General features: G+C 38.3%; 5 protein-coding genes across 5 annotated transcripts; 2 read left to right on the top strand and 3 right to left on the bottom strand.

Annotated features, from left to right (window-relative positions):
- Positions 1 to 8,581: 8,581 nt before the first annotated feature.
- Positions 8,582 to 12,433, top strand: LOC140882750 (probable serine/threonine-protein kinase PBL16). Its single transcript, XM_073288933.1, has 6 exons — positions 8,582 to 9,174; positions 9,676 to 9,983; positions 10,069 to 10,204; positions 10,892 to 11,028; positions 11,185 to 11,308; positions 11,905 to 12,433. Exons 1-6 carry the CDS (start codon positions 9,111 to 9,113, stop codon positions 12,267 to 12,269), a joined length of 1,134 nt encoding a protein of 377 aa, XP_073145034.1. The 5' UTR covers positions 8,582 to 9,110; the 3' UTR covers positions 12,270 to 12,433.
- Positions 12,434 to 17,661: 5,228 nt separating this feature from the next.
- On the bottom strand, positions 17,662 to 18,147 carry LOC140877386 (uncharacterized). Its single transcript, XM_073280917.1, has one exon. It carries the CDS (start codon positions 18,145 to 18,147, stop codon positions 17,662 to 17,664), a length of 486 nt encoding a protein of 161 aa, XP_073137018.1.
- Positions 18,148 to 34,267: 16,120 nt separating this feature from the next.
- On the top strand, positions 34,268 to 39,262 carry LOC140879757 (TATA-box-binding protein 2). Its single transcript, XM_073283645.1, has 10 exons — positions 34,268 to 34,476; positions 34,865 to 34,994; positions 35,949 to 36,036; positions 36,168 to 36,239; positions 36,394 to 36,444; positions 36,683 to 36,727; positions 36,839 to 36,931; positions 38,156 to 38,257; positions 38,354 to 38,427; positions 38,958 to 39,262. Coding segments are annotated over exons 2-10 (606 nt in total). The 5' UTR covers positions 34,268 to 34,476; positions 34,865 to 34,914; the 3' UTR covers positions 38,959 to 39,262.
- Positions 39,263 to 51,103: 11,841 nt separating this feature from the next.
- On the bottom strand, positions 51,104 to 53,448 carry LOC140881450 (receptor-like protein 3). The gene has a single exon (XM_073286777.1). The coding sequence runs from the start codon at positions 53,366 to 53,368 to the stop codon at positions 51,218 to 51,220; it is 2,151 nt and encodes a 716-aa protein (XP_073142878.1). The 5' UTR covers positions 53,369 to 53,448; the 3' UTR covers positions 51,104 to 51,217.
- A 4,963-nt stretch (positions 53,449 to 58,411) lies between these two features.
- Positions 58,412 to 59,563, bottom strand: LOC140877387 (uncharacterized). Its single transcript, XM_073280919.1, has 2 exons — positions 59,452 to 59,563; positions 58,412 to 59,139 (listed from the first exon to the last, which is right to left on the bottom strand). Exons 1-2 carry the CDS (start codon positions 59,561 to 59,563, stop codon positions 58,412 to 58,414), a joined length of 840 nt encoding a protein of 279 aa, XP_073137020.1.
- Between the last annotated feature and the right edge of the window lie 12,526 nt (positions 59,564 to 72,089).

Raw genomic sequence — 72,089 nt, forward strand, 5'->3', positions numbered from 1 at the left:
TTTTGGAATGTGTTTGGACGAATCTTAGGGGCGTATTTAAGGGTTTTTCAGACCTAATGGGAGGGGGAGCCTCCAAAAACACAGAAAAAATCTTGAGAGAAAATTCGTGGAAGTTTCGATCGAGATTTGAAGTTGTTTGAAACAAAGACGAAGACTTTTCGACCGGACACGAAAGAAAGACGACGGCTTTGTATCTTTATTTTATTTATTTCTTTTGAGTTGAATTATGTTTGAATTTCTGATCATGATTTATGTTGCTATGAATTTTATTATGAACTAAACTTTTTAAGTCTAGAGGTCGATGTAGCCTGGTCAAGACATATTTATGAATTGTTGATTTTAATGAATTGAGTTCTTCTAAATTAATTGTGATTCTAGTTTTGAAAGTCTTTTCAATTTACTGGCCATAATTGATTTGTTATATTTATTCAGAATCCGGCATTCGGGAGAGGGGATTTAGAATAGGATCAATAGAATTTGCACTGTTAATTGTTTATATGACTCGGGAGAGCTTATAGCTTTAATAGAGCCTAAAAAGAACATTGTTTTACACATATCATTACAAGTATATTTTTAATAGGGATATTGGAATCGATCTGTAATTGATACATGCTATTTGATACTCGAGAGAGGGAAATAGTATAATTTATGTGTTCTTGGTTATTAATTGAAATGAATTCATGAAAATAGATTGATTAGGATTGAATATTGTTGAGACCAGGTGAAATCAAACCTCTAGACTATTTTTCTCTGATTGTTAATCTCTTAAGTATTGTGTTTGTGCGCGCTTTTAAATCTTCTTTATTTATTTAATTTGTCATAAATCTTCTAAAGTTCGATTTTCTTGATAAAATTAAGACTATTTTAATTACAAGTATTGAATATTTTCAAATTACTCCCTGTGGGATCGACACTCTCTCTTTCACTTTACTAAAACTTGACACTCGTACGCTTGCGAGTATTTTTCACAACAATCATCCTTGGCAAACACTATGTCTCGATAGAATATTTTAGGAATACATCTAGAACTATCAACTAAAAACATACATAATTCAATCCTAATTATACACATGTTTAAACAAATGTCTGATCCTTTATTCAATATAATCAAGATAATACCAAAGATTACAATTACAATACTTGAACCACTATACCAAATTCTATACAATCTTTATTATAATCACATGTAATAAACAACTTATTCAAAATACTACACGGAAAAGATGCATAATACATCAATAACTAGTACATCAAATAACTAGAATCAAAATACAATGATCCAAATGCTTACAACTGAAATACTGTTTACAACAAAAATTAATATAGTATTTAAAACCCAAATACAACGGAAATATTTCATTCCGTCTACTGATCTTGAACATGAGGTTTTCCGTCTGCCACACGCAAAAGCATCGATGCAAGCATGTCAGCAGACTTCCTCCTCATAAGATCTAAAATATTTAATCTCACTACCGAAAACTATCAATTAAATGGTCCATTCTCCAGTAGGATCTTCATGACAATCTCTCCAACTACAAGTGGAGAGTCTTCAGGGGTGGCTTACTTGGTTGAATTCAAATGGATGACTACATGTCACACATTCCATTCAACCCTGAGAAGTGTCTGGAGTACAAAACTGGATCTTTTCTTCCAGCTACATTCTGTTGGGATCCACATAAGGTGAAACTATGATTCCAACCCTGACAATGACGATCCTGGAAAAGCCTAGGTATCCTGCTATTCCAATTCTTGATACTTCTATCGTATTTGAATCCAATTCATAACCTACAAGGATAACCCAAATATCAATACTATGTCCCAAAGAATCTTATTGCATGCTCTGATACCATAAATATAGAGACCCGCATCGTGATTATCTACTAATAAAAAACTTAGGCATGCAATTAAACAATAATCAATTATAACCAGATATAAACTGCGGAAACTAGAATAACTAAAATACCAGAATGGTAAAACCTATTGGTTGACCCTGCAATCCTGCCTTGGTCACCACTCAATCTCCAGATCTCTAAGAAAACTATCTGCAACTTCCCGTTGAATGGAGTGTCCAGACAAACAAAAAACAATCGAACATGAGCATAAAATGCTCAGTATGCTAGTACGGGTAAACATACGCATATGATTCATGCAATGAAATGATCGGGAAATAATATCTAGGTAGACAGATCAGAATCTTCTCAAACTGGCGCCTAGGACATGAGTTGTAGCCTTGGGGAATCAAATCACTGGACCCAACCACTTACTCCTAACTAGACGTGGACCAAGAATGTCCCCCTGTAACACTAGAAACAGAACGACACATCGGTCGAGTGACTCTCAGTGCCCAAAACGTCCTAACAAGGGCTGAGCACCCTCAGAAACATAGCTTATCTCGAAGGAGATACATGCTTAATATAAAATGCACATGCAACATAATATATTTCAAATAAGTAAAAGATGGATTATGCATCCATAATAAACATGTCACATAAATGCAACACATAAGCATGCATACCCGCTGGCAATCTCAGTCAGTACTTACGTACCTTTCTAAAGAAGTTTCTAGAAGCATCCATCTAGGTTCCAAGTCTACCATGCAACACTAAAATTTAATAATAACCATGCATCATCTATCATGCCTTAAAAACCTTAATTAAACTAAAGCATACTCCCTATTTACTAAAAGGAGCTAGAGCTATACCTTCATCCGTCGTCAGCCCATTGATTTTGAATGCCACAGAGCTTGGTCACAGCCCTTCTACGACCCCTGGACACCTCGCCAAAGCTCTGCTGCCTGGCCACTACTACGGACACTGTTCGTTAACTATAAAAATACTACTTCCTATTCCAACACTTAAAGAAAGAGTCCCGAAGCCCTTAAAATAGAGTCATTACGGGAGAGGGTTCTGAACGATTTGAAAATGAGGAATTTCACCCCTATTTATAGACGAAGTTCGGATCGTCCGATCTCCAGTTCGTATGGTTCGATCCTTGAATGATATCCACGTTGCATGCATGCAAGTTTGGATGGTCTGATCCCTCTTCGGATCATCCGATCGGACTCAGTTATGTCAGCCATGACGTCACTCATATGATTGGATTTGGACATCTGTCAATCCGAGTTCGGACCATCCGATCTCCTGATCGGAGCGTCCGATCTCCATCGGATCATCCGATCTGTCATGGGCTTAAGTTTGGACCATCTGAACTCTCCGAGTCCAATGTAAGCTCTTTAACCATTTTTCGGGCATTTTGGACCCAAATCCTAGGCCCGTTAGATCATATTAAAATACTTTAATCATGATTCATTAAATCAAAACATTATTAGTAAATTAATCTGGTAAAATGAAACCGGGCTATTACATGACAAATGAGTCACACATTTTTGCAGTCGTTCGAGGTAAAGTTGGATATTGATCAGACCATTGCATGTCCTGGATTTTAAAGACAAGGTGTTGCTAAAAAAGATCATTTCTTTTGTTTCTAGTTCAGTGGTCACACCGAGTCACGAAGGAAACCACTTGAGAACTAGAAACGAGTTCAGAACATTCTGAGTTGTTTGAATTGTTCTTTGAATTTCAGTATTGTATCTTGTATAATGTTTAATACAATAAGATTTGTCATCCTTATTGCAGTTCCTTTTGTACTTAAGATCTGATTTTGAGGACGAAATATCTTAAGTGGGGATAATGTAGTAATCCAGTTCTATTTTGCAAGATTAAATAGTTAAACATGTTTAGAATTAATAAAACATGATTAAGGGATTTTTATTATATCAAATGAATCAAGAAATCGGAGCCAAAATGTCCAAAAATGGTGAAGGAGCATATTTTGGGACTGGGTAGTTCGGAAGGTCCAAACTACATAGCATAGTGGTTCGGAGATTTCGAACAGATCGGAACAAGCAAAGCAGTTCGGAAGCTTTGGGTGCGATCGAAACTTCCGAAGGGAGATCGGAGCTTCCGATCGAGTTAGGCCATGCGCACTTGTGACTTTGAGTTGATGTTAAGACACGTAGTTGTATGCATGAGATCTCAGCTTCCGATCGTGGTCGTTCATAACGTGGTATGCATGCAGGGATCGGAGCTTTCGATCAGGAGATCAGAGCTTACGATCGTGGTCTATAAATAGGGCATCCGAGGCTCACTTTTAGCTTGTCAATTCACTTCCTCTCTCATCTTCTTAGTTTAAATAAGGGTTTCCAGCCTTCCTAGTCGTGGTTCGAGGCTTTGGCGAGGTGCTCCGGGGTCGTAGCGGATTTGTGCCCAAGTTCTGGGGCTATCGACATCAGCGGGCTGACGACGGACGAAGGTATAGCTCTAGATCCTTATAGAGAATAGGGATTATGCGATAGCTTAATTAAGGATTTTAGAGCAAGAATATAATGCATGATTACGTTGCTTTGTATTGCTAAATGGTAGGCTTGGAACCTAGATGGATATTTCTAGGACTGCATTAGTAAGGTACGTAAGTACTGACTGAGATATCCAACGGGTTTGCATGCTTATGTGTTTCATATTATTTGACATGATGCATTTTACTGCTTTAAGATATTATGTTGCATGTGCATATCATATTGAGTTTGTACCTCTTTTGAGATAAGATAGAGTTGTAGGAAGCTCAGACCTAGTTAGGACGTTTTGACACTGAGAGTCACAGTGACCGACGGGTCGAGCGAACTCTAGTGATCTAAGTGACATTCTGGTCCATGTCCAGTTAGGAGTGAGTGGTTGAGTCTAGTGTTTTGATTCCCCAAGATTACAGCTCATATCCTAGGTGTCAGTCTGAGTAGATTCTGATTTGTCCACCAAGATATGATACCCGATCATTACATTGCATGCATCATATTTGTATGTTTACCCGTACTAGCATACTGAGCTTTAGCGCTCACGTCCAATTATTTTCTATTGTCTGGACATCCATTCGACGGGGCAGTTGCATGTTGTTCTCCTGAGGATCTAGAGGTTAGATGGTGACCATGGAAAGATTTTAGGGTTAGCCATTAGGTTCTTAATTCTTTTGTATTAAGTTGAATTCAATTGGGTTGTATAAATTTGGATTTATTTACTTGTTGTATTCTGCCGGGTTTAGGATTTTCTATTATTTTCGCAGTTTCTCTGATTATGTTTATTTATTGTTAAATTGCATGTCTAAGTTTCTGATTAGTAGGTGATCGGGGTTGGGTCACTACACCAACAGAGTTGATCTCAGATGGTACTATACACTCATTTACATCTAGATTGAGCATGACTAGAAACTTGACAGTACCCCCCCCCCCCCCCGTCATTTGCATGCATCATAGTAGGTTTGTATACTCATGCTTACGTTCTGAGCGTAGTTTGCTCACGTCCACGTTGTTATTTTCTTGGACATCCTATTCGACAGGCCAGGACTAAGGTTGGGCGAGGCTAGTAGATCGAGACATGGCTGAGAGCAGGACCTGGTGTTTCAGCGAGATGTATTTCTGTTTCAGGGTTTATTTTAGTGGTGTTGATATTGATTTTCGATTTGGTTGTATAACACTATTTTACTTTGGGTTTTAGTCTCCGATTGTATACTGTCAGTTTGGGTTGTAAACTCGTTATCTTTTCGTTTCTTTAATTACTGTTTTAGGTTATATTTATTTATATGCTTAATAAGTTAATTAGCAAGTGATCTGAGTCGGGTCCCTACATAATCATATGTCACAATGTGCGATGACCCAATAATCAACAATGATCAAAAGGGGAATGATTTCTGGAGACGTGTTGCAAGCTACTGCAATGAAAATCGTCCTGTTGGTTCATGTCGAATAGGTTTAAACGTGATGCAATCCCACTCGCACAATACGATCCAAAATGAGCAAATCGTTTCACTACAAATTATAATAGTGTTTACAATACAAATGGAAGCGGCCATAGTGATGAGGACATATTGTGGCTTGCCTATAAAAAATATCGTGATGAAAATATTGGTGTTGCAGCTGGAGCATGTGTGGAGAATCATGAAAACTCGTCCACTATTTACTCTACAATCTTATGATCTCTTGGTTACAAAGAAGGCGAGGATATCAGAGTCGGGATATATCAACACCTCATCGAACCAAGATGCGAGTGTGGATTTAGACGTAAACGAAGAAGATATTTGTCCAATGGGTCTAAAGGCCGCAAAAAAGAAAGGGAAAAGCATAGCCAAATCGTCAATGAAGAGTGTGACAGAAAACTACAATAATATGTTTGAAAAATTTACTCAGTATACCAACATAAAAAGAATGAATCTGAATATTGGAAACAAAAAAACTTTCAATGGAGAAGATGAAAGAAAAAGCTACCTTGAACAAATCTGAGGCTAAAAAGAGCACATATTTACTAAAGGAAACGAAATCCTTTCGAAGGACACTACGCAAATGACGTCGGAACAACTTATGCTTCATAAACGTCTTTGTGACCAAATTTAAAAAAAAATGAATTATGTAATTTTCAGTTGATGTGATTCTCTTTTCAATTATTGTAATTCATTTTCAATAAATAAATTATCTTTTCGATCATTGTAATATGTATTTTTCAACTGATTTATTTCTCATTTAAATTAATTTAATAAAATAGTTATTTAATTTAATTTAAAACTAGTCGTTACTAGTTAATCATCAATTAAATTTTAAAATAGTAATATTATGTTATTTTAAATAATAATGATTTATATTTTTTAAATATAGTAAATATCCCAAACGGATCTTTCGTAATTTTAATTTTTTTAAATACTATTTCAAAAAAAATAAATTAATTAAAAATTAAATAAAATGGAAAAGATTTTTTTTAATATAAAATAAGATGTAGTGGATAGTGAGACTCATAAATAATGAGTGTTGATATTAAATGAATGTGTGTGCGTATTAATAATGAGAAAGTGTTAATATAATGAGTATGTGATATGTGGACTCCATTTTTTTGAGGAGTTGGAAGGTAGATTAATGAGGATTAATGTGCACCAATGCGGGTGCCCTAAGATATCTTCTCACAACATCAATATTTTTACACACGTTGCATCTACATTTTGAATGGTTAATCACTTTATACATTAGGAAGTGTTGACAAACTCTAAAAATAAGTGATTATGGATTTTTTTTTAAAACAAATTATTAAAAAATATTATCCTAATAATGTAAGTAAAAAAATTTAAATAAAAACTCATGTGAAACGGTATCACAGCTCTTTATGAGACATATTTTCTATCGAAGTCAAGGCAGTTCATGATTCATGAATTGATGTCAATTGGGGCCCTTTCGTCCCAAGTTAAGGGAAATAGGTATCTTTTATCCCCAAGTAAGAAAGGAAGAAAAGACATGAACTTATGATTGTACCCATGGAAATAAGGAAATGTATGCCAGAAGTATTAATTTTTATGTCAAAATTATTATTTTTTATTATAAATATGAGAATTATTAACTCGTCTCACGAATAAAGATCTGTGAGACTATCTCACAGATACATAATATAAAATTTATATTAAATTCGGATTTAATTTGATATAAAATTGCATAAAAAACTAATTTTAAAAAATAAAAAACAGGCATACGTATTACCCATGCATTGTTACCAGTTTAAAGAACACACATAAACTAGAACAAAATATAATTTTGCTTTTTATTTATTTTAAACCTCTTCCATTTTTTTTCAACAACAACAACAACAATAATAAATAAATAAATAAGTAAATAAAAAACCTATTCCATTTTTTTAAATTAATAAACTAACACTCGACGTACATGTGCAAATAATGGGGTTTTGTTCATGCTGCCCAAACGGTACTACCCTCCGGGCAACATGTAATCCCATGATTGGTCAAAGTCAGTGAGTCCCATGCGGGGTCCGTTGATTTTGTCAATCATGATCCGCCACGCCACCTCCAAGGCACTACCCTAAGGGTAGCATCGACGTTACCAAATAATGGATAAATTATAAATTCATATTCTTTCTTTTCACAAATTTAAGTTATAAAAGCCATACACAGTAACAATAAATAAAATAAAATTATAAACAATGCATTATTTTAAATAATTTCGGGAATAAATATTAATTTGTGCTTATATATATAATAATATAAAAAGGTGAAGAAAGAAATTGGTCAAAAACATCAAAGTTGTTTGTCACAAGATTAGAACTCTACGTAAAAGTATCATATATGTAAGAAGAGTGTTCGGAAGAGTGTTCGGAAATCGCCTTCAAGTGTGTTTAAGTTGATGGAGGAGATAAAGATTTGATGAGTGCAATTTACCTTACTCAGATGATTTACACATTATTATATTAGTTCGATGATTTATTTTAATGCATATCAAAATATAGCGGCCACTAGGAGAGTGTTAAGAGACCAAATCAAACTACATGATATCCATCAGTTTTTAATTGATTTTGTTGATTCAAATTTTGAATAAAAATAAATGGAAACAAATTACATGTAATTTTCTCACTATATTTCAATTAAAAAAAAATAAGGTTCTTTTCAAATTAATGACACTTCGAATTCATGCCATGGACTCGCGGCACCAATCCACAACTGCAGCTAATTCATCCAACAAACCAAGTTATCTTTGTCTGCAAAGAATTCAAGAATAAATGGACCAAGATGAACAACGATCGACAAAAAATATGATGAAATAAATCCCATATTAGATACCCAGAAAAGAAAAAAGAAAAAGAATTCATGAGTGTGACGTCGTGTATATCGCCTTCTTGTAGAACAAACAAAAAAGGGGTGGTTGTTCGCACGCTAGAGAAAAAGTTGGGGAGAAGAAGAAATGATGGAAAAAGATTGGTTAGAATTTTAGTGCTGCTTTCCTTGGCGCACTAATCAAATCCAGCCGAGAAATTCAGTAGAAAGCTCCCCAACACTTCTGCACTACACTGTATCCAATCATTGTGCCAGAAGACACACTGTCCGCAGTCCACTAGTGACAATGTTTCGTTTTCCTTTATTTTGAAGTCTTGGGTATCCTTTTTCTTGTTTTTCTTTTATTAGAGTCGGGAGATTTTTCGACGAAAATGGTGTAGTGGGCTGTTGAATGAACTTTCAGGAGGTGGGGTTTTTGGGTTTTTTTTTTTTGGTTGTTTGTTGTTTGTTTGGTGTGTGATATAATGGGGAATTGCTGGTGTGGGTGGGAACCCTCAGTATACAGAGTGTCGTCCAATGCAAAGTCAGGTCAGGTTTCTTTCTGGTTCTTTCTTAGTGCTGTTCGAGCTCATGCTCAACCACTGGGATTTATGAATCTTGGGATTTAATTCATATTTCATATACTTCTCTCTTGTTTACGGTACCGGTTGTTGTTACTTTTCTGCAGATTAAACTAGATTGTGATTTCGAATTTGATGTCAAATATTATACGAGTATATTTTTGGGAAAGATTCTGAAGTTGGTGCTCCTTTTCAGTTTTCCACTTTGTTGGTTCTCCTTTTTGTTTTGTGTTTCCAGATCTTGTGAATATGCATATTTCGTTCATGTTTAGATTCTATGTCCTCTGTTTTTTAATCTTTTTATCTTTTGACCACGTTTTGGTTCCATGTCCTCTCAGTCTGATTCATATTTTAGGATTTCTTTTTAATTGATCAGGTAGGATTGTTTTAAAAAGCTCTGGGATTAACAGTCAATATTTAATCTGATAAAATACGTCCTGAGTTTTATATTTGTGATTTGGGTATGCAGAATCTCCTAAGGATCAGAGTCCATCGGAGAAGGTGAGGAAAGATGACAGTAAACTACCATCAAATCCTGAAGAAGTAGAAGATCTGCGTCGATGTGTATCAGCCAAGCCACTCATTGCGTTCACATTCAATGAGCTAAAGACCATTACTGGGAATTTCAGACATGATTATATGCTGGGCAGAGGAGGATTTGGGAGTGTGTACAAAGGGTTCGTTTCTGAGGATTTACGAGAAGGTCTCGAGCCTATCACCGTTGCTGTTAAGATTCATGATGGAGATAACAGCCATCAGGGCCATAGGGAATGGCTGGTCAGCAAATATTTTTAGTTACCATGTCTGGTTAGTTCAATATCTTTCTTGATCCTTGAAGTCGCAATTTTGTGGTGTTTTGTAGGCAGAGGTTATCTTTTTGGGGCAGCTTTCTCATCCGAATTTAGTGAAGTTGATTGGATATTGCTGTGAAGACGAACACCGAGTTCTAATATACGAGTACATGGCTCGGGGTAGTGTAGAAAACCATCTCTTTTCAAGTAAGTAGACATTTCTCGCCATCCATGTGTCCACTCACATATGCATGCGTTATACACCAATGTTCAATCACTTGGTTTAGAACTGATTTTACTGAAATTGTTGATGTGGAAGTGTCCTTGTGATGTGTGCTGTTGGTATAGAAATATCCCTTTTTCCATGTGTAGATAAGACAACAAATTTCTTGGTTTTTTGTTGTGATTTCTAGCGCATCTACTTTTCTGATCTCAATGGCAAGAATGTATTTATATGAAAGAAAATTTCCGATCAACGATATCACGATACTGTCAGCCGAAAACAATTAGTTGAATTATTCAAACATCTTGTGGTTTTCTCGTGATAAAATACAATCCATTACCGCTTTCCTAGTAGACTCGACTGATGTGCTTGTAGTTATCAGTAGTTGGAATTGCACAAAACAAAACGTGTGACCACTAGAAATACTACTTGCAACCTTTTAGTTAAAGTAAGAAGCTCTGTGAGGAAGGAAGTTCACGTCAGGAGCACTCGACAATATTTGAGTTGCATATAATTCTTGTTATAAAGGGTTCATTATATTTTCTTGGATCGTTTGGCCTTCAGTTGATCAGCATTGCATACGTTGTGCTTTCTCGTATACTAAGTAGCACTTCCATGGCTTGTGTATGCTTTTTGGTTATGACTAATGCGGAGATATATGCTTGCCACAGGAGTGTTGCTTCCTCTTCCTTGGTCCATTAGAATGAAGATAGCATTTGGTGCGGCAAAGGGCCTTGCTTTTCTGCATGAAGCAGAGAAACCTGTGATCTACCGTGATTTTAAGACTTCTAACATTTTAATGGACATGGTTAGTCATCGAAAGCCCTTTTGATGCTATCGAATGAAAAGTTAAATTGTAAGACATGCAATTATAATCTGGTTTCATATTCAATCATTCGTTACCATTTCATCCGATTGGTTTACGTGAATGAACATGTGAAATTTGTGACAAACTCCAACTCAGGACTACAATGCAAAACTCTCTGATTTTGGTCTGGCAAAAGATGGACCGGTTGGGGACGAATCTCATGTTTCAACTCGCATAATGGGAACATATGGATACGCTGCACCAGAATATATAATGACAGGTATGTGATTTTATATAATTTGGCCGTTTTGAGAGCTTAAAACCTTAATACTTTGTAAGTAAATACATGTGTATTCATCTTATTGCTGCTTCAATAATTATAATCTTACAATCATAAGAGTCCGATAAGTTTATGATGTCTTATGATCCCACCAAGGATGCACCAAGCATTGTATGACGACTTTCAAGCTTAAGAGGCGCATATGCCTACTAGACTAATATTTTGGATCTGAGCTTCCTCATTAGAATTTATGACCCAAGTCCCAACATTGTGGCAATCGGAAGAACCGATAGCGACCTGGGAAAGGTTTATCACTTGGTCATTATCGATAGTATGGCTTGAGTTCATATTATACAGTGGATTAAAATGCATGCAGAAATTCATCAAGAGTTGGATGACATGGATGTCGCCTATTAAGAAGTGGATAGTGATATCTCACCTAATACTGTAATATTTTAGGTTTGAGCTCTATTCTTGAGCCTAGGGCCTAACATGATATATTTGTTTATCTTTGCTGTCTCTTGCACGTCATGCACATGACCAAGTATTTACATTCTATAAACAACATTTATCTTTTGTTTCCTGATGCACAACAGGCCATTTGTCTTCTAGAAGTGATGTATATAGCTTTGGAGTCGTTTTACTCGAGCTTCTCACGGGTAGAAAATCTTTGGATAAATCAAGACCAGCCCGCGAACAGAACCTGACGGATTGGGCTCTCCCTCTTCTCAGAGAAAAGAAGAAAGTTCTCAACATCGTAGATCCAAGAATGGAAGCAGATTATCTCACAAAAGGTGTCCATAAAGCAGCCATGCTTGCTTATCATTGCTTGAATCGGAATCCTAAAGCGAGGCCTTTGATGCGAGACATTGTCGATTCCTTGGAGCCTCTCCAGGTTCCCTGTAATGATCCGACAGCAAAGTCCACCTTCACTTTTTGTAGTGAAAACTTAGAAAGTTGAGGATATATGTATATTAAAAAGATTTGCATGGTAGAGTTACTTCGTCTTCCTTTGAATTTATACACTTTTAGTGGGGTGCTTCTGGTTCATGTTTACTCGAAGTTTAGCTGGAGTGTATATCAGTATCATCATTTAAAAATCAAGCATAATTCATACTCCATTTACACTCGTGCATACAATGTTTAGAGAAGATCAAATACACTTGTATCATGAATCTGTTATTTATCGATTCACACATTATAAAACAATAATAATGCGCATACAATATAAACATTATGTGGAATTAAGTTACTTTTGTTAATTTGATTAAATGATGTATAATTTTACGACGAATTTTTCTTTGGTGGTTGAACTACAAGATCGTGGGATGCCATTACTATTTGCTTCTATGTCAGGATGATTGAGATAATGGTTACGATGTTGAGATAGTAGAAAGAGAGCTCGGGAATATTTTTAGCGGTCAATTTATTTATTTTTACTTTAATTATTAAATATCGTGGGAGAATGGTAGAGATAAATTTGAACATATAGCTAAGAAGAACAAATATATGTGATGCGAACATCATAAAAAATGAATGATCAGGCGTGGTTTCTTTCTTGAGTTGTTGTTTTTGTTTTGTTTTCTTACTTCTATTTTTTTTTTCTCATGCTTGTTTGTAGTAAGGGGCCTCCCTTTTATATGCATTGACCCGGCCTCTTCCATGATTGTCCAACATGGCCCAACTGACAACTGTTTTGTGATGGGATAGTTGTCACGTAGGATTGACCCCCCCGCAATACTAGGAAGAGCCCATACCGAGCCCATACTGTTACACCATGTTGCCTAATGATTTGATTTGCAGTAAGAGTCTGTCACACGTAAAGGAGGTATGGGCTTTCTTTTATATAAAATGACCCTGGGCCCACCGAGTATTACGGGCCCCTGGTTTTCGGGTATTTATCCTTGATACTTGGGCCCCTGAAGGAGCTCCTGGGTTCCCGGTTTATGAGATGACCCCGGGCCCATCACCCGGGACTTACCGGGATGATGCCGGGCTCCCGTCTTGCAAGCCGACCCCGGGCTCACCGTCTGGGCCTACCAGGATAACACTACACCTCCGGCAAATAGTCGGGCTAGAACTTGTTTCGCTGTCCCGAGAGATTAGTATGGCCCTTCCCCGGTGGTCCTGTGCGGTACACTGAGCTCCACGTCAGCCCTAAATGCTTCGTAGTACGCGTTGTCAGAGATCTTGTCAGAGGTCGCTTTAGCTTCCCAAGCACGCTTTGCGCATCTCTTCCGTTCAATTCAAAATAGACGGCTTAGATTGCCCAGACCTTTTATTAATACTCCAGCACTTGTGCTTTCTCTTCACCTCCTCATTGTCTCCCCCCTCTTGCGCGATTGCCTCTGATTATCCGTCCTTCGCTTCCACTTCCGTCATTCGTCTCCCGCACACTTTCACTCGCCTCGTAATTACGTAAGTATTTTTTCTTCCTTCATGTCTACTGGTACGTCCTCTACCTCTGGGGCGAATGCCAAAGGCTCGCCTAGAGACGAAGAGCCTAGCGGTGACTCGAGCGATGCTCGTTCCGCCTCGGCTCTTCCTTCCCGACCTCGCTTTTCTAGAAAAACTTCCCGCGCCAAACACTCCGTAGCCTCGTCCTCCAATGCGAGGGGAAGAGGAAAAAAGAAAGTGCAGAACCCCCTCCCCCTTGCCTCCGTTCCGCCAACCCTAGGATGGTTCACCCATCTTCCCAGCACCTTATCACAGGGGGCGGCGGAGGAATTGCGTAGCTCGGGAGAAATCCCCCTATCTTATACTTTGTTTCGCCCCTTATCAGGGAGCACACCAGATACCCCTCCGTCGGGTTGTCATACCTTTTTTCGGGATCAAATCCGTAGCGGTCTTCGCTTTCCCATTCCTCCTTTCTATCTGGCGGTTTCCGACTTTTTCCGAGTTCCGGTTAACCAATTTCATCCGAACTCCTTCCGAATTATGGCATCCATCTACATTCTTTTCAAAATGCATAACTTAGCCATCACCCCCCTCATCTTTCACTAATTTTTCTCCTGCCATTTTAACGAGGGGGCCTTTTCTTTGGCCGCTCGGCAGAACGCTCGCTTCCTTTCCGATATCCCTTCTTCCCTGAAGGGCTGGAAAGAAAGGTACTTCTTTATCCGCCCCCCGGTCCCCTTCTCTTTTAGGACCGGATTTTTGTCCAGCCTTCCCCCTCAACCTGAACTCCCTGAAAACTATAAGGTTGAGGAGCCCTATGTTCGCAGCCTGGCTTTAGTGGGCAACCAAAACTTCTCTTCCCCTGTCCTTTTAATGCATGAGAATATGATAGCTTACGGGTTGAGTACCCGGGTGGAAGATCCCCTTAACCAGGTGATCGACGCTTATGGTGCTCCGGGAGCTCAACCTGGTAAGTTATGGTTCTCTTCCTGTCGTTTGTTTTGATTTGTTTGTTGCATCCTATCCCTAATATATTATTTTCTTATGGCAGATTCGTCGGACGTGATGAGGGAGGAGTTTGCCCAGCGAGCTATAGAAAGGCAGGCTGCCAAAGAGAAAACCAAGGCCTTAGCGGAAAGGCGAAAGAAAGCTAGGGAGGAGGAAAAGAGCCGTGCTGCCTTTTCCGGCCCTCCACGCTTGCGTACCGCTGTATCCCTGCCCCCCGATCCAAACTTCTCTCCCCCCTACTTCTCTCTCACTCCTCCCTGATGGGGCTTTGGCGGATATGGTACCAGCCTCCTCCCATATCTCCTCTCCGCCCAACCCACCTCTATCAGTTGAGGATTTGGAGGATGAAGTTCCGCTTTCCCGGCGAAAGAGGAAAGCTCTCCGGGACCCTGACATGATCATTCTGAGCGACCCGGAGGACGTTACTGCCCCTGTTCCTTCTTCTCCAACTCTCCCGGCTAAGCCTGACAGGTCTCTAGCCTCGAATTGGGACATCCCCTCGGCCAGCATGGAGCACATGGGGTGCGCTTGGGGGAACCGAGTAGATTCCTCTATCTGGAACTCTCGATTTCCCTTATTCCTGACAGGGACCACCTCTTCGAAGGCTGCAGTGGTCCAAAGTCTGCTTTCACCCGAGGAGAGAACATCTCTGTCGGTGTGGGGTGCTACCTCCAAGTTCTCCGAAGGCTTATCTCATGCCTATACGGTGAGTACGGGTCCAGTGTCCTATTTCTTTCCTTGCTTCCTTTGTCTCATCCCACTTTTGTCCTGTAGGGCCTATGCATGCTAGCCAGTGCTCTGGAGGAAACAAACTCCGTCCTCCACCGGGAAAGAGAAAAAACTCATTCTTTCGAGGAGCGCATGGCCCAGCTTCGCCTTAACGCCGCCCAGCTGCAGGGGATGCATGATGCCGAGGTTGGTGCTCTGCGCTCAGCCCTGGAGAGTTCCCGGGTGGAAGCTTCCCAGGCCCAAGATGAATGGCAAAGAAAGCTGGCTGCCGCCCAAGAGATCCATTTAAAGGCATCCCAGGCTCTTCAAAACCAACTGAGGGAAGCACGAGAGGAGACTAACAAGGCTTTGGCCTTATCGGATGCTGCCCGGCGAGAGACGGAGATGCATCAGGCTGTGATAGAGAAGATGCAGGCAGGGTTAGTTTCCGCCTGGACAGAGGCGGGCCTGTCTCGCCTACTAGCCGAGGATGCCAACTCCTCTTTGAAGAAGCAGCTGATGACCGAGTCTCAGTGGAAGCAAGCTTTTCTGGCCTCAAAAGATTTCAAGAAGATAGTGATAGACCAATCCTTTGACTTCTTTGAACAGGGTTTCGACCTATGTTCCGTGCAATACGAAGAGGTCGGGTTAAGTCAAGAGGGGGTCCCGGACATCCATCGAGCTATTGCATCCCTGCCCTCTTCTTCCATGACCGGGGAGGAGACATCTCCTGAAGAAAAGTAAAAACTAGTGCCCGAGGCATGTCCTTATCTCTTGTTTTAATACGTTTCTAGGGATATTTTGTTTTTTTTGTAAAAAACTTTGAGTAATGAATATGTTTATTTGATTTTCTTTGGCTTTTTTTTCACCTTGCGTATTTGAATTCCCTGTTGAGTATCGGGACGTTGAATTATCCGGGTGTTTAGGTGTCAAGGTGGTGGGTCATCTTTGCATACCGGGTAGATCACCTAGATTCATATGGAATTACCACGGGCCTTTGCATACCGGGGCCCCTGAAATGACCCCGGGTTTACCGTCCGGGCCTATCAGGATAACACTACACCTCCGGCGAGTAGTCGGGCTAGAACCTGTTTCGCTGTCCCGAGAGGCATAGCATTATAAGATAATCCTGAGCCACCGATGATGAGCTGCTTGTTCCATACATGGCCCAAGTTGTTACTACAGGCTTTTAAGTACCAGGGTAGTGGAACGTCTGGGTTTATGGTGCCAGGGTAGTGGATCGCCTGGGCTTATGGTGCCAGGGTAGTGGATCACCTGGGCTTTAAGGTGCCATGGGTTTGCCATGGGCTTTAAGTACCAGGGTAGTGGAACGCCTAGGTTTATGGTGCCAGGGTAGTGGATCGCCTGGGCTTATGGTGCCAGGGTAGTGGATCACCTGGGCTTTAAGGTGCCATGGGTTTGCCATGGGCTTTAAGTACCAGGGTAGTGGAACGCCTGGGTTTATGGTGCCAGGGTAGTGGATCGCCTGGGCTTATGGTGCCAGGGTAGTGGATCACCTGGGCTTTAAGTACCAGGGTAGTGGAACGCCTGGGTTTATGGTGCCAGGGTAGTGGATCGCCTGGGCTTATGGTGCCAGGGTAGTGGATCACCTGGGCTTTAAGTACCAGGTTAGTGGAACGCCTGGGTTTATGGTGCCAGGGTAGTGGATCGCCTGGGCTTATGGTGCCAGGGTAGTGGATCACCTGGGCTTTAAGGTGCCATGGGTTTGCCATGGGCTTTAAGTACCAGGGTAGTGGAACACCTGGGTTTATGGTGCCAGGGTAGTGGATCGCCTGGGCTTATGGTGCCAGGGTAGTGGATCACCTGGGCTTTAAGTACCAGGGTAGTGGAACGCCTGGGTTTATGGTGCCAGGGTAGTGGATCGCCTAGGCTTATGGTGCCAGGGTAGTGGATCACCTGGGCTTTAAGTACCAGGGTAGTGGAACGCCTGGGTTTATGGTGCCAGGGTAGTGGATCGCCTGGGCTTATGGTGCCAGGGTAGTGGATCACCTGGGCTTTAAGATGCCATGGGTTTGCCATGGGCTTTAAGTACCAGGGTAGTGGAACGCCTGGGTTTATGGTGCCAGGGTAGTGGATCGCCTGGGCTTATGGTGCCAGGGTAGTGGATCACCTAGGCTTTAAGGTGTCATGGGTTGGCCATGGGCTTTAAGTACATTTAAACAAAACACACATTTATTCACATAACAGCATGGAATACATATTACAACAAGTTTGCTTGTTTAAGAGGAATACAACTTGAGATGCAACGTGTTCCAAGGCCGCTTCAGGATCTTACCTTGACTGTCTTCCAAGTACCAAGCCCCGCTCCCCACCTTCCGAGTAATCTTGTAAGGACCTTCCCACTTTGCTTCTAACTTCTTCACATCCCCTGCAGGGTTAACCTTCTTTAATACGAGATCTCCTATCTGGAATTCTCGAGGCTTGACTCCTCTGTTGAAAGCTTTCATCACCCTTCCCCTATAAGCCTCCATCCTTACAGCCGCCTTTTCCCGCTTCTCCTCTATCAAGTCCAACTCCTGTGCTCGGCTACTGGTTCCTTCCCCTTGATAAGCTTGTATTCGGGGAGAAGATTGCCCAATCTCTACTGGTAACACTGCTTCGGACCCATACACCAAGCCAAAAGGTGTTTCTCCTGTAGCTGTTTTTGGCGTAGTACGATAATCCCACAACACCCCTGCAATTTTCTCCACCCAATTTTTACCCATGCCATAGAGTCTGGCCTACAAAGACCATACTATCGTTCGATTAGTTACCTCCGTCTGTCCATTACTCTGAGGATAAGCCACCGAGGTAAAGGCCTGCTGTATCTTCATCTCAGCACACCAATTCTTCATCTTCCGTCCCTGAAACTGCCTTCCATTATCAGAAACTAATTTCCGAGGAACACCAAACCGGCAAACAATATTTTTCCATATGAAGTTTAACACAACTTCTTCCGTAATTCTTGCAAGGGGCTCCGCCTCTACCCACTTAGAGAAGTAATCTACCGCAACTAGAAGGAACTTCTTCTGTTTGGACCCTAGAGGAAAAGGTCCCACAATATCCAAGCCCCACTGGTCAAATGGGCAGGATGCCCATACTGCCTGCAACTCCGATGCCGGCTTATGAGAAAAATTTCCAAATCTTTGACATCCTTCGCAAACATTGACTACTTGACGGGCATCCTGCTGTAGAGTAGGCCACCAGTACCCGGCTAATAGAGTACGCCGGGCTAGGCTCCACATTCCTCCGTGATTCCCACAACATCCTTCATGTATTTCTTGGAGCACATACTTCACCTCCTTCTCCTCCAGGCATCTTAGTAGCGGGCCCTGAAAGGATCTTCGATACAGACTCCCATTTAAAAGGGTAAAACGGGGTATCTGCCTTCTGACCTTTTGGGCTACTGCCCCATCTGAGGGAAGAGTCCCTGTCTGTAAATAGTTAATGAGAAGGGTCATCCAAGATTCCCCCTTTCCCTCCTGCTCTTCCTCCTCTATTGCCAACACCGACCCCACTTGTTGTATCACTTCCCGGCTGTTACCACTACTCCAAGAAGTAGCCATTTTGGCCAACGCATCTGCCTCAGTATTATGTTCCCGGGGAATCTGCTCTATGTTCCAACTAGAGAAATCACTTCCCTGCTTCTTGACCAGTTCCATGTACTCTCGCAACCTTTCTTCCTTAACACTGAACACTCCCTGTAATTGCTGCACTACCAGCTGGGAATCGGAGTAAATAATTACATGCTCCGCTCCCGCTTCTCGAGCCAGCTTTAAACCCATCGCGACTGCCTCGTACTCTGCCTCATTGTTGGACTTGAAAGTGTGCAACCTCATGGCTATCCGGGTTTTCTCCTGCGTAGGAGAGATCAGAACCACACCCACCCCACTCCCTTCTGAGCTGCTAGCCCCGTCCACAAACACCCTCCATACTTCTTCCTGGCCGAAAGTAAGAATCTCTGTCAAGAAATCGGACAGAGCCTGCGCCTTGATAGCAACCCGGGGTTGATATTCGATGTCATACTCCCCTAGCTCCACCACCCATTTGACCAGTCTACCCGAAGTATCTGGATGAGTCATCACCCAGCCCAGCAAACTATTAGTTAAGACCGTGATTGGGTGAGACAGGAAGTACGATCTAAGCTTCCGGGCTGTAAGGATGAGCGCAAGAGCCATCTTTTCTATATCACCATACCTAGTTTCTGGTCCTTTCAAGGCATGACTTACATAATAGACAGGTTTCTGGTCTCTGGCTTCCTCTCTTATCAGCACGAAACTCACAGCATGCTCGGTTGTAGAGAGATATATCCACAACCTTTCTCCGGGCTTTGGTTTGACCAGAACCGGCAGATTAGCCAGATGCTCCTTCAACTCCTGAAAAGCTTTCTCGTATTCTTGAGTCCATCCAAATTTTTGGGCCTTCCTCAACACCTGGAAGAAGGGATAACTTCTATGAGCCGAGCGGGCGATGAATCGGGACAAGTCGGTGATTCTCCCTGTCAACCGCTGCACTTCCCTGATAGAGGTTGGTGAGGGAATTTCTTTCAATATTTTCACCTTTTCGGGATTTACCTCTATCCCTCTTTCCGTTACCACAAAACCCAAAAACTTCCCACTCTTGACTCCGAAAACACACTTGGTCGGGTTCAGCTTTACCCCGTACTTCCTGAGAGTGTTGAATGTTTCTTCTAAGTCGGGAATGAAATCCCGCCCAGTTCGGAACTTTACCAGGATGTCATCTACATATACCTCCACATTCCGGCCGAGCTGGCCTTGAAAGACCTTGTCCATCATCCTTTGATAAGTAGCCCCTGCATTTTTTAACCCGAACGGCATAACCACATAACAAAAAGTCCCTCCGAAAGTGATAAAACTAACCTTGTCTTGATCCTCCTGTGCCAGGGGAATTTGGTGGTATCCCTGGTATGCGTCCATAAAGCTGAGCAACTCAAAGCCTGATGTGGAGTCCACCAGCTGATCAACCCGAGGGAGGGGGTAACAATCTTTAGGGCAAGCTTCATTCAGGTTCCGGAAATCAATGCACATCCTCCATTTCCCGGTGGCTTTGGGTACCAGTACCACATTAGACAGCCAAGTAGGAAACTGTACCTCCCGGATATGTCCTACCTCCTTTAGCTCCCGAACCTGGTCAGCAATGACTTTGTCCTTCTCCGCCCCAAAATGCCGCTTCTTTTGTTTGATAACCCGAGCTCCCGGGAGGATATTTAGTTTGTGTTCGGACACTTGAGATGGGATTCCAGTTAGCTCCTGTGAAGACCAGGCGAATACATCTGTATTCTTGGCCAAGCACGCTTTCACCTGATCCATAAGGCCGACCTCCAAATCCCTAGCTATCTTGACAATTTTTCCCGGTTGTTCTGGGAATAACTGCACTTCCTCATGTTCCTCCTTAACTTCTCCTACTGTGCACACTTCCTTTTTGCAAGGATCACCTCCTCCTTGCTCACCCCGGGCTTTCTTGTTGTCCACTCGTACAGTATCAGCATAACACCTTCGAGAAGAGGGTTGGTCTCCTTTTACTTCTCCTATCTGGTTTCCCACCGGGAATTTAATCTTTTGATGATATGCAGAGGCTACAGCCATGAAGGCGTTCAAAGCTGGTCTCCCTAAGATGACATTATAGGAAGATGGAGCTTCTACTATTGAAAAGAGAGTCATGATAGTTCTTCTCAATTCACCGGCTCCTAGGGTAATGGGCAACCATACCTCTCCCCGAGGTTGTACTGTGTGCCCTGCGAACCCGTAGAGAGAGGTTTTCACCAAATTGACCTCACATCCCAGCAGGTCCATTTGTTCAAAAGCTTCTTGGAAAATGACATTTACCGAGCTTCCGGAATCAATAAAAACCCGCCTTATGTCATAGTTGGCCACCCTGGCTTGGATGAGCAAAGCATCATTATGAGGGGTGATCACGTCCTTTAAATCCTCTGGCCCAAAGGAAATGACCGGGCAAGAGGTTACTTTTCGGGCCTCCAACCCCAATACTTCTCTCTTATTCCAAGATTTCCGGGCCCTATTCGAATCTCCATCAGTGGATCCCCCTGATATCATGTTGATGACTCCTCGGGAGGGTCCGTCTCGTGCCCTATCATCCAGTCGCTGAGGTGGAACCTCCCGGGCTTTTTCTGGGACAGCCTCATTAGGCCTGTGTGTCGCAAATCCTGGTGCCCGATAAGGTCCTCGCTGTCTTTTATCCATCCGCCTTTCCTCTCCTGACATCGGCCTTTTTGCCTCCGGGGCGCGTCTTCTGCATTCGCTGGTATCATGAGTATTGACCTCGTGGATGGAGCAATATTTTCCCGCTCCTTTCTGGGAGGTCTGCCGAACTTCCTCCTCGCACACATGGACCCCTCGATCTCTAGCTACTTTCGGCGGGGCATGAGCCATCAACCTCCCCAGATAATCATTTTTCCCTCCTCCCAAGTTATTCCTATTTCCTCTTTCTCTGTTTCCCTCTCGCTTATCTTTATCCCTCTTTTGCTTCTGGGCTTCTTCCATGTTAATGTACTTTTCAGCCCGGGCTAAGAGGTCCTCAAAGTTTCGAGGAGTTTTCTTTACCAGCGACCGGAATAATTCTCCCTCCCTGAGACCTTGAGTAAAGGCTGTGATCCGGGTTTCGGGTGCGCACGCTGGAATCTCTAAAGTTATTTTGTTGAACTTCTTGATATATGCCCTTAGAGATTCCTCTCCGACCTGCTTCACCTCAAAAAGACTGAGGGTAGTCTTTCGGTACCGTTTACTGCTGCTGAAATGCTGCAGAAAGATTTCCCGAAACTTCTTAAAGACATCAATGCTTCCGTCCTCCAAGTTTTCAAACCACCTTTGGGCAGAATCTTCTAATGTGGTTAAGAAAACTTTATACTTAATTTGATCATTATAACAATGTAACATGGCTACATTTTCGAACCGGGCCATGTGCTCTTCTGGATTACCACTACCATCGTATCCTTTGATCTTCGCTGATTTGAATTATACTGGCAAGGGCTCTTTAATAATCTCCGGAGAGAAAGGGCATCCCGAGCTTTTGACTCGCGAAGATTCCCGCGAGTCAGTGTTTTCTAACTTTAAAATTTTCTGCTTCAGCAGTTCCAATTCTCCCACCATGGTGACATGGGCAGACTCAGCGTGTGATTCTGCCTCCTGTTCCGCCTGTATGCCCTCTCGTCCTCTTCCTCTCTTCTCCTTCTCTTTTCCTTCTTCCCGCACCTTATCTACTGTTTTCTCCTGCTCCTTCCCTGGTTCCTCCTGGTTTTTCTCCTGCTCCTTCTCCTGCTGTTTCTCCGGATCACCTTCCCTTTTCTCCTGTTGTAGAGCTAAGATCCTTTGTAACGCTGCCTCTACCATGGCGTTCACTTGTTCCTGCAGATTTGCCATTGCTCGCTGGGAGCTTTCCGGATCCTCAATAATCGTCATATCTACGTCTTAAATCTCAATTTCCCACAGACGGCGCCAATGATGCGAACATCATAAAAAATGAATGACCAGGCGTGGTTTCTTTCTTGAGTTGTTTTTGTTTTTTTTTCTTACTTCTATTTTTTTTCTCATGTCTGTTTGTAGTAAGGGGCCTCCCTTTTATATGCATTGACCCGGCCTCTTCCATGATTGCCCAGCATGGCCCAACTGACAACTGTTTTGTGATGGGATAGTTGTCACGTAGGATTGACCCCCCCTCCCGCAATATTAGGAAGAGCCCATACCGAGCCCATACTGTTACACCATGTTGCCTAATGATTTGATTTGCAGTAAGAGTCTGCCACACGTAAAGGAGGTATGGGCTTTCTTTTATATAAAATGACCCTGGACCCACCGAGTATTACGGGCCCCTGGTTTTCGGGTATTTATCCTTGATACTTGGGCCCCTGAAGGAGCTCCTGGGTTCCCGGTTTATGAGATGACCCCGGACCCATCACCCGAGACTTACCGGGATGATGCCGGGCTCCCGTCTTGCAAGCCGACCCCAAGCTCACCGTCTGGACCTACCAGGATAACAATATGTTAAACGAATATGAAATCCTTTCGAATGATACTTTGCAAATGACTGCTCCAGAGAAATGAAATATGTAATTTTGATGTAATTCTCCTTTCAAATATTTTAATTCGTTTTCAATAAATAAATTATCTTTTTTTTTTTGAGCCAATAAATAAATTATCTTTTGAATCATTGTAATATGTAATTTTCAATTGATATAATTATATTTTAATTTAATTTAATAAATATTTATTTTTTTAATTGCAAACTAGCATTAATATAACATTAATTAAATTTTAAAATAATAATATCATGTTATTTTAAATAATAATCGTAAATAACCGCAACAGTTCTTTCATAAGTTTAAATTTTTTAAATAATATTTTAAACAAAATGAAATTAAATTAAATTAAAAATAATATTGTTATTTTTATTTATTTTAAAATTTAAAATAAAATTAATAAGGTATTTATTCTTTTTTTTAGAGTAATAAGGTATTTATTCTTACTATATTATTATATTTTATAGTAGAGATTTTCTAATTAACTACTTTAAATTAGTGTTCTAAAAGGCGGCGCCTAGGCGTTAGGCGGTTTCCCACCGTCCCGTTTTTTAGACAGTTGAAGATTCTAAGAGTTATATATTAACTGGACGTCTAGACCGTCTAATCGCCATCTAGACACCTCAAAATTTGCCTAGATTAACATATAATATATATTTTTAAATTTTAAATTTTTTTTAAAAAAAGATTATTTTACATATTTGCCCATCAATTTGTATCGGATGAAGACGTGTCATGTAATTCAAGTTTGAATCAGATAAAGAGGAATTATTGGAGAAAAATAATAAGATGAACAAGAATAACTAGACATTTAGACTATAAAACATCACTAGGGCATGTGAATTCGATAAAGAATAATTATTGGAGAAATATTAGGATGAATAAGACTGGAATAATTAGATATTTAGGCTAAAAAGAAAAAACCGCCTAGGCCGCCCTAAGTCTCTAGTCGCTAGGCGATGGGTGACCGCCTGTCAACCGCCTACCGTTTTTTGGAACATTACTTTCAATTAATTGATTAAGCTTGATTTGAAATCATTATATCATAACTTAATTTTCAATAAAAACCAAAATTATTAGATAAATTAGTCATTTTATATAACTTCTTATTTTTTAGTCATTATATGTTTTATTATTTACCAAAATAACACTCATTTTATGTCCTTTGATGTTTTTTTATTTATGAAAATGTCATTCACTTTGGTTTCATAATTAATGATAGTAAGATGGGTATAAGTCTCAAAAACAAATTTCATCACTTTTTAAGTTGGTACATCTATTGAGTTTTTGTGACTATTTGTTTAGAAAAACGCTAAATTTTTTTGTATTTTTTTTAAAAAAAGTACAGTTTATTTTTTTATTTTCTTAAAAAAAAATGAACTATACAAGCACAGAACGCATGTAGTGGAATATTAGTTATTAATTAAAATTAAACCCTTAATATTGACCAATTGTTGTACGCTTTTTCAATAATCCTGAAAATGACATTTAACCATTCAATTTCGTGCTTTACAAATATTTTTCATCTCATATTATATCTCCTATTGTTTCAATATAAAAAAATAATAAATATTTTAAAAAAAATTCTATACTTTTGTTATGAATCACACGCATTGTGTGTGCCATAATATGCTAGTTTAATATATAAAGATAAGAATAAAGATGTAATGCGTAGTGAGATCCATAAATAATGACTTTTGATATTAAATGAATGTCGGTGTATATTAATAATCAATTTTTTTTTCGATTACAAAATAGGAGGAGATGATCCGAACTCGAGTCTTCGCTAATTGGCAGGCATGTGAGACCAATTGGCTACAAGCCCTCTCTCAACAATGAGAAAATATTAGTACGTATGATGAGTATGTGACATATGCACCCACGTTTTTTGAGGAGGTGAAATGTGGATTAATGTAGATTAATATGCATCAATGTAGATTCCCTTAGATTTAATAGTAGGTCTCATATGAGATGGTCTCACGGATATATATCCGTGATACGAGTCTACCCGATTAATATTTATAATTAAAAGTAATACTTTTGAGATAAAATAATAATAATTTTTCATGGATCGAATCAAATAGAGAACCCACATCATAAAATTGACATGTGGACCGTCTCATATGAGTTTTGTGTAGATCTAATAATCTAATATGACCGATCAAATTGAATCTCAGCCTATGGATATAACTAATTTCTAAAAGGCTACTGCAACCCTTGAAATTGTATAAATAGACTCCGATCTAATAATGTAATTATTTGTAGACAACTGGAAACTTTAGGATACATATATTCTCATCCATTGCATATTTCTGCATATTTATATATTTTCGTCCGTTCACATAGATGATAGTTCAAAAAATCATCTAGAAATTCGTCCGATTTAGTGATTTGGAATGCTACTATCACAAAATATAAATTGTTTAATTTTGAAAAACGATTGTCGTGTTCCATACATACGTTACTCTAGCCTAATTAACTATGTTCTAGCTCAGTTGTTGCGAGTTGCGACAACTCATTGACAATTTCAGATTTGGCTATACAAGACCCGCCACCCACTTGTTGAATTATTTTAAAAATATAAAATCATATATATATATATATATATATATATATATATATATGTTGAAAATATGATATTATTATTATTATTTAAAGTTAAATATTGAATATTGAATATTGAGTTGTAAAATGTGAAAAATTAGTGTGTGATGATGTAGATGATGATATATTAATTTTTTGACTAATCTTCAAATGAGATCTATAAATAGGTCTTTATTTGTGATGAAAAATACAATTGAATTGAGAGAGAAAAATTTGTGAAGTGTAGAGTTTGATATATTTTGAGTTTTGGAGTTTTTACTTTTTATAGTAAATTTTTACTTTTTCACAACACGTTATCAGCACGATCGCTCGAAGGTTCTCTATAATTTCCGACGCTCCAAAATACAAGAAGAAGGCAAAAATATTCAACAAGTAAGAATATTTATTTTACTGTTTATATATTTTTATTATGTATATATACTAACTATATTAATATATAATTTCATGTTATTATATAAAAGGATGTCTATGACACCGACCTTATAATAACGTGATATGATATATATTTATTATGTATATATACTAACTATATTAATATATAATTTCATGTTATTATATAAAAGGATGTCTATGACACCAACCTTATAATAACGTGATATGATATATATTTATTATGTATATATACTAACTATATTAATATATAATTTCATGTTATTATATAAAAGGATGTCTATGACACCGACCTTATAATAACATGATATGATATATATTATTGTGTATTTATATACTAACCATATTCGTATAATCTCGTATTATTATATAAAAGGATGTCTATGACACCGGCCTTATAATAATGTGATATAATTATTTAATTATCATTATCATTATATGCATCACATGATTATCACAAATTTTTATTCAACACATACTCGTTTTTTTTCTTACCCCCAACGTTCACAAACGGTAACAAAACGGCTAGTTTTTGTCCTATAAATATGTTCACTCAAACTCATTTCAATCACACCAAATTCACTCTTTCTCTCAAAATATTTTCTCCTCGGTTTTTTTCGAAGAAGAAGAAGATGGCGTTTTAAGGCTATTTTTTATAACTATTATGGTTATCATGCTCACGAGTCTTTTATTTATCGGTGATTTTCCACCACGCATTTTTTCTCTATTTGTACACATACTTATAATCTTCGTTCTTCCATTATTTTGTATTGTCATATTAATAGAAATTAACTAATAAAATTCATTGTTATTTCTAGTACCACCATGTCAAATTTGGCAAAGATTGAATTCGTTGCGCTCGATATCACTGAAAAGAATTATATGTCATGGACTCTCAATGTAGAAATGCATCTTGAGTCATTGGGTGTAAGTGATACCATCATAGAAAATAATATATCATCCTCACAAGAACAGTCAAATTCTATTATTTTCTTACGTAGACATCTTGATGAAGGATTGAAATGTGAGTATCTCACAGAAAAAGACCCAATGATTTTATGGAAAAGGCTGAAAGAAAGATTTGAGCATATAAGGGAAGTTATACTTCCGATCGCCCGTGATGAATGAAATACGTTGAGATTCCAATACTTTAAAAAAAGTCAGTGATTATAATTCGGCGATGTATCGAATAGTCTCGCAATTGAAATTTTATGGGCATGTTGTTACTGAAATGGAAATGCTTAAAAAAATATTTTTCACTCTCCAAGCATCGAATATAGCTCTATAACAACAGTATAGAGTGTGTGGATTTTCGAGATATTCTGAACTCATCGCATGTCTTCTTGTGGCGGAAAAAAAAAATGAATTGTTAGTAAGAAATCATCAATCCCGACCCACTGGATCAACGGCATTTCCAGAAGCAAATGTCGTAATTAAAAATGAAAACCAAAATCAAAGACATAGACAAGATTTTGGTCGTGGACGAGGTCGATGACGTGGGCGTGGGCATGGGCGTGGACGTAAAAATGATCACGGTCGTGGTCGCGGTCGTGGATATGAAAATAATCGAGATAGTTACTTCAATAACTCATCTCAAAATAACGTCACGAACCACTCACCAAAAAAGCATCATGAAAACACGAGTGAAAATGAAAATAACTCAAAAAGATCTGAGAGTGTTTGTTATAGATGTGGCACTCCAGGATATTGGTCACATATTTGTCGAACCCCTGAGCACCTATGTAAGCTCTATAAAGAATCGACAAAGGGGAAAGGAAAATAGACCAATTTTGTTGAAAACAGTAACCATTCAAGTGGTTCAACTCATTTCGATGCTGTAAATTTTTCAAATGATTTCGAGGACATTGATTAATATATTGGTGGGACTAGAATATAGCATACTATATTTTTCATGTATTTTTGTATTTTTGTATTATTAAATATGTTATATTTTTCATATAATGTAATTAATTTTATTTATTGCATATTTTCTTTTGAAGTTCAAAATGAAAAACGGTATGAGCAAAGCTAAACATTGAAATAATCCCATGGAAGTTTGCATACCCGATAATGGTACAACGCACACTATTCTCCGAGATAAAAGATATTTCTTGGAATTAAAACCAACAAAAATAATGGTGAATACAATATCAGGTCCTGTAAACTTGATTGAAGGTTGTGTAAAAACACATTTTTTGTTACCTAATGGTACAAAATTTTTGATAAATGATGTTTTATATTCACCACAATCAAAAAGAAATTTTTTGAGTTTTAATGACATATATTCTCATGGGTATGATACTGAGACGATAACTGATGAAAATCAGAAATACATGTGTCCTACCACATATAAATCAGGAAAGAAATATGTGGTTGAAAAATTATCAATGCTCCCTACTAGATTGCATTATACACATATAAGGTCAATCGAATCAAATATGGTGGTTAATAGTTATTCAATATTAACCAATTGGCATGATCGATTGGGACATTCTGGTTCAATAATGATGCAAAGAATTATTAAAAATGCACATGGTCATCCATTGAAAGACCAGAAGATCTTTCAGAATAATAAGTTTCAATGTAAAGCATGTTCTCTTGAAAAACTTATTATAAGACCATTGCCAGCTAAAATCCAAACAGAATCACCCATATTTCTTGAATGTATTCAGGGTGATATTTGTGGGTCAATTCATCCACCATGTGGACCATTTCGATGTTTTATGGTATTGATTGATGCCTCTAGCAGATTGTAGTAGCCCGGTTCCATTTTACAAGATTAAGTGATTTTAAACATGTTAGAAAGTGACATATAATTTTAAAAATGTCAAAACATGTTTAAGGAGTCCTTATTTGGTGAAAATAAGTGGAAAATCAGATTCGAAACGTCTAAAAATGGTGGGGTAGGTCCCGGGGGTCCAAAAATGACTTCGGAAGGACCAAAACAGTTCGGAGCATACGGACCAGTTCGTGCCCTCCGAACCACTTCGGGCCATCCAAACCACTTTGGGCCGTCCAAACTCCGCAGGGTCCAGGTGTTTAAAAGGCTCGGACAAGTGGCAGTTCGGACCGTCCGAACCCAGTTTGGATCGTCCGAACTTCGCCTATAAATAGGCCCTCCGAAATTCAGAATTTCACACCAATTCAAGTCTTCTCTCTCGGTCTTTAGTGTATTCTAGGGGTTTTGGGGTGTTTCAAACCTTACTAGGCTTGGTTCGGAGGTTGGCCAGGTGCTCCAGGGTTGCGACGGAGCGGTGCCCAAGTTCTGGGGCAGTCGTCATCAGCGGGCTGACGACGGACGCAGGTATAGCTCTGGCTCCTTATAGTAAATAGGGAGTATGCTATAGATTAGTCAAGGCTTTTAGAATAAGGTTATAATGCATGAGTATTTTGCATTGTAGTGCGGATTATAGGCTTGGACTTTAGAGATGGTATAGCTTGCCTAGTAGAACTAAGGTACGTAAGTACAGACTGAGATAGCCAGCTGAATATACATGTTTATGTGTTGCATAATTATGTGTTGCATTATTATCTGTTATAATATGCATGATTTACTGTTCATGATTTGTATACGGCATTTGCATACCATGTTGAGCCTGTTATCCTTTTGAGATAACCAGTTGTTCTAGGGTCGCTCAGCCCTAGGGTTGTTATTATTATACGATCGGGTACCGTGTGACACCCACTGGACCGACGGGGCAGCGTGTACAGTTTTTACCCAGGACGGTGATAGTCCAAGATCGGGTTCAGTATATGTGGCACCCACTGGATCTTCGGAGCAGCGTGCGCATACTGGAGGCGCCTATGAACTGAGCATGATTTTCCAGATATGATCCCAGTTACCCAGATCATTCATATTTCATGTTGCATGCATCATATAGACCTGTATATTTAATACTTTACGTACTGGGCGTTAGCGCTCACGTCCCTGCTTTTATCTCGGACACCCCATTCGACGGGGCAGGTTTTGCAGGTGGACCATGAGCGAGATCAGTAGTTGATCGGTGACCAGGGCTTGGTAGCAAGGGTCATCAGAGGATTTCTAGATTAAGATTTTATTCGAATATAATTAAGATTTTATTCGGTATATATTCGATATGGTTGTAAATAATATTTTTATTATTGTTTAAGTTTCCGCTGTTATTTCTGATATTTTATTTGATTAAGTTAAATGCATGCTTAAGCTTCTGATTAGTAAGTGATCACGGTGCGGGTCACTACACAGATGGTCACATGTATGCTTATTGTCAACTCGGAATGTGGCATTTTGAAGATTAATGTCTCAAATAATAAAATTGCGGAATCAATTTCCCGATTATACAATCAAGAAAATAAGACTTGATAATGATGGAGAATTTACTTCCCAAACTTTCAATGACTATTGTATGCCAATGGAAATTACTGTTGAACATCATGTTGCTCATGTTCATACACAGAATGGATTAGCTGAATCATTGATTAAACGTTTACAACTGATTGCTAAACAAATGATTATGAGAACAAAACTCCCTATTTCTATATGGGGACATGCAATTTTACATGCTGTGGCATTAATTCGCATCAGACCAAGTGCATATCATAAATTCTCCCCATTGCAGCTTGCATTTGGTAAAGAACAAGATATTTCTCATCTGAGAATTTTTGGATGTATGGTGTATGTGCCTATTGCACCACCTCAACGATCAAAAATGGGTCCTCAAAGAAAAATCGGTATATATATAGGTTATGATAGTCCATCAATCATTCGATATCTTGAGCCTTAGACAGGCGATGTGTTTACAACACGTTTTGCTGATTGTCATTTTAATGAAGAAATCTTCCCAATGTTAGGGGAGAAAAAAAAACACATCGAAAAAAAAATCACATGGTATGTACCATCATTGTTACATTTGGATCCAAGGACCAAACAATGTGAGAAAGATGTACAGCAAATTGTACCCTTGCAAAGAATTGCAAATCAAATGCCAGATGCATTTTCAGACACAAAAGGGGTAACAAAATCATATATACCTGTTGTAAATGCCCCTGCTCGAATTGAAATGCCAAAGAAACAAATTGAAGACACTCATGATGTCATAAAACACTTGAAGCGTGGAAGACCAGTCGGTTCCAAGGATAAAAATCATCGGAAAAGAAAATGCATAGAGAAACACGATGATCACAAAATAGAAAATGGTGTTTCAGAAGAAATACCTGATGATGAAAATGTTCTGTCAGAACCACAAACTGACGAGAATCGTGAAATATCTATCAATTATATAAATACTGGAAAAATATAGAACCGAAAAAATATAGAAGATATTGATGAGATATTTTCTTATAATATGACATGTGGCATCATAAATGAGAATGAAGATCATGAACCAAAATCTTTTGGTGAATGTAAAACTCGGCATGATTGGGCAAAATGGAAAGATGTCATCCATGTTGAATTAGATTTGCTAAATAAACGTAATGTTTTTGGACCTATAGTCCTTACACCTGAAGATGTAAAACCTGTTGGATACAAATGAGATTTATTCGAAAGCGAAATGAGAAAAATGAAATAGTAAGATATAAAGCTAGACTTGTTGCACAAGGTTTTTCTCAAAAGCCTGGAATTGATTATGAAGAAACGTATTCTCCCGTTATTGATGCAATTACGTTTTGATATTTGATTAGCTTGGCAGTGTCTGAAAATTTGGAAATGTGTCTTATGAATGTTGTTACAACTTACTTATACGGATCACTTGATATTGATATATACATGAAAATCCCTGAAGGATTTAAGATGTTTGAAGCACAAAGTTCAAAACCCAAAGAATTTTATTATGTGAAATTGCAAAGATCATTATATGGGTTGAATCAATCCGGCTGAATGTGGTATAATCGGCTAAGTGAGCACTTGATGAAAAAGGGATATGTAAATGATCCAATATGCACTTGTGTTTTCATCAAGAAAACAACATCCGGATGTATAATTATTGTTGTATATGTTGATGATTTAAACATCATTGGAACGAATAAGGAAATTCAAGAAGTTATGATGTACTTGAAGGAAGAATTCGAAATGAAGGATCTTGGAAAAACCAAGTACTGTCTGGGTTTACAAATCGAACAAAAAGAATGTGGAATTTTTGTTCACCAGGCAAATTATACAGAAAATGTCCTTAAACGTTTTAATATGGACAAATCAAATCTATTAAGTACTCCAATGATTGTTAGATCATTAAATATAGAAAAAGATCCATTCCGTCCATGTGAAAATGATGAAGTTATTATTGGTCCAGAAGTACCATATTTAAGTGCCATTGGTGCCCTTATGTATCTTGCAAATTGTACTAGACCTGATATATCTTTTGCTGTAAATTTATTGGCAAGATTCAGCTCATATCCAACAAAGACGCACTGTAACGGAATTAAACATATATTCCGTTATCTACGAAGAACGACAGATTTGAAACTTTTGTACTCAAAAGACACCAATCAAAGTATCATTGGTTATGCTGATGCTGGATATTTATCTGATCCACATAAGTCACGTTCTCAAACCGGATATGTATTTACTCGTGGAGGCACTGCAATTTCTTAGCGTTCACAGAAACAAACACTCATAACAACTTCATCAAATTACGCCGAGATTATTGCGCTACATGAAGCAAGTCGTGAATGTGTTTGGCTAAAATCAATGACACAACATATCCAAACTTTTTGTGGATTATCAGTAGACAAGAAGCCTGTGACGTTGTATGAAGATAATGCTGCATGTATTGCTCAAATGAAAGAAATATACATCAAAAGTAACAGAACCAAACATATCCCCCCAAATTTCTTTGCCTACACTCAAGAACTTGAGAAGAACAAAAATATTGATATCTGTTACATTCAATCAAGTGAGAACTCATTAGATCTCTTCACAAAGGCACTTTCTACGACAATATTCAGAAAGCATATATATAACATTGTGATGCGCAATGTACGGAATATGTGAAGAATCACTCGTGTTAACAAGAGGGGGAGTTTACGTGGCTGCACTCTTTTTTTCTTACTATGGTTTTTATCCCAATGGGTTTTTTCTAGTAAGATTTTTAACGAGGAAGTACAAAAACACGTAATAAAGACAGTCATCATATTACGATCATCATCACAAGGGGGAGCGTTGAAAATATGATATTATTATTATTATTATTATTTAAAGTTGAATATTGAATGTTGAATATTGAGTTGTAAAATGTGGAAAATTAGTGTGTGATGATGTAGATGATGATATATTAATTTTTGGACTAATCTCTAAATGAGATCTATAAATAGGTCTTCATTTGTGATGAAATATACAATTGAATTGAGAGATAAAAATTTGTGAAATGTAGAGTTTGATATATTTTGAGATTTGAAGTTTTTACTTTTTACCGTAAATTTTTACTTTTTCACAACAAAATATATATATATATATATATATATATTATAATTATAACATAGAAAATGCATCAGTCCCTCTTATCCGATTCTAGTCCCCTTATCCAATTCTAGTTATGTACGTCCGCACATTAGTAACATAAACAAAAAATTAAAACTTCACATTTTAGATCATCGATTACATATCTCTTGGGCTCAGGAGTGATTAGAAATGGGCTAAGGAAATTGGGAAGGTGCAAGGAATTTGTTTGCCATATGACAACACAATATTTGAAAAGACGGGCTGAAGCAAGGCCCATGGGCCCGAAAGGCCGGTCCAAACGCGGAAAGGAGAGGGCAGTTTGGGCATAATATAAAAGACACAGTGGTGTCTATCCATATATTCATTCGTTCATCCCCTCCCTCAATCCTCTCGCAAACATAGAAATCTCCGAGACTATAAAATCTCCCTCTCTCGAAACCAATACATATATATACTCCAAGTTTTCGTATAAAACCAACTGCCTTTCAAATTTACTTCCCTCTAATCTCCCTGCCTCCTCTTCTCTACCAAAATTTCACGCTCAACGGGATGTTTTTGAAACCCTAGATCGATCCAATTCAAGCACGAAAGGTCGCGTTTTTTTTTTACTTTTGAGATTTGCTCATTTTCTTTTTTTCTCCCCCATTTTTTTTACAGTGTTCAAATCCCAAGTGATCCATCATTATTTTTAATGATCTGTGTGGGTCTGATCGCTTTATCTGTTTTTTTTTTTTTCGATTTGTGGGCGGGTTTGGTTTAGAATACATGTCATAAGAAATTGGAAACTATTCTGTGTGTTTTCCTTTTCTCTCTTTTTTTCCCCTTGATGAAAAGATTAGATCATTAGAAGCCAATAAGCCAAGAAGAGAAGTGAATTTGATCGGAACAGTGGACCGAAGAAAATTATGGGCTTTTTTAATTCCTTTGTTTGGTATCGACTTGGGTTACTTTGAATTAATTTTCTTGATATTCTAAACAGGTGGTAACTATTGCTTAAAGGAGGGGGATACGTCAAAAGTTGGTGGTTTCATGGCAGATCCGCAAGGTCTGGAAGGGAGCCAACCAGTTGATCTATCCAAGCATCCTTCTGGAATTGTCCCAACTCTACAGTAAGTTCTGGCCCTTCTTTTTTTTTTTTGTTTCCTTTTATGTGAATGTTGGTGCTCTTTATCTTTCTTCTTATCGAGTAAAGGTTATACTGTCCAATGACGGAACCTTTCTCTTCATACATGGAATACTGTAGTAACGGAAAATGTTATGGTGGGATTTTTGGTGATTTTCGTTCGACACTATACAGTTGAAAGAGCCTTAGAATGGTTTTTGAGCTACACTAAGGAATCATGCTTAGGATTACTAGATGATCTGAATTCTGAAAGACAGTACATAAGATGATACTCAATTGTCTTCATTGTTTGCTGATAGTATATTCTTAGTTGAAGAGACCAGAGGACTAAATGAGAGGTTGTATCTATGGGGATGAATCTTAGAGTAGAAGGATTTTAAACCAAGTAGGCCAGGTCAACATTTATATGCTTTGTCAATTTAGTCGCACCACAGTTAACAGCGTTGAAACTGCTGCTATTTGTAATTTTCTGGGTGCTCTCACACCTTTTAGAGATTCGTTGGATAAAGATAGATGTTCTTAAGTTTGGTGGAAGAATAACAATTTGTTGGAAGGTGAAGGTCATCTTGAAGTATGACTACTATGCTTTCAATTCATCCATTCTTGTCAAGATTGGAAGGGCTCACAAAGTCCTGGTCTTCCATTCCGAGTTTGGGCAGCATGGTTGCTACGAGTGCACCCATCCTTGTCAGACTTGAAAAGTTTTGCCTTCCATTTTGATTTTTGTCTGAATAGATGACTTCAAAATGTAACTGAGAAATTTGTATTTCTCATTTCCTTGGCTTCTTTTTTCATGTTTAAAATTTCAATGCGACTATTAATTGGAATTTGATGAACAAAATTAAATGGATTGCATCTAGGTCTAGAAGTTCATACCCCTTCTAATGATATATCTATAGATGGAGTAGATTTAATGGATTCTACTTTGATGTACATGAAGGAATATTGTCTCAACAGTCAATTTGGACTGCAAATTGGATCTTAAAGCTATAGCTTTACAAGCTCGCAATGCAGAGTACAACCCCAAGGTTTGGTACTTCCATATGATTGATTTTAAATGCCTTAGATTCCTCTTTTATTTTATTTTAAGATAACTTGAAGAAAATTATTGTTTTCTGTTTACCATATCAAGTTTATACTTATTTTTTATGGGTTGCAGCGTTTTGCTGCTGTGATCATGAGGATCAGAGAACCTAAAACAACTGCACTGATTTTTGCTTCTGGAAAAATGGTTAGTGTATCTTCTGTTAACTGTATGCTTCAACTTATTGAATCTGCTTTATCATTGTTTATGGTTTATTCCTCTTGATGCAGATATGTTTAACATTGCTAATTAAGTGTTAGCAATGGATTTATGATCTTTATCTCATATTGTCACTCTTTAGGTCTGTACAGGTGCAAAGAGTGAACAACAGTCAAAATTGGCTGCTCGGAAGGTAAATATATGTTAAGAACATGCCTTCATTAGAATGAATATTTATTGGGTGAAATCCAGGGAAAAAAATCATGATGAACCTTCATAATTATGACTTTTATAATTTTCTTTTAGCTAGACAATGTAGTTGCAGTTATTGCTTTGCAATTTTTTCGGTTAATTTAGAACAGACAAAACTCTGTCTCTCACCTTTTTTCCTGGGTATCTCTCATTTCTGTGCCCATTCCTATGTTCTTCAGTATGCTAGAATTATTCAGAAGCTTGGTTTCCCCGCAAAATTTAAGGTAAGCCCCTATCTGTGTTGTGCCATGTCTGTTATTTGTAGTTTGCACTTCGTCAGCGGATTTTGACATTTCTTTACTTGGTCAATGACATGCATCCTATTTTTCTTATAGGATTTCAAGATTCAGAATATAGTTGGTTCCTGCGATGTTAAATTTCCTATTCGACTTGAAGGCCTTGCTTATGCGCATGGTGCCTTTTCAAGCGTGAGTAGCTAATCATGTGTCTAAAGTTGCCATATATCACGTCACCTGTGATTGTCTGTAAGGGAAGGATTGTTTTTGTATTTTCTTCCTGGTTTAGAGTAGTAGAATCAGCTATCCAAAAAATTCGAATGGGAAGTTTTTGCCATCACAATTCTGGCACCAAAAGATCCTGATTGTGAGCGAACTTAGCTTTCAGTTTCACACAAACGCGCACACACCAAAACTTTAATTTTCAGCAGTGGCCTACCGCGTCTCCCACCTAGGCACTTCGTAGGTGGTTGAATTTTATTTTATTTTTTACTATTTTTGTCTATACATAATTGCATATATTCATGCAGGGGAATTACGAATGGGTATCATTCTTTATGTAATATACATGCAATTAAATGAACTTTATTCATAAATAAGCTTAACACAATACAATAAAATTTATACAAGGTGCAATAAATGTATAAATGCGATTTACAAGATAATTAATGAAGATGATTCGGCGTTGTCGGCGGGCGTTTCGCGGCGGTGTTCAGGGTGGAAGGAGGTGGGGGTTGTGGGTGACTGGGCTGATGGGGCTATTATGTTTCGGAAGAGGAAGTGTATAAGCATATTAATAACTAGGGCGTAAGACCTTCCATTGCATGCTCTATGGTAGCGTAAGACGTGACAGATATAATAAGTTTCTGCTGCTTGGCTTCTCGTTATGTTGTTAGAGGTCCTGTGTGATTTCGAGGACTTATGTGGTTTTTAAGTCTCACCGGAGAAAGAAAATGTTCCCTGGAGATCAAATTAAAATATTATTCATTATCTTTGCCTTTTTGGCTTTTTGGCATCCTTAGGCTTCAATGAGACATTTTGTAGTGAAAACTAAGTTTTGGTCTTGTGATGATGCAATATCTCCTTCATTGGGAGTAAAAAGTGCTGATGATTTGGATTGAAACGAAGTATCTAGATTGAAAAAGGATTAAAAACTCATTAACTTGTCATGTTTAAGCATGCTAGGACCTTTGAATTGGTGGTTTCAGCATGCGTATCAGTCCTAAATGAGTTCCTTTCGCAAATTACTGGTTGCAATGTCAAAGTTTGTGAAACTATTTATTACTTATTTATATTTGAGTTTCCAAAAGTTTAACGAATTTTGCAGTGGCCTTTTGAAAAATTGAGCCTAGTATATTGGCTCCACTGATGTGCTTTTAAAATATAGAATATTCATTACCTAATTTGTTGGTGCAGTATGAACCAGAACTTTTCCCTGGATTAATATACCGGATGAAACAGCCAAAGATTGTGTTACTTATTTTTGTGTCTGGGAAAATTGTCCTAACAGGAGCAAAGGTTGTAAATTCTTCAGTTCTCAGGCTATTCATTTCTCGCATTTACGTATTTTTCTCAAATTTCCACTTCAATTGATGATTTACTTCACCTTTCCAGGTCAGAGATGAAACTTATACTGCCTTCGAGAATATTTATCCTGTTCTCACTGAATTTCGCAAAGTTCAGCAATGGTATTTAATTTGATGGTTTTACGCACCTTAAATTAAATTTGAATTGCGGTAGTATCTCTGAGCACTTTGCTCATTGCATTCTGCACCTGCTAGAACTCGAGTTGCTATGACCTATGAAAAAAGCTACTAAATCAGCTTTTTGTGAGCTTCAAAATATCGGGTTCTCCATTATTCTAGTGTTCTGAAGGAGAGTTTAATGATATATAGCACTTTACAAACCTGTATCCAACTTTCAGAAGAAAATGTTGGCAAAGTCGTTCATTCTAATGTGGGCTGTGGGTAAAATTGTTTTAAAGTTTAATCTCGGGAAAATAGAACTACTAGACAAAAAACTTGTAATCCATTATGCTGAAGGCGTAGTAAGAAACTGTAACTGGTTTATTTTGTAGCTTGAATGCATCTCATGCTTGTTCTGATAATTGACGAGAATCGTTATAGATTGTTTGTATTCATTGTCTTGAGGAGGTTTTACAGTTCTTGATGTACAAGAACATTCATATTCTATCCTTCTATGCCATTATGTTCTGCAGAAATATCATCCAAATGATTGGTTCTCTGTGAAGAATGACATGGAGTGCCTCGGCGAGATTAGTCCATAGATATGGGTTCTGGATAAATGATGGGATCTGTTTTGTTCCTTTTGGCTTTGCGCTGTATTTGTACCACACATCAAATGTTTAATGGAGAGAAATAGAGGAATGTAATTGCTGCTAATAAACTCTTTCGTCTTGTTTGGACGATAATCAATCTCATATTTGTATACATTTTGTTGGGACAGTGCCCTATGTTTTTAATTTTATCGTTTTATTATTAAAAAGATATTTATGATTGAACATATTTACATATAATTTATGTTATTGAATATCGTAATAAAATCTCTAGTTGATTGGATGCAAAAAAGGATAATGTCATAATTGTAAAAAAATAATGAACCATTCATGCATATAAGTTATGAGATGATGATAATTTATAATTGTAAAATTACTAAAATGAGAAGAAATGTGAAAATTAAAATCAATGGTGTCTACGGTCCATCGTCTTGCTTTCTTGCTAGGCGACGCACGTCTAATCTCCCACCTACGGGCTTGGGTGCCGCCTAGGCGGTTACTGTTTTGTATAAAAAGAAAAATTTAAAAATAAAAAACTAAAAGAGAGACACGACACGAAAAACAAACAAAAAAGGAACGAAGAAACACAGAAAAGAAAGTTAAAAAAAAAATTAAATTTCATGCTAGACAATGGGTCGCCGCTCTCCTACTGCATAACGCTTTTTAGAACATTATTTATGATTATCGCAAATCATGTCGCGACATGTCGGGAAACAGAACTGGTTACAAACTTTTCTGCTGTAGTTTTTGAAGCCAATATGATGGATAACCCTAAAGAATGGTGGATAGACATTGGAGCAATACGCCACATCTGTTCTGACAAGGCGTCGTTCTCAACCTACTCTTCAATCACCGAAAGAAAGGTCTTTATGGAAAATTCAGCAACATTGGATATCGTGGTTCTTGGAAATGTGGTAATAAAGATGACTTCTAGAAAGGAACGACATTGCGTGATGTCCTCCATGTTCCTGATATTCGGAAGAATCTAGTGTCGGGGTCGGCTCTTGTGAATGTCGGTTTTAAGTTTGTATTTGAGTCCAACAAGTTTGTACTTTCAAAGAATGACCAATTCATAGGCAATGAGTATCTTGACAATGGTTTGTTTAAGATGAATGTAAATAATGTACTCCGTGATTTCAGTGAAAATAAAGTTATAAGTTCTTCTTACTTGCTTGAATTTTTTAATTTCTGGCATTCTAAACTTGGGAATGTGAATTATAAAATATTGCAAAAATTAATGAAGTTAAACTTATTGCCATCTTTTGATGTTAATCCAATACATACGTGTGAAGTTTGTGTTGAAGGAAAAATGGTCAAATTGGAAAGAAATACTACTCATCTTGAATTAATCCATATCGATTTGTGTGATTTGAAATTTGTGCAATCTTGAGGATGAAATAAATATTTTGTTACACTCATTGACGATTGCACTCGATATTGCAATGTGTATTTGTTGAAAAGTAAATATCCAACATTGGAAGCATTCAAAGTTTACAAAACACAAGTTGAGAATAAACTAAGGAAGCGAATTAAAGTGGTTCGTAGCGATAGAGGAGGAGAATATGACTTTCCTTTTGATGAATTTTGTACGGAGTCCAGCATTGTTCATCAAACTATCGCACCTTACTCCCCTCAATCCAATGGTATAGTGGAACAAAAGAACCGGAACTAAAGGAGATGATGAATGATATGCTAATAAATTCTGGATTATCGCATAATTTGTGGGGGGAATCGATTTTGTCAGCTACCTACATTTTAAACAAAGTTCCACACAAGAAAAAAGATAAGACCCCTTATGAATTGTGAGAGTTCTTGACTAATGTGGAAGTTCCTAATTAAGCCGAAACAAGTGACAATTGGACCAAAGACAATCGATTGTATTTTTATTAGTTATGCCAATAACCGTACTACACATCGATTTTTGGTGCACAAATCAGAAATTTCTGATGTTCATAGAGGGACTACAATAGAGTCACGGAATCCTGTGTTTTTTAGGACACGTTTCTTTACAAAGAAAAGAAAAATGAATCATGTCGCAAAGCATGTCGCGACATGCATCAGGACAAAAATGAGACAGAATGTGGCCATGACAAATCCATGGACGAAAATTTCAGTGCAACTCATCCTAGAGGAAATAGGGATGATACTGGACTAACTCTTCTTGAATATAACAAAGAAACTGTTACTCAAGATAATCGTAGCAACAAAAGAGGAAATGAGGCTGTGGAAAATCATGAAAATGATAACGAATTGAGACTCAGTAAAATTTCCAGAAAAGAAAAAAACTTTTGGTCCTGACTTTATGATTTATGTATTAAAAAATAAACCTCGAACTATAATGGAAACATTATCGAGTCCTGAGGCTCCATTATGGAAAGAAACTATTATTAATAAAATAGACTCCATCATGCAAAACCATAAATGGGAATTGGTTGATCGTCCACCAGGAAAAATGCTATTAGGATGCAAGTGGATCCTAAAATGAAAATACAAGGCTGATGGATCTATACACAAATATAAGGCCCGGTTGGTGCTAAAGGCTTCAACCAAAAAGAAGGCCTGTATTTCTTTGACACGTATTCGCAGTAACTAGAATTACTTCCATTCGAGTTCTCATCGCCATTTTCACGTTGCATGACCTTGAGATACATCAAATGGATGTGAAAACCGCGTTCCTAAATGGTGAATAGAAGAAGAAATATACATGAAGAAACCTGAAGGGTTTGTGTCTCCCAGACAAAAGCATAAGGTGTGAAAACTTGTTAAGTCGTTGTACAGATTGAAACAAGCTCCAAAACAGTGGCACAAAAAATTTGACAAAACTATATTTTCAAATGGTTTCAAGATAAACGAGTGTGATAAGTGCGTTTATATCAAAGACACACCTGAATCGTTCGTCATAGTATGTTTTATACGTAGATGATATGCTTATTATGAGAAGTGATCATAATGTAATTATGAGCACGAAAAATTTGTTGACTAAGAACTTTGATATGAAAGATATGGGTCTAGAAGATGTAATTCATGGAATTAAAAATGAAGAAAATAGAGGAAATTGTCGTCACACAATCTTATTATGTTGATACGGTGCTAAGAAATATGCTCATGTTCTTACTCCTGTCGCGACACCAATTGATTTAAACGTGCATTTGGATAATAATCATGGTGAACCTGCATCACAACTGGAATATTACGTGTGATTGGTAGTTTGATGTATATCTCAAACTGTACACGTTCGGATATTGCCGGTGCAGTCAATAAACTTAGTAAATTCACAAGTAATCCAAGTAATGTGCATTGAAATGTATTGATGAGAGTTCTTAAGTATTTAAAAGATATGGATACATTATGCGAGATATCCTGCAGTGTTAAAAGGCTATTGTGATGCAAACTGAATTTCGGATACAAATAATTCCAAATCCACAAGTGGATATGTGTTTGTCATTGGTGGTGGAGCCGTGACATGAAAATCTACAAAAGAAACTTGAATTTCTCGATCCACAATGGAATATGAGTTTATAGCCTTATATAAAGCCATTGAAGAGTTGAATGACTAATAAATTTCTTAAAGGATATTCCATGTTGGACTAAACATGTGTCTGCTGTAATGATAAATTGTGATAGTCAGTAGGCAATTGGAAGGGCATAAAGTAGCATTTACAATGGTAAGTCATGACACAAATGTCGTAGACATAATACTATTAGGCAGATGATATCTAATGGAGTAATCTCCATCGATTATGTGCAATTGAAAGACAATATAGCGGATCCATTCACAAAATGTTTAAGTAAAGATCAAGTAAATTTCTCATCAAGAGGAAGGAGACTAAAAATTTACAAATAAAACGATCATAACGAAAACCTAACCTTGCTGACTGAAGATCCCAAGATCTTGGTTCAATGGGACAACGATGTTATGAGAGTTGTTGCGACAACACTTGAGACACACTTTGAAACGAAATTGTCTTCTCAATCCTAGGGTGAAAACGTGCTGCCTACCACATGTAGTGATGTTAAGTTTATACTTTTAATGATTCTTATAATTGTAAAATTCGAGTATGGTAGGATACTCGTTATAGGAGATCACCTATGTAAGTATGAATACGAGCCGTTTTAATTAAACACTTACCAATTCAAGAGCGTGTCCATCAATAAAACGGACGCAAAAATGAGAACTAATAAGATGTAAGAAAGGTTATTGTGTTGATACCATTGCCTTGGTTTACAAAAACGAGCAAACGGTTGGGTAATTCAAGACATCACATTCACTAAAAAACAAGTAAATCCGATGATATTCTACTACGGAAGGTTCAAAGCCACAAGCTACCTCTCCTAATGCAATAATCTTTCGTTTGGACTTTGTAAATTTCTGCATTTCATACATGCATAATTTTCATTCATATGGGGGATTATTGGAAAAATGGGTTTTGAGGCCCATTAAGCTTATAAAATTAATCGAGCATCACTCATCCAATAAAATTGGGAATTGACTTGAAAAATAGAATCTACGTTTCGAGTAGATAATTTTGGTATATTAATTTGCTCAAAACGATTTCGGGTGAATGAGAAATTAATTATTTAAGATTGGTGTTCAAGGCCCAATTGATGTGTAGCACGTGAGATGAGACTTGTCTCACATGGAAGATTTTATAATTTCTATTCCTACATATATATAGTTGTGTATAATAATTAATTAAATAAAGTTCAAGTCAAGTCCAAGGCGAGGGAGGTGCAACACACCGACCGAGCTCGAGCACGCATGCGCATGACGGACAGACACAAGGGCGCATTGATGGTGTACTTTGCACTTCGCAGGACACACAAGATTTAATCTTGAAAAAAGATATCATCCAGTGGTTGTGATCATTCAGACGAGTTCAAATCAGATGGATCAGATTGAATCTTCCCCAAGAGACACACCTATAAACAAAAAGCCCCTCCAACTCTTGAGTGTATAAATAGATCCTTATGTCAGAATGGATTATGATACACAATATGAAATCTCGAAAATACATTGATTTTTATACTGTTCATATTGCTGCATATCAGTTTTATATTCTCCATTCCTGAAAGCATCTCTAACATTCGTCGGGTTTTGTAATTTGGAGTCCTCCTATTACAAATGTAAGTCTTAGGATACGATTGCCATATTCCATTAGCACCGTGTGTGGAGAAAATTTGTCCTAAGGGGATAGAGTCTAACTCTCAACTTAAAGCATTCTGTTCCTGTCCTGTCTCATCTCATGGCACAACATCTTTCAAGGCACAAGTCAAACAGTTTCATTTTTGCACAGTAGTCCAAACCCAACAGGGACCTACACAACCACAGGTTTCCAAGTATTTTTCTCGTGAAACTATTGTTTCCAAGATAGATGACTTGGAGTTTTTTGAGCTTAGATAAATCAAGATTTGAAATCTCTCCCTATAGGAGATTATTTCGCAGGAGCAGATATGTTACATTTCCATTTAGGCTGTTGGTGCGGAGTTGAAGCTGCATCAAATTCGATGTAAACCTGACTTTCGGTGGGATTTCACCGGTTAGCTGATTGACTTGGAGCTCTACTATTCTTAGATTTGAAAGAAAAACAATGATGTCATTAATAGAGCCTGAGAAATAGTTATTTGGAAGAGAAATTTCTTTCAAATTATTCAAATTGTAAAAATAATATGGAATCCATCAAGACAGGGAATTGAAAACCGCCCTAAAAACTTGTAGACCGAGACATTTGCCAATTCCTGGAACTATACTTCCATTAAATTGATCCATGGAGAAATCCAGGATTCGAAGAAGAGGAGAGCTGGAGCAAATAAATGAAGGGATGGGGCCGGAAAAAGCTGTTGTTGCTGACACTGAAATAGATCAAACTCGACGCATTTAGAAGAAAATAAAGATCAATAGACCCATTGAAACTATTACTTGATAAATCAACAATCTGGATAAAAAACGCAAAGCTAGAGACTAGTGGACCCATCACATGTTTGAACCCAATGAAGGCCCATAAAATAAGGAATAAGGTTCGGGTCTCATTTTAAGAGGTAGGGTCAGTCCATGGAGGTAAGTGTTGAAGAAAAAACATGTTGGCTCCCAAGGTGTGAGGAAGAGCCACATCAAGTTAGACCCTAGCCATGAGGGTCTTAGGATGAGCCAAGAGCTTATGACAATATTGAATGGAGAGGTGAAATTGAATGTGGGGAGTGCAGAGGAAAGAAGTGGAGGAGGGGTTCGAAAAAGGTGGGCGACCCCTAGGGTGGGCATGCCCTAGGGTAGGTGAGCTCGGCTTTGTGTCTTGAGTTGTCTTGGGAGGGCGAGCCCTGGATTAACAAGCGCGTGAGTCTCACTCACGTGGTCTCCTACAGAATATGCGTGGTCCTCTACCTTCCCTCTTATAAATACTGGTTTGTTCACTTCATTTACGATTCATTCACTTCCATTTCAAGGGGCGCCTATGCTTTTATTTTTCTTATTCGTTCACGTCTCTAACTTGAGCATCGGAGGGGCTACGTTGAGACATCCTCCGGGCCCCCTCTCATACTCTTTTCTTGGTTTCAGGTTCACCTACAGAATTGAAGCTTTGGGCTTAGGTTGGACTCGGATCTTTGATATGGACCATCAAATTTAGTGACTATCAACATTAAAACTCAAATCAAGAACTCGGAGATGTTTCAAATTACAAAACAAGATGAAACTAATCGTGGGACAAATTGACATGAGCAAGAAACAAAAGTTTCCGAAGAGAAGGAGAAATAACTCAGACAAGTCCCCCTCGGGTAGGGATAAATGGGTGACACCCATATTCTCGATTCTTGCTCGCTAAAACCGCCATTTTCAGGGGCGGATCCAAGATTTTTATTCAGTGTAGGCAACAATATACTATAATTAAAGAGAAAAAAGAGCATTGATTCGATCAAAAACCATAAATATATTTTTTATAGTTCGAACAAAATCTATACAAAACCAGTAGCAACTGTTAACTGATGCTAAAATTCCAAAAAAAAGGCAAAAATAGCGCGTACAGTACCCACAATAAATTTTTTTGATAGAAAATATACTCTACATTCGAATATTAAGTATTAATTCATCCCTATTGCAAAAAGAACACACATTTTTTTTTTTCAAAAAACTGAATGATTGACTAACAATGAAGAAAAATCAAAACCTAAACTTTGGTGAAACTTGGGATTTTATAGAGAGTATAAAATGTGAAATATTAAGTAATATGAATAGGAAGGATTGTTAATCAAAGCCCATGACATTCGTGATTCGTGAGGAGAAAACATTACGCAGAAGGTTATAGATTATATATCTGGGTAACAATAACAGGTAAAAATTTGAGCATAAAAGTTGGGTATAAAAATTATGAAAGTTAAAAAAAAATTGTTTTTTTTGTTCTAATATAGATATCTTAACATGTAATAATAGTAGATAAAAATTTATAATTTGGGTAAAAAAATTATATATATACATACATATATACATGCTTTATTTTTTGGGCCCATTTAATGAGACTTGAACCTAACTAACCCGAAAAGCTAGCTCAAGAGAGAGGTTTGCCTAAGCCTATATATTAAACTCAGGCTATTTACCCAATTGATGTGGGACAAACTAAACACACCAACACACCCCTCGCACGCCCAGGTATGAAATGACTGGAGCGTGAAGACATTAATGGGTGGCCCAACTATGTGACGGGTGGCCCAATTATGGGCAATCCAACATATAAAGGTAGAACTTGGTCTCTGATACCATATTAGAAACTGGGATTTGAGAGAGAAGTATTCTTCATTCATCGCAATAGCAAAATTACAGAGAAATTGTGAACAATTGTAGAATGAATTGTCTATCCATTAACCGCTAAAATAAGTCTTTTATACGGAAATTTATCATAAGCATAAAACTAAGTAGTAAAAAAGTGTTTCACTATTGTAGCACTTTTAATACGCACCCTCAAGGTGGAGCATGTATGTTTTGAATGCTCATCTTGGACAGTAGCATGCGAAAACGAGTTGTTAGCATCGATTTGGTAAACAAATCAGCAAGCTGCAGGTTTGTTGAACCATGCAAAATCTTGATAAGCCCACTTTGAAGTTCCTCCCGCACAATGTGGCAATCGATTTCGATGTGCTTTTTTGCGTTCATGGAAGATAGGGTTGGATGCTATGTGAATAGCTGAATGACTATCACAGAAGAGTATAATATGTTTACTACAAGAAATACACAGATCCTTGAGCAAAGACAGTAACCAAACCACCTCACATATAGCATTTGCCATTGATCCATATTTTGCTTCAGCAGACGGCCTGGAAACAGTCTATTGTTTCTTAGATTTCCATGATATCAATGACTCACCAAGAAGGACACAAAATTCAGAAACCAAACGTCAAGTGTCTTGACATGCCCCCTATCCTTGATATCCCGGAGGCAAGGACATGCAAACCTCCTTAACTAAATCACCGTGCAAGAAAGCATTGTTGATGTCGAGTTGAGTGAGGAACTAGCCTTGTATAGCTGCCAATGCTAGTAATTTTTTGACTGTGAAAATTTTGGCCACAGGTGAGAACTTTTCAAGATAGTCGATCCCCTCTTGTTGTGTATATCCTTTAGCAACCAATCGTGCTGTATACCTTTACAATGTACCATCAGCTCGAAACTTAACCTTATATACCCATCGACACCCGATAACACTCTTTCCAGGTGGTCAGGAAACAATAGACCAAGTCTTATTGCCTTCCAAAGCTTGAAATTCAGCAACCATGGGTTGGCACCACTCTGGTTGCACAATTGCTTGGGAAAAGGCATGAGGCTCAACAATGGAATAAATATTAAGAACAAGGGCTTTGTAAAGTGGGAAAATTTTATGACTGCTAAGAACATAAGATAGGGGATGAGCAGTGGAGGAAAAAGGAGGAGAGACAACATCATAACATAGATAATCATTCAAATGGGTAGGTTTGGTGGAAGTCCGATGTGGACGAACATCAAGATTATTGCTGGAATGGGAATGGAAGCATCCAAAATTGGAAGGGGTAAGAGTTTGTGTTGGTATAATAGTTTCAGAAAAAAAATCATGATGCACAGAAAGAGACGATTTATCTTTGAAGGGAAATGTATTCTCATGAAATATTACATCACGAGAAATGTAAATTTCATTAGTAGAGAGATTAAGCACTTTATATGCCTTATGACCAGGGGGATAACCAAGAAAACAGATTTTATTGCTCGAGGAGAAAACTTTGTACGATGAGTAAGAAGTGTGGCGCCATAGTACAAGCAACCAAACACCTTTAAGTGAGAATAAGAAGGATTCTTGTGAAAGCGCATCTCAAAAGGGGTTTATTTTTCGAGATAAGGGGAATGAGTGTCCTATTAATAAGATAAACAGAGGTAAGAACACAATCACTCCAATATGCCAAAGGAATATGAGATTGAAAAACAAAGCTCGAGCTACATTTAAAATATGTTGATGTTTTCTTCCCACAACTGAATTTTGTTGTGGTCTCTACACAAGAATGATATGGAATAATCCCTTCAGATTTTAAATAATAAGAAAAGCGAAGTTCGGGAGCATTATCAAACCGAAAAGATTTTATTCGCTTTCCAGATTGTGTATGAACTATTTGACAATAAGAAGGAAACATGTAGTACACTGGGCCAAGGTTGGCTCCGCCTGTGGCCATTTTCAAAGCTGTAAGTAGTGCATGTGATGCATTCCCATTAGCAGAAATCGACAGACGACCAGTTAAGAGGTAAATAGATTTACTGATAGAATAACAACACGCTCAATCTGATCACAAGAAAATACATGTGGATTTAGCAGAGGTGAAGAGATTATGAGAATCAATAGAGTTTGAGTGAGAGTTGGCGTGGATATATATCCATGCATAGGTATATATAGACGTAGACTTCAGTCTAAAAGTGGACGAAGGGGAAATTGAGGAGAAGTCATAACTAAGATAGTGTTTGGGAGAGTTTCTAGAAAGCACTTCTCAACTTTTCATTCACAAAATTTTGAGTGAATAAAAAATTTAGAATTGCTTTCTAGAAACTCTCCCAAACACTACCTTAAAGTAAATAGGATAGGATTCAGTAAAGGTGATTGGGAACTTTTCATTGGTTATTTTGTTGCTATTCTTGAAAATGAGATGACAATAGCTCCAACCATTCTTTGGTAATGTTTGGAAGAGCTTATAGAAAGCATTTCCCAACTCTTTTTTCATGTAAAAAGTGTTTCCTAAAAGCTCATCCAAACACTATCTCTATTGTTGGAGGATGTTACAAGGGACCACTATAGCAATAGAGAATGATTTTAGATATATATATATATATATATATATTGGTCATTTTCCCAAAATCGTTGTTTTTTTTTTATTTTCAGTCCCTATATTAAATTTTAGTGGGTTATTTTTGCTCTAATTTTAATTGATTTGAAGTGTTCTCTCTATTTGTTATTATTATTTACTGTATGTTGCGGTATTTGGATAAAATCAAAGGCAAATAATGAACAAGATCATGAAAAACATACATTATATATTTTTTCACAAATACATCAAATTACTTAACTTTAGATTTAAAAAAAAAAACGCAGCCAACAACAAATAAAAAAGTGCACATGGCAACAAATAAAAAAAGACTACACAAAAAATAAAAATAGGCATATTAATTTGTAGTTCACTGCAATCATGACAACACACTAGTCCTTTCAAAAAAAAAAAAAAAGACAACTAGTAGTTTGGAAGATCGGACCCAAATGAGTATCGAAGTTCCGCCAAAGAATTGGCCAAACGGAGTAGAAATTCGTGTCAGAGCTATCCCCTTTTGTGACTCTTTTCTTTCAATTTTTTTGTTGCTCTTTGACCGAGTATGCACGACGGGATGTTTTAATTGATCATTTGTGGGAGGAGTAAAGTAATTCGGATGTTAATATTTTTATGATTGTCTCGATTTATTTTTTTATGTTTGTAGCTGAAGGTTGTGCGCGGCTTGCAATTTGATGACAAAATAAACACATTAATTTTTTAAAAATTGACCAGAATACATATTTAATTGAGTCCGGTTTTATAATACGTTACATATTTATTTATTTATTTATTTATTTCATATATATTATGGTTCGTAATGAAAAATTAAAAAATAGAGAACTTGATAACATTTAGAGAGCATGAATTAATTTGAAAATATTTTTGAATTAGAGAACATGAACCTCTATTTCAGATGACTAAAATGGAAATATAAAGATTAAGGTTGGAGATGGTCTCAAGAGTGATATACGAGTGAAATCGTTTTCATATGTCTCAAAAATACTTATGATGTAATTCTCAGTGATATGATATAATATATCTTGTTTATGTCTCAAAAATACTTATTCTAGGATAGTATAAAACTATAAATGGTATTTCATTTGAGTTTTGTTTATATATATATTAATTATACAAAGTGCTCATCTTATTTTTATTGTCCGATTAATTTTTCATATAACTTCCTCTATTGTTTGCCATTATGTTGAGTGCGGTTAATATTAGCTTTTCATTACAAGTATACATACCATTATGAGACAACTAAGAGAGTGTTTGCAGAAAATTATGCTTTTGTAAAGTGATTAAATTTATATATTATAAAAAAAGTTAAGAAAAATCAAAGTTGATAGTGTTTGAAAACAAATGTAAAAATCTAAAAAATTTTCAAGATCAACTCTACCTCTATTGTTTTCCATTATGTTGAGTTCGTAACCGCATTTATTAGCTTTTCATTACAAGTATACATACGATTATGAGACAACTAAGGAAATATTTGCAAAAAATTATGCTTTTATAGAAATGGATAAATTTATAGATTATAAAAAAGTTAAAAAAAAATCAAAAGTTGGTAGTTTTTGGAAACAAATGTGAAAATCTAAAAATCAAAGTTGGGTAGTTTTTGATAAATAAGTGATTAGAATGATTTTAACACTGACTTTTTTTTTTTTATTAGAATCACTTTTAGAGAATCATAATCATCATATGACTGACTTTTGGATTTCAATTAAATTAAACATAATCTAACACATAAATAAAGTTTAAAAAACACACAAAAATAATTTTTTAAAACCAAAATCTAGCAATCACTTGTTTTTTTTTAACTACGGAAAACACTCTCTAGGTATCAAATAAATACAAAAATCAAGGAGACAAGTCAGTGATGCAACTATCTACTTGAAAGAATCATGTAACAAGCAAGTCCAGAAAACAGCAAAAAATGCCATAAAAAATCCCACCTCAAACGGAATCTTCATGTTGTCCCACCATGAAACGCTACCCTTTGAGTCCTTGGCATCTTCAAGATCAACTCTACCTGTACCCGGGCAGCTTCTTCCTAGAATAGATCCACAGAGCTTAGGATTCCCCTCAAATGTAGCTGCTGAAAATGTATCCAACTGCCCTCCTCTTGGAATCTCTCCTTCGAGATCGTTATTCGCAACGCTAAACGTGGACAAGAAATGGAGTCCTGATAGAGATGTCGGGATTTCACCAGAAAGACGATTCCCCGACAGGTCTAACTTCTCCAGGTTAACGAGATTCGACAGCTGATCGGGGATCACGCCGTTGAAATTGTTGTTGCTTAGCTCAAGGATATGAAGAAGCTTCAACCTGCCCATCTCTGCTGGGATACTGCCACTCAAGTTGTTGTTACCAAGTTTGAGTCCCGGCGGGAGGTTGAAGAGACGATTGTATTCAAGACTGGAGAACAAGAAAGGCAGAGCCAAGTAACTCCAATCTCTGCTGGTGTTATCTGTCATCAAAGCTGGCATTCGGCAGATTTCATGCGGGATGGTTCCTGACAAAAGATTTTGAGTTAAATTGAGCACAAATAAGCTCGGCATGGTGTCTATCCAAGATGGAATTCGGCCTGAAATTTGGTTGTAGGAAAGATTCAAGACTTTGAGTTTCCTAAGTTTCGATATCCAGGATGGGATTTCGCCTTTCAGCTGGGATCCTCCGAGAGTCAGCATTTGCAAGTTTTGGAAGCCGTTTGGATGCCAAAACTCGTCATGATCAGGGATTGTTTCGGCACGGAAGCATCTTGTCAGGAGCAGAACAGCTAGATTTTCACAGTTTGATAAAGTTTTCAGAGCTCCAGCGACGTTGAACAGGTGATTGTTGGTCAGGGAGAATTGAGTTAGAAAAGATAGTGAAGCCACACAAGGCGGAATTTCGCCCACGAGCTGGTTGTAAGCTAGTCGAACTGCTGTCAGGGACCTGCATGAGCACAGGCTTTCTGGGATTTCGCCGGTCAAACTATTGTTTCCAAGATCGATCACTCGAAGTTTTTCCAGTTTGGAGAAATCAAGATTCGAAATCTCCCCGACAAAGAGATTGTTTCGCAGGAGCAGGGAGGTTAAATTGGTGCATTCTGTTAGAGAAGGGGGTAAAGAACCTCCTAGGCTGTTGGAGTGGAGTTGAAGGTGCTTCAAATCAGAAAGCAACCCGATTTTCGGCGGGATTTCACCAGTTAATTGATTGACTTGGAGCTCTAATACGTTGAGCTGGGAGAGGAAAACTATGCTGTCATTAATTGGTCCTGAGAATTGGTTATTTGACAAAGAAATTTCTTTCAAATTCTTCAAACTGTAAAGATCATACGGAATCCATCCTGATAGGAAATTAAAACCTGCCCTGAAAACTTGTAGACTGTAGCATCTGCCAATTCCGGGAAGTATACTTCCACTGAATCGATTCATGGAGAAATCCAGGACCTGGAGAAGTGGAGAACCGGTGCAAACAGATGAAGGAATGGGCCCCTTAAAACTGTTGTTGCTGACATTGAAACCGATCAAATTCGACGCGTTGTGAAAAAAAGAAAGATCAACAGACCCATTGAAACGATTGCTTGATAAATCAAGTATCTGCATCGAACGTGGGAAGCTATAGAAGTATCCGGGGGATTGCAGCAAACCGGAGAAAGCATTAAAACTCAAATCAAGAACTTGGAGATGATTCAAATCTCGAAATATTCTAAAATCAAGAGGACCACTGAAGTGATTATGGGACAGATTGAGGTGAGCAAGAAACGAAAGGTTCCCAAGAAACGGGGAAATAATCCCAGACAAGCCTCTCCCGGATAAGGATAAATGGGAGACCCTCGGCCTTGCATTTTCGGTGCAGGCGATGCCTTCCCATTGGCAGCAATCGGCGGATGACCAGTTGAGAGGGGTTGCTGGAAATGAAGAGATTTGCTGATAGAATGATACCAGGGAATCACGCTCGATAGGATCACAAGAAAGTGCTTCTTGTACATGCAGATTTAGCAGAAGTGAAGTGAATATTATAACAGCTAACAGAGAGTGAGTGAGAATTGGCATCGATGATATTGAGATCACAACTCATTCATTTATTTGCATACAATTGCCGATCGAGGGACAGATGATTTAGTTTTATTTTAAAGAGTAAAAAGTTGAAATAATGGTGAAGGGATATATAGAAGAATACTCAAGTCAATACACGAGGGTCAAAATTCAAAAAACTCAACTCTAGAAAATCGTAGTAGCTTTCACTTTGAAAGTCAGCTTCAGAAATTCAACAATTTGACTCAAGTTGGGGGGTTTAATTTTATATAATTTCTATCTTATCTAATTCTAATTCTAATTCTTTTTTTTTTGACAATAATTCTAATTCTAATTCTAATTCTAATTCTAATATATATATATATATATATATTTATATATATATATATATATATTTTTTTTTTCTATCTTATTAAAGAAGAACACTACTTAATAATCGAATTAGAATTGATTTGGTGAAGCCAAAGACGAAATATCTAAAATATCTTTCAGAAAACACAAATTTTTTTTAAATTTATTTTAAAATTCATGCGTCCATGATTTCGATATTTTTTGTGCTTTCATTTTAATTTTAATTTTAAATTTAGTAGAAATAAAAATATAACAACAAAAAAATAATTAATAAATATTCATGTTTCAGCAACACGCATTGCGCGCGTGTGTGGATGCGACTATTATTATTTTATTATTAAAGTATAAAACTTTTAATTAATTAAATTTCAATTAATTAGTGAAATTTGAGATGAAATTACGATTAAGTCCCATTTTAATTAAAAAACCAATATTATTAAACAAATTAGTCATTTTATATGGTCTTCTTTTTTCTTAGCCATTAGATTTTATCTTATTTATCAAAATGACATTCGTTATATTTGTTTGTATTTTTAAATTTTAAATTATATAGTTATCACTTTTAAATTTTTGAATATCTAATTCATCATTTGACTTCTAAAAATAACATGAAAATCAATTAACATAAAAAAAATTATGTACATACACGCATTGAGTGCAAGAAACACTAGTATGAATAAAAGCAGACTTGTCTATTAAATTCGAGCTTAAATGCATTTTCTAGTAAAGGAAAGAACTGGAATTGTATCTAAGTATATTTTTTTTTATAAATGTCTGAAAACATTTTATTTAAAGGATTGAACGAGTCAGACTTTTGGAATTGTGTTTAGGTATATTATAATAATTGTCTGAAGAAATCAATTCATTATTTAAAGGTCTGAACTGTTGGTTCCAGGTGCGGCATCTCGAGATAGAAAATATTAAAATTGAAGAATAAAATAAACACCAAGATTTACGTGAAAAATCCCAAAAATTATTAGGGTAAAAACAACGGACAAGATGAAAAGATTTCACTATAATATTTGGAGAATTACAACCTCTCTCTGTGTTTTCAAAGAGACAATCACTCTCTTAATACAGGAGAAAACTTATCTCACAAATATATATAGAAATACACTCAAAATTATTGAATGTTTCAAACTGAGAAAAAGAACTGAAGATGAGATGATTTATTCTGATGGAGGGAGCTCTAATTATAAAGCTCCTTCTGCTCGTAAACATTGAAAGAAAATTCTCAATAGAATTTTCCTTCAATATTTGCGGTACATTTGGCTTTATCACCTGCTACCTTGTCCACATCCATTATTAATCAGCCAACATACCCCATTTTGAAAAGTTAAACCGACATTTCTCTCACTTGGAGATTTGATTGAGAATCAAACACTTCTCCACACATCCTCTCAATCTTGTTATTCCTGCTGCTTACGTTTCTGCTAGGCCACATGAGGATCTACACCACTCGAACTTATCAGTATTCACTGGCGTGGTTAGAAAATCAGCTAAGTTATCCTTCGTATGGATTTTCTGCATATCCACACTTTCTTGTTCTACTACCTCTCGTACAAAGTGAAACTGGACTCCAATGTGTTTAGTCTTGGAATGAAAGACTGGATTTCTTGCAATGTGCAAGATACTTTGACTATCACAAAACAGTGAAATCTTTTCTTGTTTATGTCCAAGCTCCTCCAATAACCTTTTAATCCATATTGCCTCCTTGCAAGCTTGAGTAGCTGTCATGTATTCTGCCTCTATTGTATATAACACTACAACTGTTTGCAGTTTTGAAACTCAGCTTACTGCACCTCCTCCAACTGTAAACACATAACCAGTAGTATATTTTCTTTTATCTGGATCACCTGCGTAATCTGAATCCATGACTGCCTAAATTCGTGTGATAAAATCTACTGGCATATGCCCGGTCAAGTTATAGTAAATGGACAGAGAGTCCAAGTATCGAACCCACAGGGACTGTTATTTTGTAACTACCAGAATATGATTATTTCTACTTAATTTAGACTAATGAATAAAGGTGATTTCAGATTTTTAACTAAAATAAATAAATTTTGCAAAAAAAATTAAAATAAAATAAACACAACAAGAATTTTAGATTTAATTCAAATATGAGAAAAGCTCGATCAAGGACACACGTAGGTACCGAACAAATCATGTAACATGTAGCCGATTCAGGACTCAGATTTAATCTTAAATTATGGTGAATTTTCTAACTTGTTCAAAGGTCTATTTCTAGAACAATTAAACTTATTCAAATATTGACGGATTATTTTTCATAATTCTAATCAAATTCAATTATATTAGGAACTATGAGAATTCAGTTTACACCTAAAACCGCACGATGAAATCGAATACTATTTCTAGTCAATTTTACCTCGAGTTAATTATTAGAGTGATCGAAATCTATTTCTCCTTTGTCGACTTAGAACCGATTAACATGCAGGCAAACAATTGGTCTGATCATTTATAAGACAAATATAAATCTAATAATCAATAATATAAAATCAAATATGAAAAATCCCAAATAAACATCCAATTTTTATACATAAATTTGTCCGGCCCAATCTCGTGGCCTTGATAAAAAAGAAACTACTACTCCATAAATAAAATCATGATTCAAACAATGTTTTTAATCATGAACTAAAAATAAAAAGAAGAAAATAAGAAAGAAAAGAGAAATCTTATCTCCCAAGCCTGTAGCCGCCTCTCTTGTGTTCTGCACATTTTGGAACCCTTATTCTGATGGTAAAATACCTATTTATACGTCCCAAATATTCAAAAATATTGAGTCCTACTCGGCCAAAGAATTTTTCAAAAATAAAAATCTGTACACATTTCTCACTCGAGCGCATAAAAGTGCGCTCGAGCGAGACATATTCTGTCTTGTCAATTTCCCTGTCTGTAATTCTCGCTCGAGCACGTAAAAGTTGCGCTCGAGCGAGCTGTTTTCTCTCTTGCAGCGCTGCTCATTAGCGCAATAGCACTATTCTTAGAGCTGTTGGATAGAGCTGTTGGATAGGGATGTTGGATAGAGCTGTTGTACTGCAACTCTACTTATTTTCTCTTTAGCGCTTCAATCTCTTCTTCTTTCTTTTCTTTTCTTTTCTCTTTTCTTGCCCTCAAAACTCCTTTAATTTCCATTTTTCCTACAAATAAAACCCGAAGAATGAAATGCACATGAATGCAATAAAACACATAAAACACACAAAAAAATATGAATGCACACAAAATAGACATAAAAATATCACGAAATAATGCATACAAAATGCACTTATCAACATCCCCATACTTAAATCTTACTCACCCTCGAGCAAGACAAACAATGCAACAAACAACAAAGTAGGAACGATTCATGGCAAGTGTCAGCCTCAGAGAAGTTCTATTGTCAACTAAAAAATACGAATATTCTCAACCGTTCATAATACCCATTCGATTTAGCATGAACGTGTGTGTGTGTAATGTTATTCCAGTTACATGCAACTTAAAAAGAATTCGTTTTAAGACTGCTTAACGACCTAATAACACATTAGTGCAAGAGTCACTCGCACGCGCCCATTCCTTCCAATTACCTCTAACAAATTACACCTTCCTTGAGAATAATTACGCACCGCCGGATTTCGCACCTGAAATTTTTAACGCCCCAATAATTACCCGCAAACTTAGCTACAAATTTGATAGGATTTGGATTTCAATCCCCTCATCTATAGCCCGGATGGAGCACCAACCCCATTGAATCCGCAAACTTAATTTCAGACTAGGCGATTAGGATTTCAATCCCTAGCTCGAAACCCGGATGGAATTGTTATTAGTTTTAAAATTTATATTTCCTTAAATTTGCAACCTTATTTGGTTCGCATACTTAGCCAAGAACAAGGTAACTAGGATTTCAATTCCTTGTCAATGACCCAGATGGAGCTGAATTTTTTTTTAAAAATATTATCAATTTTAATTTTTTAAAAATTTTGGTGCGCCCAAGATCATAAGTGAATTTGTGAGAAGAAAATTAGAATTCAAAAGACACAATTAAGATCACTAAACACCTAGTGCCGTGCAATGGTCGAACAGACACAAACTTCATCAAATCTTTCGCTACAATTCACTGATCTAACATAAGTGCTTAAAAAGATTTACGGTTCAACCTACAGTTTCTCATGTCAAGTCAAGAGCAAAATAAAATAAAATTTTCACAAAATTCAAAACTTCATATCATCATTGGCTCCCATTCATTATCCTACTTAATACACATGCAAACAACAACAAAACGGACACGAACTATATTCAAACAAACTAAAACATGACAGATGCAACACAAACACAACACAAATAAAAACATATAAACTAGAGTACCCCCCATACTTATCCAAAATATTGCCCTCAATGCTTTAGAAACAATGAACAACATGCATACAAACTAAAACATGACAGATGCAAGACGAACAAAAAACACAATGGGAATAAAAGTAACACTCGCCTGGTTATAGATTCATCCGCTTTTTTCTCGGCAGTATCAGTTGGGGCGATAACAGCAGACTGGGTATAGGGGCAGACATGGCAAACTGGCATGTGAAAGAAGCAAAAATCGAATAAAAAGAAACATAAACCAAAAAGAAAATAAAGAGCAAGGGAAAGAACACTAGGTTGCCTCCTAGTCAGCGCTAAATTTATATTCTATAGCCCGACTGTACTTCTCTTCGAATTTCATGGCGGATCATTCACTGTCGCGGTTGTATGCCTAGCACTATCACAGCTCCCTCCAACTCCTTTAGCATGCCAGTTTTGTTCTTGTGGCTGTGAAATGGCATCATGGTTGTCATTCCCCTGCATAAATTCTCCCACACAATTATTAATAACATCAAGAGCAAAGCAAGATTTCCCAATTGGGTTATCTCTAACCGACTGCAGCATACTAAAAACCACTCGCTCATCATTCATTCTTAACACTAACTCCCCTTTTTCGACATCAATTAAGGCCCTACTAGTAGCAAGAAACGGACGCCCTAAAATCATAAGAACCTCAAAATCCTCATCCATATCAAGAACGACAAAATCAACAGGGAAAATTAGCTTATCCACTTTAACTAAGACATTCTCCACTACCCCTCTAGGATATTTGACAAAACTATCTGCAAGCTTAAGAGAGATGGTAGTGGGTTCAATCACCCCCATACCTAATTTCTTTGCAAGTGAATAAGGAATCAAATTGATACTTGCCCCTAAGTCACACAATGAATTATCAATAGAAAATTGACCAATATTGCACGGCATAGAGAAACTCCATGGATCTTGAAATTTTTTTGGGAGCCTATTCTGGATCACCACCGAGCACTCCTCAATAATTGTGACTTGCACCAGATCGTTCATCTTCTTTTTATTTCTCAACAAATCCTTCAAAAATCTGGCATAATTCGGCATCTGAGCTAAAGCATCTGCAAAAGGTATGTTAATATGTAGTTTCTTGAAAATTTCAAGAAACTTTTTAAACTGATGATCAAACAATAATCGCTTAGCTCTTTGAAAAAAAGGTAAATTAGACATATCAACATCAACATTAACATTAGAATCTACTTTCTTACCTTTCTTACCTGTAGTCGATGGTGGTGCGGGGTCGCGCTTTTCCTCTTTTTTCTCATCTCAATATTCGTCGATCTTCTTCTCGGGTAAGTTAGATTGTGATCTATTCACGACCATGATAGCATTCACATCCCTAGGATTTGTTTCAGTGTTTCTTTGCAGTGAACCGGGTGCTCTGGTCAAAAGTTGGGTTGCTATCTGAGCCATCTGAGTCTCCAACTTTTGCAACATAGCTTCTTGATTCTGCAGTCTTGCCTCGGTTACCGCAACATACTTCATCATTATCTCCTCAAAGCTAGACTTCTGCACCTCCAGCTTAGGTTGGTCTTTCCAGTTTTGATTGTAGGTATTGTTGTATGAGTTGTACGACTACCGTCCTTGATTTCCTGCAAAATTAGTTGCCTCAACCTCAAACAAATGTTGTTCCTCTTGAAAATTCCCCTGTACTTGATTCAATTGCGCTGCTTTCATAAGAGCCATATGATGTGTCAATGCGTCGATCTTCGCATTCAAAGCTGTCAATGCGTCGATCTCCAGAATTCCAGCCTTCTTCTCTTTTTTAATATCTGGCCACCCAATATTGCTTTCTTCCATATTGCAAATTATTTCCCAAGCATCTGCCGGCGTCTTCCTTAATAGACTTCCACTGGCTGCAACATCCAATATAGAACGAACTGATGGATCAGCTCCATTATAGAATGTCTGTGTCTGCTGGCTCTGAGTGAGATTATGCTGAGGACACATCCTCAACATCTTCTTGAATCTGGTCCATGCTGCATGGAAGGACTCTCCCTCCTTCTGCTTGAAAGAAATAATGTCTGAAAATAACTTCGCCATCTTCGTAGGAGGAAAGTACTTGTTCAAAAAAGTTTGAACAAGCTCAGTCCAGGTAATGATAGAACCGTTAGGCAGATCATCTAGCCACTCAAGTGCATCCCCCTGTAGAGAAAACGGGAATAACCGCAGTCTCACTACATCAGAGGTTACCCCATTGAACTTAAACTTGTCGCAGATCGACAAGAATCGCTCCAGATGAGCGTAAGGATCCTCCTGAGAAGTGCCCCCAAACCATGCTTGAAGCTGGATCATCTGAATGATAGAAGGCTTCAACTCTAAACTGTTCGCCTCAACAGCATGACGAACTATGCTAGATCCATATCCTTCAACAGGTGGGCGAATTAGATCCAGAACTGTACGATTGTCCGCCATCTCTTTTTCTAACTATTCCTCTGACTCTGATTCAAGCTCTAGATTAAGATTCCTTTTTGCCTTCCGAATTCTGCTCAGTGTGCGTTCAATCTCCAAGTCAAGTGGTAAGAGATCTTTGGTGCGTCGATTGCTATGCATGCACAAGAAGAAAGTACCTGAAAATCAAAGATAAATCAAAAGTTCAGAATTTAAAATAAATAAATAAATACTAAAAATAAAAGTATAGTCTCAAGTAAAATAAAAATTCTGATTTCAATAAACAGTCCTCGTTAACAGCGCCAAAAACTTGACCGCCTAAATCGGTGTGATAAAATCTACTGACAAGCGCACCAGGTCAAGTTATAGTAAGTGGACAGAGAATCCAAGTATCGAACCCACAGGGACTGTTATTTTGTAACTACCAGAATATGATTATTTCTACTTAATCTAGACTAGTGAATAAAAGTTATTTCAGATTTTTACCTAAAAAATAAATTTTGCAAACAAAATTAAAATAAAATAAACACAGCAAAAATTTTATATTGAATTCAAATATGAGAAAAACTCGATCAAGGACACACGTAGGTACCGAACAAATCATGTAACATGTAGCCGATTCAGGACTCAGATTTAATCTTAAATTACGGTGAATTCTCCTAACTTGTTCAAATGTCTATTTCTAGAACAATTAAACCTATTCAAATATTGACAGACTAATTTTCATAATTCTAATCAAATTCAAATGCATTAAGTACTATGAGAATTCAGTTTGCACCTAAAACCGCACGATGAAATTGAATACTATTTCTAGTCAATTTTACCTCGTGTTAATTATTAGAGTGATCGAAATGAATTTCTCATCTGTCGACTTAGAACCGATAACATGCAAGCAAACAATTGGCCAGATCATTCACAAGACAAATATAAATCTAATAATCAATAATATAAAATCAAATACGAAAAATCCCAAATAAACATCCAAGTTTTCTACATAAATTTGATTGAAAAGAAACTACTACTCCATAAATAAAATCATGATTTAAACAATTTTTTTAATCATGAACTAAAAATAAAAATAAGAAAAAAAGAAAGAAAAGAGAAATTTTCTCTCCCAAGCCTGTAGCCACCTCTCTTGTGTTCTGCACGTTCTGGAACCCTTATTATGATGGTAAAATACCTATTTATGCGTCCCAAATATTCAAAAGATTGATTCCTACTCTGCCAAATAATTTTCCAAAAATAAAACTCCGTACGCATTTCTCGCTCGAGCGCATAAAAGTGTGCTCGAGCGATACATCTTCTTTCTCATCAATTTCCCTGTCCGTAATTCTCGCTCGAGAGCGTAAAAGTTGCGATCGAGCGAGATGTTTTCTGTAGTAACCCAGATACCATTTTAAGATAATAATATGTTAAACATAATTAAGGGTTGGTATTTAACCAATTTCGGAGTGTTATTGGACTTCAGAAGTAAAATTTGGGCTTTTTCATTTTGGGCCAGATAGTAAGTTCCGATCCCGGATAGTAAGCTCCGATCCCGGATAGTAAGCTCCGATCCCGGATAGTAAGCTCCGATCGGAACGGAAGCTCCGATCCTGGAACGAAAGTTCCGATCCCCAGCTGTCAAAAATGATCGATGACTCAGTCGCGAGTTTTGACAAGTGTCGGTCATAGAGCAGATCGGAAGCTCCGATCGTAGATCGGAAGTTCCGATCCTGGCGTGGCAGACATGCACGCAATGAGCTGGATCGGAAGCTCCGATCCCGAAATCGGAAGTTCCGATCCTAGCCGAGAAATTTGGCTATAAATAGGGCCGTTCAGAGTTCATTTCTGAATTACGAATTCCCGAGTTTCCTTCTTCAGTTATATAGTGTGAGTTATACACTTGAGGGCCCTATCGGTTATAATAGAGGTTCTGGAATAACCAAGGTGTGGTTATAGTCATCCGGGACTAGCGACTTCAAAGGGCTATCGACGGACGAAGGTATGGTCCGGGAATCTATTTAAGTTTTGGGAGTACTTATTAGCTTAGTTAAGGCTTATAGAATTTATGTAGTGATACGGTGAACTTTTGAATATAGGCTTGGAACCTAGGATCTACTTTACTTGAACTAGCCTAGAGGTACGTACACATTGACTGAGATTGCCAGCGAGTATACATGTTTATATGTTGCATTTATTTGGCATTATTATATGGCATGATGTATGATTTACCGTTTTCTATACTCATATGTCATGTGCATATACACGTTGAGCCTATTCTTTGTTATACCTGATTATAGAGCCGCTCAGCTCTATACTTGATAGTCTGTCACTGAGGGTACCGCGACGGTGGAGGCATTTATGTCTGTCTACTCTGGTGTACTAGACGAGTGTGGTTGCACCCAGAGGTTGATCCGTGCGGTGGCAGCACTCATATGGCGCCGGTTCTGAGCATGTTTTTTCAGATGATTTTTTACCAGTCATCATGCAGCATGCATTATATACATATGTTTACTCATGTCTATGTACTGGGCGTAGCGCTCACGTCCTAGTTGTTATCTTGGACACCCTATTCCATGGGGCAGGTCGCAGGATGGACGGAGCTGGTAGTTCAAGGCAGGACTAGGGAGCAGGAGCCTTGAGGATTTTATTATACAGCAGGATTCGATATAGCTGTATAATGTTTGCTGTTTAAGATTTCAATTTGGTTGTATCACTACAGATTTAAGTCTGGATTATATTACTAAGCTGATATGTAAATTATGAATTATGTTTCCGCACGTTTTTACTCTGTTAAGCATTTTGCTGTATTAAGTTTAATGCATGCTATTAGTTGCTAGTTAGTAGGTGATTCCATGCAGGGTCACTACATTTTTGGTATCAGAGCATGCATAGATTTTGGGATTAGTACTTGGGATTTAGTTTAGTCTTGAGTAATTCTTGCGCATTTGGGGTTTTAATGTGCAATTATTTTTAGGATATGGCTGATGAGAGTCACGGTAGTGTTGGCCAGGGAGGTGGTCATCATCATCGTCATCACCGCCATCATGATGATCAACATCGTCATCATGAGGGTAGACGTCGCTACTCTATCAATAAGTTCATGCAAGTAGGACCGAAACCCTTGGTGGGAGGCGAGAATCCTGAACAGGCGAGGAGTTGGATGTCTAAACTCGAGAGTACTTTTCGTGCTTTCGATTGTACTGAGGATCAGAAATTGGAAGTTCTAGAATTCGTTCTAGAGGATAGAGCACGTTTTTGGTGGGATGCCAAAGCTGCTCAGGCACGTACTGAGAGAGGACAGGTGACTTGGGGGGATTTCTGTCGGGAGTTCCAGAAATTGTATTTTCCTCCGGCTGTTCGCCAAGCACGATCTATGGAGTTGCTTACTCTGAGGCAAGGATCAATGACTATTGATCAATATCAGCAACGATTTCTTGATCTGCTACCTTTCAGTCCTCATATTAATGAGAGTGATGCATCGAAGTACGATATCTTTTTACAAGGTTTGAACCAAGATATCTACTCTCAGGTTGTCGTCTGTGATGACCCGGTATCTTTTGAGACTTTGGTGAACCGTTGTAGTCTTGTGGAGACTAGCAACAGGCGTGCACAATTGATGATGCCAGCACAGCCTAGTGGATCTTTTGAGCCTCGAGCTCAATCTGTTGTGCAATCCGGACCTACGTCTTCTTCTACTCCTAATACTTCATCTGGATCTCGTGGTTCACGAGGTATGTTCCGTTTTGGGAAGAAGAAGAAGAAGGAGGAGTTTTGTAGCCATTGTGAAGGGAAGCATCCTGCAGCTTCATGTCGGAGAGCTACTGGTGCTTGTTATATTTGTGGTCAGCAGGGACATTTGCGGAGAGATTGTCCTCAACGCATGGGTTCTGCTAGTGGATTGGGATCACAGGTTGGATCTCAGGCTTCTATTGTTCCACGTCAGCAGCCAGCACCACAGAGTTCTTCTGGTTATCGTCCCTAGACTCAAGGGCAGGTGTTTGCTCTGTCTCAGGAGCAGGCTACTGAGGGAAGTGATCGCATGTTGGCAGGTAACTTCTTGTTATGTGGTATTCCTGCACTTGTATTAATTGATACTGGAGCATCGCATTCCTTTATTTCTAGTCGCTTCGTTAAGAGACATAGATTACCTTATGTATCATTAGATATGGATTTAGTTGTATCTACTCCGTTGGAGCAAGAGATAGTAACTAAGCATCTAGTGATGGGTTGCCTTCTGGAGTTTGAGGGTAATGTGTTATCGGCTAATTTGATGATATTAGCGATGACAGATTTTGACTGTAGCTTGGGAATAGATATGCTGACTTTGTATCACGCTACTGTGGATTGTTATCAGCGTCTGGTACAGTTTCATCCCGTTGAGGGTGATAGTTGGTACTTTTATGGTGAGGGTGCGCGACCTCCGATGCCACTTGTTTCGGCTCTGAAGGCATGTCATGTCTTGGAGTCAGGTGGGGAGGGCTACCTCATCTATGCAGTTGATATGTCCATGAGTAGTACGGGTATTGATCAGCTACCGGTTGTCAGCGAGTTTCCTGACGTATTCCCTGATGAGATTCCTGGTTTTCCTCCGGTTCGAGAGGTTGAATTTGGTATTGATCTAGTACCAGGAACTACGCCTATATCCCGAGCACCTTATCGTCTGGCACCTTCAGAGATGAGGGAATTGAAACAGCAGTTACGGGATCTGCTTGATAAGGGATATATTCGTCCGAGTGTTTCTCCATGGGGAGCACCTGTTTTGTTTGTCAAGAAAAAATATGGATCGATGCGATTATGTATTGATTACAGGCAGTTGAATCGTGTCACCATCAAGAATAAGTATCCTTTGCCGCGGATTGATGATCTGTTCGATCAACTACAGGGTACTTCTGTTTATTCGAAGATAGATCTAAGATCTGGATACCATCAGATGCGGGTACGAGACTCAGATATATCTACAACTGCTTTCAGGACCAGATACGGGCATTATGAGTTTCTGGTAATGCCATTCGGTTTGACGAATGCACCGGCAGTCTTTATGAATCTGATGAATCAGGTATTTCGAGATTATCTGGATAGATTTTTCATCGTCTTCATAGATGATATTCTTGTCTATTCTCATGACAAGGATGAGCATGCACAACATTTAAGGATTGTTCTACAGACATTACGAGATAAGCAGCTATATGCGAAATTGAGCAAGTGTGAATTCTGGCTTGATCGGGTAGTATTTCTCGGTCATGTGATTTCTAATGAAGGGATATCTGTTGATCCTAGTAAGATAGAGGCAGTGCTGAACTGGTCTCGTCCGACGACGGTTGCTGAGATTCGTAGTTTCTTGGGTCTAGCTGGATATTACCGTCGGTTCATCGAGAATTTTGCACAGTTGGCAAGGCCTTTGACTCAGCTTACACGGAAAGATGTTGCCTTCATTTGGTCCTCGGATTGTGAGGAGTCATTTCACGAGCTGCGTAGACGTCTTACTACTGCACCTGTGTTAGCTCTACCTTCTGGATCAGGAGGTTATGTTGTCTATACTGATGCCTCTGGTCAGGGGTTGGGATGTGTGTTGACACAGCATGGACATGTTATTGCCTATGCTTCTCGACAGTTGAAGACGCATGAGAATAACTATCCAGTGCATGATCTCAAGTTAGCCGCCATTGTATTTGCGCTCAAGATTTGGAGACATTATCTTTATGGCGAGAAATTTGAGATATTTACGGATCACAAGAGTTTGAAGTATTTATTCACTCAGGCAGAGTTGAATATGCGACAAAGACGCTGGATGGATCTCCTGAAGGATTATGATTATGAAATCAAATATCATCCAGGTTTTGCTAATCTTACTGCTGATGCCTTGAGTCGGCAGGTGAGACTGTCTGCACTTCAGACTAATGAAATATCTCATATGATTCAAGAGTGCTGTTCATTGAGTTTTACGCTCAAGCACAAGAAAGGGAGGAATGGGGTTTGTTTGTATACTATTCTATCTGAGCCAGCATTGTATTCTCGAATCAGAGATGCTCAGATATCTGATGTTAAGACTCAGCGATTGGCACGTCTAGCCAATGGAGTTAATACATCTGGATTCCATTTTCAGACAGATGGTTTATTGTGCCTATCCAATAGAGTGGTTGTACCTAATGTTGCGGAGCTCAGGAATGATATTCTATCTCAAGCTCACAGGAGTCGATTATTCATCCTGGAAGTATGAAAATGTATAAGGACTTGCGAGCTAGATTCTGGTGGAAGGGGATGAAGCGAAGTGTGTATCAATTTGTTTCGAGATGTTTGGTTTGTCAACAGGTCAAGGCTGAACATCGACGACCAGGTGGATTACTGCAGAATCTTGAGATTCCCGAATGGAAGTGGGAGCACGTGACTATGGATTTTGTTACCCACTTGCCTATGACTTCACGTCAGTGTGATGCTATCTGGGTTGTCGTTGACCGTTTGACAAAATCAGCACATTTCATTCCTTATAACCGGGAGTATTCTTATGATCGCATGGCACGCTTATATATCCAGGAGATTGTGCGATTACATGGGATTCCAGTGAGTATTGTCAGTGATAGAGATCCGCGATTTACTTCACGTTTTTGGGGTAGTTTTCAGCAGGCGTTGGGTACCACTCTGAGTTTGAGCACTGCGTATCATCCGGAGACTGACGGGCAGTCAGAGTGCACTATTCGTACGCTGGAGGATATGCTACGTTCTTCTGTCATGGATTTTGGCTTATCTTGGCAGGATCAGTGTGAGACCTCGATTCTAAACCACTAATCTCGGATTAAACAACAAGTAAGCGAACAAGAATCTAAGACTAAAACAATTCAAAAGTTTTTTTTTTTTTTTTTTTTAAAAGGCCCGCGCCCGCGCGAGGTACCAAGCTCGCGCGCGCGCGGGCAAACGATCCCGAGACCAACCAAAGGCTCGCGCCCGCGCGAGGCACCAAGCTCGCGCGCGCGGGCAAACCATTCAGAGGCCCAACGGAGGCCTCGCGCGCGCGCGAGGAACGCCTCGCCCGCGCGCGGAAGGCCTGGGCAGAAAAATGCTCAGGCTGCGGGAAAAAAAAGGATTCCGCGCTTGGTCCGACATGCCTTCAAATACAATTACAATAACAGGGTGTAGGGAAACATGCCATAACAAGTCATGCTTTCAGAAGGCCTAAAAACAACCAGAAGTCTTAATCGATACAACAACAACATACTTCGATTTTTGATTACAATCCGAATACAAACTAATTCGAATAACAAAACATATCAAGTTCGAGTTCTAACATGCTTCAATCTTAAACTAGATAAACATGCTAATTCGACTTCTAAACCGAGTCTCACTTCTACTACTTGCCCTCGAAGCTAACCATGCCTCTTCTGACTTGTTCCTGCCCCACCTGTTGCCAAGTACACATACAAAACAAAGCAACAGCCGGATAACCGGTGAGAATGATAATCCCAGTAAAAGCAACATATCAAGTAATGAATATGCAACATGCTATCAAACCACATATTCAAGTCGAAGTTAATGATATGCATGTCTTTAAAACCAGGATATCGATTCTGATAAACACGGGAGTATTGCTCTGCTTTTGGGATCCCGAGGATGAGATCACGTAACGACTCACCGACTCTCCCAATCGAGGTGGTGCCACGTATCCCACTCCTCTAGACTTCGAGCAACCATAATGAGTATGCTAGCACTAGGCGAAATACTACGACCTAGGCCACTCAATCATAGTTCCCAAACGTCTAACTAAAAGGGCGGTTCTGCCCGCTGAAATCAAAGTAGGCTCAAGATGAATGCATAACAGAAACATAAACATAAGCCACACAACAAAACTCAATCAATCAACAATTACAAGTTCCACGTGCTAGAACAAGTATCAATGCAATATGTGATTTAAAAAGGGAAACTCGAGAACCAACAGTCCCGAGTATGCTATCCCGCTACGATGACTACTTTTACCTTTCAATGCAATAGTTCCAACTCCAGGAAAGTTACAACAAAAGATTGTATCAACAACTATACAATCTAAACAACAACTAAGGATCAAGGTAAATCTCATTACCGATCTTCGTCCAACTCTGAAACGATCAATCAGCTGCTAACTCAGGGCTTGACAACTCCAAACGAATCTGTTCAGATACAAGAGATGATCAACAACCACGATCACTCACACACCAAGACTTCAATCAATACAAAAACGATTCGAAAACCCAAAACTCAAACCGACGGCATAACGGCTATAAACTGAACAAACCGGCAACGCAGATAGCAGTTCAATACTGATAACAACTCAATTCAATGCCCAAAACAACAATAACAAAGCAAACCCATCAATCTCAAAATCCACATTTTCGAAAATGGCTTCCAAAAATCATAACAAATCCGGACGTCGCTCTAATTCAAAACCGACAGATAATAAACGATCAGAACTCTGTAGAGAACAACATACTCGAATCTCAAATGATTCTAACAACATCCAAAAACTAGAATGTATCCGATCGTAGAAAAACTTACGATATAACGGAGCTCTCGCTGCAGTGATCGATAATCTGCCTTCAGAAATAAATTCCAACGGCCGGATCGAGCTCGGACTGAAATCAGAAAGCTTGAAAGCTCAAAGAATCGGCTTCAATGGATGCTCACGGTTGGGAGGAGGAAGATGAGGCTTCCAAAATAAATATCTAAGTGTAGATAATATATAAAATCAACTATTTGCGTTTTAGTCCCTGAAATTTCCAAAATTTGCAAAAAGGACCCTGATCAAAATCAAACCGGCTCGAGAACTCTGTAATCTCTGATTAACTCAAATAAACTCATTTAAGATAAAAACGGGGCGTTACAATTCTCCCCCACTAAGAAGAGATTTCTTCCTCGAAATCAACGAGAACCACAACTCATAAGATAGAATAAAGAACTAAAGACAGTAAGAAGAACTCACGTCATTCGAACAACTCTGGAAAACGTTGTCTCATGTCAGATTCTGTCTCCCAAGTCGCTTCCTCGACTCCGTGACGGCTCCACTGCACTTTCACCAATGGAATCAACTTGGTCCTGAGTTGCTTTTCTTTCCGATCAAGGATCTGAATCGGTAGCTCAAAATAGCTCAGGGTCTCGTCTAACTCGGCTTCGTCAGGCTGAAGGATATGAGAAATATCTGGTTGGTACTTTCGCAGCATAGAGACGTGAAAAACGTCGTGAATACCAGATAAAGACGGAGGAAGTGCAAGTCTGTAGGCAAGATCACCTATCTTCTCGAGAATCTCGTACGGACCGATGAATCTCGGAGATAAATTTCCTCTCTTATCGAATCTGACGGTGCCTCTGAACGGAGAAATCTTAAGGAATACACGGTCTCCCTGCTCAAAACTCAGAGGTCGACGTCTGACATTCGCATACTTCTCCTGTCTATCTTGAGCTGACTTCATTCTGGTCTGAATGATCTTAACCTGCTCTGCCATATCTCTAAGCATCTCCGGTCCCAAATCTGGTGACTCGGACAATTCGTCCCAAAACAACGGTGATCGGCACTTTCTACCAAACAAAGCCTCAAAAGGCGCCATACCGATACTCGCTTGGAAGCTGTTGTTGTAAGAAAACTCGACAAGAGGCAAAGAATCCTGCCAACTAGTGCCAAAATCTAGCACTACCGCTCGCAGCATATCCTCCAACGTCTGGATAGTCCGCTCTGACTGTCCATCTGTCTGAGGATGATAAGCTGTACTCAGATGCAATCGAGTACCAAGTGCCCCCTGAAGACTGTGCCAGAAGTGAGAAGTGAATCTAGGATCTCTGTCTGAAACGATCGACTTCGGCACACCATGCAATCTCACAACATTGCTAACATACAACTCAGCCATCTGATCATGACGATACGTCATCCTGTACGGAATAAAACATGCAGACTTCGTCAATCGATCGATCACTACCCAAATAGCATCGCATCCTCGAACGGATCGTGGTAGCTTCGTGACAAAATCCATAGAAATGTGATCCCATTTCCATTCAGGAACAGATAGGCTGTGCAACAGACCTCCTGGTCGCTTCCGCTCTGCTTTCACTTGCTGACAGTTCAAACACCGGATACAAATCTCGCAACATCGTCCTTCATTCTCTTCCACCAGAACTGACTCTTCAGATCGTTGTACATCTTACGACCTCCAGGATGAACGCTAAACCGACTGCAATGAGCCTCTCGGAGAATACGCTGTTTCAACTCCGAAATATCAGGCACAACAATACGGTTATCCACAAACAAAACGTCATCTCTAACCTGGAATTCTGACTGATGCCCAGTTCTGACTTTCTCTACTGAAACCTGAATGCTCGGCTCAGACTTCTGTGCTTCTCTGATTGCAACAAACAACTCCGGCTCGGCTTGAATAGCACACACTCTGATAGTCTCCCTATCTGTTTCAAACTCTAAACCAGAAGTGCAACAATCATCGACCAACTGAGAAACACCGATAGTTGAAAGAGATAAAGAACAAAGCTTTCGGCTCAAGGCATCTGCAACTGCATTTGACTTCCCTGGATAATACTTGATCTCACAGTCGAAATCCTTCAACAGATCTAACCATCTTCTCTGTCTCATATTCAGCTCTGCCTGTGAAAACAAATACTTAAGACTCTTATGATCAGAAAAAATCTCGAAAGACTCACCATAAAGATAGTGACGCCAGATCTTCAAAGAAAATACAATTGCTGCAAGTTCAAGATCATGAACCGGATAACGAGTCTCATGCGGTTTCAGCTGCCTCGATGCATACGCTATCACATGCTTGTGCTGCATAAGAACACAACCCAAACCTCGGTTAGAAGCATCGCAATACACTGTGAAACCTCCAGTACCCTTCGGAATAGAAAGAATTGGAGCACTGGTCAGTCTCCTCTTCAGATCAACAAAGCTAGCCTCACAATCTGAAGTCCAGACAAAAGGCGCATTCTTCTGAGTCAGCTGGGTAATAGGCTTGGCAATAGACGAGAAACCCTCGATGAAACGACGGTAATAACCAGCTAAACCCATGAAGCTTCGGATCTCAGGTACTGATGTCGGTCTAGGCCAATTCATAACCGCTTCGATTTTGCTGGGATCGACAGAAATCCCATCTTCAGAAATAATATGACCGAGAAAGACAACTCGATCTAACCAGAATTCGCATTTCGATAGCTTGGAAAACAACTGCTCAACTCGTAAAATCTGCAAGACGATTCTCAAGTGCTCTGCATGGTCAGTACGGTTCTTCGAGTAGATAAGAATATCATCGATGAAAATAATGACGAACTCATCTAAATAACGCTGAAAGATACGGTTCATCAAACCCATAAAAACAGCTGGAGCGTTAGTCAAACCGAACGGCATGACTATAAACTCAAAGTGACCATACCTCGTTCTGAATGCGGTCTTAGGAACATCTTCCTCTCGCACTCTCAGCTGATGGTAGCCTGACCTCAGATCAATCTTAGAGTAGACAGAAGAACCCTGCAGTTGATCGAACAAGTCATCTATTCGGGGTAAAGGATACCTGTTCTTAACTGTAGCCTGATTCAATTGACGGTAGTCGATACAAAGCCGCATAGAACCATCCTTCTTCCGAACGAATAGAACAGGAGCACCCCAAGGCGATACACT

Source organism: Henckelia pumila, chromosome 2 (genome assembly GCF_033568475.1).
Source record: "Henckelia pumila isolate YLH828 chromosome 2, ASM3356847v2, whole genome shotgun sequence".
NCBI classification, from domain to species: domain Eukaryota; kingdom Viridiplantae; phylum Streptophyta; class Magnoliopsida; order Lamiales; family Gesneriaceae; genus Henckelia; species Henckelia pumila.

Coding starts and splice junctions, on each gene's coding strand:
- LOC140877386 (XM_073280917.1), bottom strand. CDS start 18,147: ATGGGTAAAAATTGGGTGGAGAAAATTGCAGGGGTGTTGTGGGATTAT.
- LOC140881450 (XM_073286777.1), bottom strand. CDS start 53,368: ATGCCAATTCTCACTCACTCTCTGTTAGCTGTTATAATATTCACTTCA.
- LOC140877387 (XM_073280919.1), bottom strand. CDS start 59,563: ATGAAGTATGTTGCGGTAACCGAGGCAAGACTGCAGAATCAAGAAGCT. Junction 59,140..59,451: donor ACTTTTGACCAGAGCACCCG/GTTCACTGCAAA, acceptor TACCTTTTGCAG/ATGCTTTAGCTCAGATGCCG.
- LOC140879757 (XM_073283645.1), top strand. CDS start 34,915: ATGGCAGATCCGCAAGGTCTGGAAGGGAGCCAACCAGTTGATCTATCC. Junction 36,240..36,393: donor TTTTTGCTTCTGGAAAAATG/GTTAGTGTATCT, acceptor GTCACTCTTTAG/GTCTGTACAGGTGCAAAGAG. Junction 38,258..38,353: donor TTGTCCTAACAGGAGCAAAG/GTTGTAAATTCT, acceptor TCACCTTTCCAG/GTCAGAGATGAAACTTATAC.
- LOC140882750 (XM_073288933.1), top strand. CDS start 9,111: ATGGGGAATTGCTGGTGTGGGTGGGAACCCTCAGTATACAGAGTGTCG. Junction 9,984..10,068: donor AGGGCCATAGGGAATGGCTG/GTCAGCAAATAT, acceptor GGTGTTTTGTAG/GCAGAGGTTATCTTTTTGGG. Junction 11,029..11,184: donor CTAACATTTTAATGGACATG/GTTAGTCATCGA, acceptor ACTCCAACTCAG/GACTACAATGCAAAACTCTC.